We start from the raw sequence: 70853 nt of genomic DNA, 5'->3' as shown, positions 1-70853 counted from the left end.
TTGTAAGTAGATAGCACTCCTTACATGAATGTAAGGATTGCTATCATATTCATAACCGCGACGCCTTTGCCTACAACATGGGTTAAAATATCTCAGAAACCAATTACATCATTCGTTGTCAAGATTAAACAAGAGACAAAAGCAGCATAACTAACTGTCTAAATGCAACACGGGCAGTCCAACTTAGTCATTTCGTAGTTCCGGGCAGTGTCACACTTGTGTTTAGATGCTTTTGGACAAGAAATTTAAACCGAGCGACGCGAGGTAAATTCAATCAGACACAAATATATTAGATTTTTAAAGCCTGCCAAACTTACCGATTGACAGTTTTGCGAATAGTAACTTTGAATACCTATAGTCGAGTTGAAATTACGGTATAATTTATATCAGTTTTTTGTAATATGTGATTAATAATAGTAAAGTAATAATGATACCTACTGGTGTTCCATAAAAACGGTAGATAATTACGTCGAGGTAAATACAAGAGCAGTCGTATTTGGGTACAGAAAGAAATAGCATGAGATTAGTCACATAAGAAAATGTCTAACCCTACTTACACATTCTGATTTTATATTAGATTCCGAGTCATGGGTATCTAACACAACGGGGAACTTTGGTTCACAAATCACAAGTGATCCGGAACGAATTATTATAATTATCGATATCCACAATAATTTCCCCCAATGAGTAAATTAAAAATGTGAGGTTCAATTTAACTTTACGTTATTACCGAGATTATGTTGTTTTTTTTTTATAATGAATTGAGTTGAAAAGTCGGTACTCGAATGAACTATATAATTTCGGTGTATATTTAAAATTAAATTAAGGAGTCATATTCTTAGAAGTACAAGTTAATCCAATCCCACATATGCCAAATATGGGGGTCCTGGTGCCCATTACCTAACACAAGTCCGTCCCCGGCGTTTAGACAATGGAGGCGTAGTGGCTTCAGTACGGCACACACCTTTTTCGCTTTCTGGGCACTCTTTCTTTTTCGTGACAAGCGCACTTCAGAACATCCTCCCTGTCTCATCAGACATCGGTTAGCGCGGAATTTTGGAAAGCTTATTCGTGAATGCATTTTTTTGTCTACTTGGAGTCGATGTACTTTGATTAAATTAGGTGGTGTTTATTTGCTTTTTTTTTATATTCTGAATATTATTTATTGATTATTTGATACGTAACCATATTTCAAAAAAAAATATACTACAACGTCGTATAAATTATTAATACTTTCCTATTTCTAAACGATTTATATGAGTTTTATACTTAATTATTATTTGATGTCTGCCATTCTAAAGCTAGGGTAATACAAAAGAAAAACATAAAATAAAAACGTTAAATTTGCTGTAAAAATTTGTGGAAAAGCAGGCAAATTTTTAAGTATCGATAAAATATTCCGAAAACTTGTTTTCAATAGCAAAACGAAACTCCAACTTTTGCATAATATTATTTCGTCTTAAACGTTACTTTATTATAGAAAACTTTACCAAATACTTATTCACGTTGTCATAGAGTAGGTATACCGTAGTACGAGTAAAGTGTACATCCATATGCAGTTGTCAAGTGAATTTTGGCAATAAAATGTGATCAAGACAAAGCGAGAACGCGGCAATAAATGAGAAATGCGTACAGAAATGAGACTTGCATTAGCCGCACATATGTTTTGTCTCTTTTTATCAAGGGGTTCAGTTTGTCGTTACTTATTGCTGAAACCATTTACTATTAATAGGACTTTAAAGGCCAGGATTAAAATTTGGGAGCAAATGCTACCCTTCACATAAGTGTATTAGCCGATCTAATACAAAAGTTACACAAACCTATGCTCCCAAATAGTGGTAATAAGATGCTTACTATCTAAATTTTCTGTTTAAATGTCAAATACTACTTGAAATTTATGAACAGGCTCTAAACACAGCAATGTTATCAGAGCTACGACCGCTATGACTTGACCAGTCCGAAATTAGTCACTATGCCAGGCCTCTACATCGTTCTTCGTCAGCGATGCAACAAAAATAATAACTTTATCACTACTCGTGGCTAACTTCAACACCTATTACTAAACCGTATAAGGCTTCGCACAGACGGTCTCGACTTTTTCTCAAGAAACACTACACTACAATGAAACTGACAGTTGCTTCAAAAAAATAATGATTTCTTATGTTTACGCGAATGTTAGACATTGAAATAAAACTTTTTACGGATTTTATCGCGATTATTTCAAATTGTATAATTATGGAATGGAGGTAGATATTGTAACTTTAACTTTTCGGTTGCCCAAAACCTCAGGCCACCCTATAAACTAGAAGGCTCCAGTCTTCGAAACGTCGGGAGAAAAATAATAAAATAATCGCGGTAAAATCCATACATTTTATTTCAAAGTTGCTTCTACAAGTTCGGCAACTCAGTATAATATCAGCAACAAGTTGACAGCGCTGCGCGTCATATCAAGCATAGTTATCCCCATTTACCGCCACTTTAATCCAAAATTACGGATAAACTAAACCCAAAGTCCAAACAATGGAGCCAACATTGGACGTAAATATCTTTGTCTATTTTATCAGGCCTTTCGTATGCAAACTTTCTGATGATTCTAGATTAAAGAGAGTGTATCGGCCTGCATGACCAGAGACCGTGCGGTTACGGCACCAGCTAATTTAATGTTACTTACAAAACACATGTAAATATGTGCATTATGTGCTCGTTTAAAAATAAATCTTCTGCGGTTGAGGCGTGCTTTATGCTTAAAACATTAAGGGAATAATCTAAATGGACTCTATAAAGACCTCATTTTACTTAAGATTGATTTCAGTACCCTGTGTTCATAATTAAAACTAAAAACATTATTTTAAATTCTACAGTATTTTGTAGGCAAATAGTATCACTAAACAATTTAGAAACACATATTTAACTTCAGTAAATAAATAATTTTCATGATTCATAAGATTTATAATCTTTGTTATAATAAGACAATATCAATATCAGATCTAAAATATGCATGAATACATTTCCTTGCTATTATCTATTATTTTTTCGATTAAATTCAATATACATAACATTTTGTAGCATTAGCTTACCATAGCAACCTTTCATGCTGTGATGTACCTAGTACCTACCTGTGGTCTACCACAAAAATATCAGTACCATTATGTCCTTTATGCTATACCTATACGGTACATAATATATTGAACACCGATATGTATTACCCCTGATACGCTACGAAAGAGGATTAATTTCAGCGGTGTTGAGCAGTCTAATTAAGTGTAATTTGATAATTGTTGTCGAGGACCCTATTAAATTTCCTCGGTTAATTCGGCTAAGACGAAATTAATAAGTTAAATTATCGAAGTATTAATAATACCTTGGGGCTTAGTACAAAGGAACTTAAAAAAAAAACAAAGATACCTACTTAAAATAATTATGAATTTTATACTTCTATTACGTACGAAAAAGTTCAATGCTCTTAAAGTATAGCAATTAAAATTTATATTATCATAATTTCACGGTTTCGTAATTTTTACTATTATTTCATTTTGGCGTGCAATTTTTTTCTATTTCATAACTTACCGATCTCCGTTGTAGAAATTATAAGCGCGAATAAAATTAAAAACATGTCCATTCGCGTATTCATCTTCGTTTCTATTTTTTAAATTTTAACCGGTTAAATAAACTCAAAACACATTGTTTATATTTTTAAATAAACAATAATAAATCCAATCACATCACTTCACAAAAAAGTTTTTGTTCACAAAAATAATTTGTCAATAAAAACAAAATAAAAAGTCCATAAACAAATGTCAAATTTGCAAATGTTTTGGCGCGAAACAATACGTACTACGCGCTCTCGAGTCAAATTCCGAATACGTAAAGGCACGCACACACGGCGTTGGTGATCGACCCCACCGGAACCACAGTCGGTAGGCGCGCGACTGCCGAGTCCGTGTGCATTGCACCGAAACGCACCTTCAACCGGCAACGTGCTCCATTCAATTTTAAACTTTAAAACATTGTGATACACGTTAAACTTTAAATTGAAAATAATAGAACTACTAATGATAGAGTTCGAAGTTTTGTAGAGCGTGCTCGAATAGACCCCTATTGAATACTGTGACTACTGATTGGGAAGACAATAGCTAAATATTTTAGATAAAGAATTACGCAGGAGTCAAGAATGTGTATGTTGTATAATAATGGCTGATTCTTGCAAATGAGTAATCACTCTAAGCTAGAGTAGGAAAGTAAATATGTACAGAAACTATGACAGGTAACATAAATCATCACGCACACTAGTAAACGGATAAGCAGAAGTGTGTGTATGTCGAAAATTCGCCAACAATATAATTGTCTAGTGGTCCTAGATAATTAATTTTGTGCCTATCAAAGATACTATAAATAGTTTATTATGAAAAATTATATTATTTATAATAAATAAAAAAAAATTACATGCCTCACGCCCTTTTCCTTTTACAAGGATAGGCACAAGTGTTACATGTCCAGCTTTAAAGAAAAGCTAGAGAGCTACGTTAGGAACCATGCAATAGGGAGCCAGCCTATTACCATTTGCGGAGCACAGTTCTAAACTCTGGCTATTGAGTAGACTAACCCAATATTACTTTACCCGACCGGGGAGCGAACCTGAGACCTCAGCAAAAAAGTTGTTCCACAATACAACCACGCCTTCGAGGCCGTCATAGTTAAATATGAACAAAACATAATTAATGACATACCAATCAATATGATTAATAATTTACATAGTCACTAATAGTTATTCAGAGGAAAATCCAAATCAATTTTGAAAAGAAAGAGGCTTTTAATACTCTTCATTCAAACGGCAACGCTTAAAATAAAATCAATTACGTATGTCCCAAGCCGCGCGTGAATAGAATTAATAAACTTTCTTTTAAAAGGTGGACTTTCTAGGTGTTCATTAGTGAAATAAAAATGGAAGAATTCCTTTCAACCTCTCCTCGGAGTTGGCTTCCGAACAGTGAGTGCCAATCGGGCGAAAACTTAGATCAATAAAGTGAACAGTAAATACTTTGCTGTTTTTTAATCGGTTCCACGTTTAATATATTGAAGTTTTATGGTTTCTTTTTAGTTTTTAGATATGCTTAAGAAATGAACTGCATCGGTGGCGTAGTTGTATTGCATGTCCGGTACAATAGCGCTCAGAGGTCCTGGGTTCGAATCCCCGGTCGGGCAAAGTGATATTTGAGTTTTTTCTGCTCAGTATCAGCCCGGAGTCTGGAATTTGTGCCCGACATGGCGATAGGCTCGCCCCCTATCACATCATGGGACGGAACATACTTGACGAAAAGTGGGTGCCCTAGTTGCGCCTCTGCATACCCCTTCGGGGATAAATGCGTGATGTTATGTATGTATGTATGTATAAATTTTGACATCACATGAACTTAATTGACTACCAAACGTAATTCTTAATTATTTAATGCCATGTGGGGCTTTGATAATAAAATCGGAATAATGCTTCATTTTATATGCCGTCTTTGATCGTCTGTTCATCGCGTCATTCGTATTTTAATAAAAAACGTATACACGTTATGTCCCCTTAGGGGTAGTCAGAAGCGCAACTTATTCACCTCTTGCCTACTGTATTCTGTCCTAAGGTGTAATAGAGGCGAGCATACCGGTTTTGGGCACAAATTCCAGACTTCGCGCTGTTTCTGGGAAAACAATTTTATTATTTTGCCCGTTCTGAGATTTGAACCCCAGATCTCAGAGCGGAAGTCCTACTGCGATCGTAATACTACGCATCCGAGTCACTCACAAATATCAACTGTAACATTGTAGAACCAAACTCTGTTAAATTTTATCTAAGATATAATAAATATATTTAGCTAGTACTGTTATTTTGTAAGGTTAGTGACTCAAAGGTCAAACAGAGCTAATAAAATCCGTAAACGTAATTAAATTCTCTTGTTACTCCACACACTATCTGGACCCTACTACACTTACCAGCAAATGCATTGGGGTCACATTCCCTGTATTATAAAAAAAATCGTTAAGTGAAAATAATGTTGTTGATCACAAATCCTGTTCCTTGACAAAAATATCTACGGACGTAGTCATTTTCATAGCTAGCTCTATAAGGTAACCCTTTTGGTAGGCTTGTTTACCTTCTGTTGTAAAAAAACACGACTTACCCAAATAAGTTACGCAAGAAGATTTTACCTTTTTGTTCAAAAGACCCATGTTTACATTATACAAGATTATCCCTTTCAATTTTACAAACATATTCATGCTACAATTCCTTAACAGAAGAAACATAATTTATAACACTCATCTGTGAAATAATTATCTATATGATTATAAATATTGTAATAATTTTATTGCTTTACTCAAATATGATGTCATTTAAGTAACATATGTCTCTAATATGATGTCATTTAAGTAACGTGTGATTGTAATGTGTACAATGTACAACTGCAAAATATTCACACCACAATCATTAATAGTTTGTAATTCATAAAGAATATTGAATTGCCCGGGGTTTCAATTTCTGCTGGATAAAGACCAAATATGGATGCACTGATTGCCTCTCTGCTTACCCTATGGGGTACGGGAGATGTATATCTATCACCGAAAGAAAACAGGGAAAAAACGCGCCATAATGACTTGTTACAGCAAGTACCTCGATAAGACATACTCGCTAGATTTCCACCCCTACTATAACAAAAAAAAAGAAATCGCATTCGACTTCTGAGACCAGCCAGTGTGGGTGCAGTAAGTCACGCCGGCATTATTCTGGCGGCTGTCCAGAAGCGCAACATTTCTCTACAGCATTATATTTGGACCAACCTGTAATTACCGTCTGGTCAAATGTACCTTTGCCTGGATGAATAAAAAGTTACAGCAAGTCACGATTTAACTCACCCATCGGCGGTTTTAAACTAAATACAGAAATAAGCGGGATGCTCGTCTGGGTAAGAATAAACATTTTAGTGGAATTGCAATGCACCAACCATTAAAATTAGAAAAGTTAGTTTGCATTATCCGAATAAAAAACATTTTTCAGTTTACAGTATACCTAACTTTTAATTTTAATGTAATAATAATACTTACTCTCTATTTAATACAGTCCCACTACGATACACGAGCTTTCAAAAAGCCTTTGTCTGTCATGCTGAACTAGTACAGATTGTCAGACCATATGCCTTCGAAAATCATACGGAAAATTTTCAACTATGTATGTTTCCTTATGATATCTTCCTTTACAGTTAAAGCGAGCGATGGTTGACAATGTAGCCCTATTTGTTTGTGAAAACGATTCTATTTTAGCAAATAGCTACTTCTGTTATACGTGGGTTATGAAACGCAATTAATATTTCACGTTAGTTTTCTATGACACAGTGTTACTGTCTTCGTCAACCTGAACTATCCATGCTATAGATAAATCTTAATAGCATAGCCTTAACCAGTCATTCTCAAAGTTGACGATAACATCCCCCTATGGCCGGTGAAGGCTTTCAGAGGAGTCGTTTCTACAGGTCCAAATTATCTTCATGCCTAATTTCAGCTACATCCATTCAGTAGTTGAGCCGTGAAGGCGTAACAATCAAACGAACACGCTTTCACATTTATAAAATTAGTAAAATAAGTTTAATCTCAAAAGAATGTTGTTTAAAATAAAATATTTTTGACGCTAGAAAATAATTGATTGCCAAAGAGGGCACTACGAAACAAGTTTGAAAACCTATGCATTCATTTAATAGGATATCGCGTACTAAGGATACTAAGCGGTGAATTAATTACATCGCTATAGATTGCCACTAATTGAATGTCCAAATAACAATAAACCAATTAATTGAATTAATAAGATGTCGTCCCTAAAGCAGTACTCGTTAGCAGCAAGTGCATTTCACCTTTAGCAGAGTAGCTTTCTAGTTATCAGCTCTGTGACCTAATTAGAAGTGCGACGTAAACATCGCTAAATTCAACGGCGACACGTAACACTGGTTTAAAAATGAACGTGGTTTGGTAGCGGTTTTTAGTTCAGTTAAATAAATTTACTTGTGGTAAGTATGTATTTACGCTACGTAGAGCTCAGGCAAAAATGTATATGTAAACATTAACTTTATAAATGTAATGTCGACCAAATTCCGAAAGGATTTTCAGTCCCTCAACGATCGCCACATTTACTGGATCTACACCGAGTGCATAAAGTATTACTAATTTCGAACCAATTGGTATAAATGTATCTAAACAGATTCTAATATGCTTAAAAACGATGAACAGTCTGAAGTTTTTTATAGCTACAGTGGTTATGCTAGATAAGTGTACTTACTGGCCCATTTCAAAAATTTTACCTGTGTAGATTTTTAATAACTTTTCAATGGATAACAAGTCGGCTGCAATTACACACGCACAGTTTGAAGATGTGTCGTTTATTTTTATATTCCTATATGAATCTTAGTATCAGTATGTCTGCAACCTTGAAAGTGTAAGCCGACGTATAATACATAATACGATGATCTCGCTATGCATTGGTATTTTCGACTGTTTGAAGCATGTCATTATCTGACACCATATTCTTAAATTTTATTTATATTTTTTTGTTTTTATTGCTTTGAATGACGAGACGAGCTTGCCGTTCGCCTGATGGTAAGCGATACGACCGCCTATAAACAGTAGAAACACCATCCAATACTGAATTTCGAAGTATTGTTTGGTATTCCAGAGCGCTCGCCATCCTGAGACATGAGACGTTGTCTTATTATTTCTAGTAGTTACACTGGCTACAATATTCACAATGGTGATTATTATAAGTACCCAGTATTGTTGCTACTAGGCTATACTGAAAACGTCACAAAATATGTAGTTTTGCAATTGAAATAGTGTTGCTAATGTTTACAGTTGGTGATAATATTTAAAATACCAATGGCTGATATGTTTTATCTTTCTACCTTAGGAACACCATTGTAACAAGGCCCTATAACATCGATCAAAACATAATTTGAATACAATAAAACATAACACAATTGGTTATGATGATGTATGTAACTGACCAATAAATGCATACCTTTGCGTTTTAAAGTCTTATTATATTTTGTTTTTATGTCCAATATAAAACGTCTTTAGTTATAAGCGACTTTATTTAAATAATAATTAAATATTCTCATGTACCTTCAACTTTGTTCGACTACGTGATGAATAAAGTATTTTAATTTCAGCACTATGGCATAATGCTAGGCCTTTTATAAATAGGTTTTTTTCTACTAGTATTGTCTGTTATCAGTACCGACTACTGACATTACAACCGCCTGGGCGCTTAGAAATTACGACACGATCCTGAGGGAAGCGTGAGAGTCCAGAACTCAAAACAATTACTTACCATGACTTATACGTTAATTAGTCAACATAATTATGATGTACCCTATATATACCCCTATTACTTCGATGGCATTTTCTGGCTCAGTAATTGCATAGCATTCAACTGCCTTGCTGAAGACTCAGGTTCGATCCAGGGCTGAATAAAGGGATTGTTACGCGCCACTATCCTAGCCGATGACATCGGATGTTTCCGGAAGTGTTCGGCTGCGCGGGCAAGGCTGGCAGAAGAGAAGATATGTCACGCGGCGACTATTCTATTATTCTCTCTGATTAGACGTTGTCAAAAAAAGTATTATGTAATTATTTTGCTGATATAATGTTTACTGTAAAAAGAGCGTTAAGAGGATATTTTCTTTGCTCAGTATTAGCTTGGTGTCTAGTGGCCAATATGGCGATAAGGGAATAAAAGGGTTGAACATAATTATTAGATGTTGAAAATATTTACTCCCCGCCCTGTGTAATGGGGGCGTTTGGAGAATTCCACCACGGTATCCCCTGCCTGTCGTAAGAGGCGACTAATAGGGGCCACGAAGGGGGTCGTCGGCGGGCAGCAGGGGGCTGTCCGCCCTAGTGCATTTCTGTGCATGTTTTGCACATGTGTCGGTTGACCCCCGGGATGGACGGCAGTGTGTAGTTGGCCTCACGCTGCCGTAGACGCTGAGGGCGTCCTTCGCGCGAGGGCTTCTGAGCCCCCCCCCCCCCTCCCCCTCGCCCATAGGAGACGGGCCGCAAGGCAGCACCGCGCAGGGGCGGCTGCGGACGTAGACTTAGACACTTCAACGTCAGAGGAAGCCCGCAGCCTGAATGTGCCGAAGAGGGCCACCGCGGAGTTTTAGCTGGTAGGCCGTGCATAGGTTAGCTCTACATAGGGTTAGGGACTCGGCCCGGCGGTCGCCCGAACGTCGTCATCAAATCCGGGCGGCTCAACGCCGGGCCGTAAGGCACGGTTACCCCAACATAACCGCTTAGTCACCCCCCCCCCCCCCCACGAAGGCTGGGCGGTAGTAATAAAGAACTTTCTCCGCGAAACCAAAAAAAAAAAAATATGTTGAAAATATTGACTCCAACCATACAAAATCAGTTCCAGATTTGCCAGTAGGTCGTATAAGCCGCGGCCTAGAGGCGACAACGGCCTAAGGGCGGTATGGTTGCAATCAGGATGACTCAAACTGAATGGCCTTATACTTAAAGAAAGTAATGGCTCTCCCTTTACTGTAGCAGGAAAATAAAACACAAAAACCCTATCAATATCTGTATTTATACAAGTCACGCGCTCATGTGCAAGGGCCGGATGTTCCTGTGGTTCTGCAAACACCGCACCGTGCAAAACCTGTAACTTTCGTACTCAAACGGCACTTTGGGCAGACTGCCCCCGCAGAGGAAACATCGAGGTTCGAGAGACTTCACCTGTGAAGCAAACATATTGATGATAAATGGCTTAATGCTGGAATAAAAGTTGCTCGCAATTGCGCCTGCGTTAAAAGCCTTTCCCGCCACAAAAGTCCTAAAACCCTGTAAGACGCTAGCGCCCTCTATTTCAAAAATCCATTATTTCTCATGGGAGCTACTTACAGACATAAAAAGTATGCACAACCTTATATGTTAAGGCGATACCTCAAGGTCCATTTTCATACATTTTGTTTCACCTTTAATCTGGGTAACTAAACAAGTATTGGCAAGTAAAGAATTTAAATTCACGTCTAGTTAGTGATTAGTTCTCGCAGTTGAAAGAAAAACGTAAAAATAATTAATAATCATGGATATTTCGGCCTTTAAAATTTCGTCATATTAAAGTTTTACAGATAACATCTTCTTTTGCACAAAATATCACTTAACGTTCGACCAGCAATGTTAAAGTATTACACAGTACAAAAACCTATAGAAAATTATACGATTCAAGGCTTTCAAATAAAAAAACTGACCATATCGAATTGAATAAGCATTTTGTCATTCGCCTTGACATTATTTATATTTTCACTAACGGAAACAAGTTTTTTTATTCCCACCAATAGATGTCGCTTAATACAATTTACGAATACTACACATTATACTATATTCCGTACATATAAAGTCAGCTTAACTCAATACTACGATCTTCTTTTATCCCGATTTAGCAAACTGATAATACTTTTAAGTTAGGTTAGAAGTCATAAGATAATTTTTTTTACGATCTGAAATCTGAATTTCTTCTTCCCGTATTAAAATTATACAAAATCACCCCAGAAAGCGATTTGGATAAATTACTTTCAAGATTTCCCCCATTTTCCAACCAAAACTATAAATAAAGTTTATACAAACCTTTTGATCATCAGTGAGTTGTAAAAATTTATTCGTTTTAATTTTCTCCACCTGCTTCTCTTTCTCTCGCTGTCGTTTCGCGCGTTTCTGTTGAGCCTTCTTCTCTTTCTCTTGTTCGAGCAGCTCTGGAGTTATTGGACCAGGAATTTGAGACTGTATAAAAAATATGAGTTAATTCTAAAAATATTACCATTTACAACAAATTGACTAAAATCAGCCAAAAAAAAGATTCCCATTTTTTTACAAAGTCCAATTACTAATGCAGGTTTAATGCGTGATATGTGATTTCTATTTATACAAGTGAAGCAGCCGAACCAATAATTTTAAACCTATATTCAACGTAATAAAAATATCCATGTTGCCCCTCTTAGGGCAAAAATTCGTATTGGAACAAATATGAGAATTTCGCTTCAATCTATTTTTAACTCTCTCCTAGCTTAGATCGGTTTTATTTGACAAACACTAATACAATTTATGAATACTACACTACTACTACTACGGTAATACATACTGAAGTCTTGGCTTGCCTGATTCTCACCTTAGCATAGTTATATTTGTCAGGATACTGTCCCTGGAAGAGTCTGAATGCTATGCGCGTGTCGTGGTGCGGTGCGGCCGCGTACGGCGTTTGCAGAAGGTGGTTCTTGATGCAAGGGTCGCCGCCACAGCTCAGGATTTGTCTTCAATTTATTAATTATAAATAAATATCAATAGCAAAGGTATAAAATAACTTCACATGGTACGAAATAAAATTAAGATTAATATAGGCTGAAATAACAATAAACACGATATGACTCAACAAAAACTTTCAAATGTCTCAAGTGCAAATTTACAAAACATCTAATTGTGCCCTAATCTCACCGAAGATACGATTATGAGCACTAAGCTTTTTAGTTCTTGTAGTTTCCTATTATTGAAAAAAAAAAATGCTCCAACTTACGTCACCATGTCAGGCTTGGCTGCGATGGCAGCTTTGTGCAGAGCTGTGTTGCCATCAACCGGATCCTGAGTGTTGCAAGCCATCTCGAAATCTGAACCCTCCCACGACTCTATAATGGTTTCTAATGAATTCAGCTCCTTGCCCGATATTTCTTTCCACATCTAAAACAAAAATAATAAAGGGAAATTAAATGAAACTTTATCCCATGATATGTGGAAGGACAATTAGTTCTGTCAGAATTTTACAAACCGATTATCATATCGCATATAACAACGCAAGCCGTAACCTATTGGTTAAAGATTACAATACGACGCCATATAGACGGTGGAAACTACGCAGTATAACATGTAAGAAAGTGAGTTTTGGACACAGTGCTGTCACATATTTTTTTGTCAGTGATTATTTATTGTACTAATTAATTTGCAACTACCGCCAAAATATGTAAATACTTATTGAAATCTTGGGAAGGATCCTGTGTTTTACCCTTTCTTACACACATTGGTGAAAGACAAATAGTTACAAAGCCCTACCTTTTTAACGTTAGCCGGAATCTTCTGTGGTCCCTTTTTAACTGGTTTCTCGTCATCTTTCCTCTTATCTTTTTTCTTTTTCTTCTTCGTTTGATCTTTTACCTCCTGTATAACTTCTCTTTCACTCTCTGAACCTTCTGAAGTAACCACATGATCACTCACAGCACAATCGTTGATCAAATCCTTTCTGGAGTTAGTTATTCCATTGGACTGTTCCGACAGAGCCTTGATCCAACCGACTGGTGTTTCGGAGTCGATAAAACATGGGCCTTCGTCTTCACTCGACGTTACTTGTATTGGCAATTCGCGACGTGCGCGTTCTCTGAAATACATTTTTTTTATTATTTATATTTCTTTTTATTTATCGCACCTTTAGAACCAAACTCAAAATTTATATTTTTTCTAAATTGGATAAAAAATACTCCCTTCCCAAACATGCTCTATAACCCTATGACGAGAAAAAGACAAAATTATAGAATAGAAATAGAGATTCTCACTTTCAAACACCGCCCAATTCACTCTTCTGCACTGTTTTGAAATCTTTTTTATTTGTTTCCCACAAAATGTCTTTTTTGAATTAGGTCACTTTAGTTCTAAAGGTGCGTTATATAAAATGGAATAGCTAACGATTTCATTAATATAATAGAAACATCAAAAATTTGGCATTGCAAATATTGTTTTAAATATTCTTTGTGAATTTATTGTTCGCTTTAACGGTGAAGGAAAACATCGTGAGGAAACCTGCGCATCTGAGAAGTTTTCTATAGGAATTTCGAAGGTGTGTGAAGTCTACCAATCCGCACTAGGCCAGCATGGTGGACTAAGGCCTAATCCCTCTCAGCAGTAGAGGTGGCCCGTGCTCAGCAGTGGGCAAGTATATAATACAGGGCTGATATTATTATATTATTAAATATCGTTTTGAAGTCGACTGTGTCTATCTTGACGATACTAAATGCACCATTAGATGCAGTTAAAATACTTTTTTGCGCTCTTATGACAAAATCAACATAAGTTGTAAAAATGTCACTGTACCTCGATTTTGCCCTATCGATGCCTTTATTGGGACTGTTTTTCGGAGCCTTTTTAGCGCGCTCTGTACTCGGGTCCGAACCAGTTTTAAGAGCAGACTTCGACGTTATAGATATCAACGCCTTTTGGAACTGTTCCAGTGATTCTGAAAGAATATATAAAATGTATCAACCCATTTACCCTCAAATAACTCGACCGTACCTAGAAACTATACTGTACACAACTAAAGAGTTTTACATAAGCAACTAAAAGTGAAGTAAGTTAAAGACTAAAGCCCTTTAAAAATGGATCCAATTTAACTTCAACATAAATACCTAACACTACAGGTAAATTAATCAATGGAAAATGTTCCACTACATAATTTAAAAACGGTCAGGAAAAACTGTAATCATTAGTATGAAAAATACATTTTCAAATACCACTCACCATAAACCTCAATGCTGGCCAAGGTCTCGTGGACCCTCTGCACCTCCCTATATGTCGGTTTTCTAGTCGGGAAAGGTAACGCTCTGACCCTAGAATCATCTCTCTTGATAGGCGAATTTTTACCAAACAATGCTGACTGGTTTAGCGAACCCACAGCTCGATAGAAAATTAAACCACAACCAATGAAATCTTCAGTCCAGTTGGACAGAATGTCTTGAACATGCTGAAATATAAATATGATTATTAAAAAAATAAGTGAAGGTAACTTCATAGCCTCTGTAACACTTTATACTATACAAATATGATGCTATTAAAAAATAACATACTTTGGTGCATTTATTATGTAGGACAGTTTTAAAACATGGAAGAAAATACTGACCTCCAAGAACTGCGCCTGATTATACCTCCTAAGGCTAGCACCGGCTGACCTTGGCATGTTGCCGTGCTGGTCGCGACCTGTCTGCGCCTGACCTTGACCTCTGCGGGTCACGTACGAGTGCATAGTTTTGTGCACCACAGGCGTGCCCCCAGCGAAGATGGCACCGGCAAAGTGACCCCCTGATACCATGAGGATGGCCCATCTTTGAAAACCAGGAATGAGGAGGCGCTGGCAACGGTCGATCCACGCGCTACCGTCGCCATCTGTTGATAACTCCTCCTATGCAATATTATTGCCATTTTAGGTTTTTATTGCCATAGTAGTAGGACAAGAAAGCGGCCCACAGCAGGCTTTAGCAATGATAGGGGTGCAACCAAGCCACTGCCTAGAGAGAGGTGAACTCCCTTTTAAGCATCTATATTGTCATAAGTCAAAAATAAATGGAATAAATGCAATAAAAAATTAATGTATGAGAAGCATTACATTTATACCACACCTAACAAATTACTAATAACTGAAGCAAATATGGTCTAATAGCTAGTTAGTTCTTAACTCATTTACAGTCATAAAAAGCCTTATATAATTCTTATAGCCCTTCTCTTGATCGTAATTTTTTTCTAGCCATCATTAGAGCATGATATGCCAGCATAGAACAAAAGATATTCAAAACTAAATTCTACCTTCCGATGATGCAGTATGCACCTGTAAAGGCAGAACACTTGCCCTGCGTGATTTGTGAAGAAAGACTTGCAATGCCTAGTGGCGGCCGCAAACAGATCAGTAGCTGGCACCTTCTTGCTATTCTGCGCTTCGTCGTCTGAGTCACTGCCGGACACACTTGAGTCATCTACAAAAGGTAAAATTAATTTTAAAAAAATACGAAAAGAAATTCAGAACCTCATCTTGTGTTGGTTGTTGATTATAAAGAAAATTTTTGTAGTTAGGGAAAAAAAATTTTTGGAAAAAAATTACATTCCAAATTTGTACCATGCCTACTTCTTCATCGCCACTTTCTCTTTTCTATCCAAAAATATTGATACGTTTATGGGTAGAAATAATTACTTGTCAAATAGATCATTTACTCTGATCTACATCAATAAACAAAATCTGGTATTCTGATCATTTACATTACCATGCTAATCATAATTGTAACTAACAGTTTCATTTTAAATTTCTGATCATAAAATTTTGATTTTAATTGATAACTAACAATTATTTAAAAATATAAAATTGTTGATTTTATAATACATACATAATACATACTATAGTATTATGTTTATGTTGCTTTAAGGAACACACAAAAAAAAATATATTATAATGTAATGTGAAAACCATTTATGAAAATAAAACAAAATCATAATTAAGTAAATTTTCTTTAAACCACACCTTGTCTACTATTAAACTGGCCGAGTGTGAGAGCAGTCTTGCCAAACAGCTTCCTCTTGAGGTTGTGCGTGTGCCAGTGGTGTTTATAGTGGGCTGTCTGTTGTGCTCTGGTCTCAAATGGGCCAACACCACAGCACGAGCAGCAGTTTCCATCTGCTGCCCCATTAAGAGTCAATGCATTCAGACGCTTTAATACACTTGCTTCGTCCACTGAAAATAGAGAAATATTTTATATTACAATTATTTGCTATTTTATATCTCTTTGTTTAATTAAGAATTTAATTTTTTTGTATGTAAGTGTCAAAGAAAGGTTATGAATGCTTTTCATAATTATTTGTAGAAATTTATATTTTATAGTTTTTACATAGAATCAATAACATAACTATTGATAAAATGATATCTTAAAATGAATTGTGTTGTGTGACCTTAATTCTATGATAGTTGATACCAGAATGATGACTTACTGATAATATCAAGACTTGAGCATGTAAAACATTAAATCAGCACAATATATTAAATGGCTTAGGTTTCATTTTAAGTACATAATTCAATGAGAGGGTTCGTTTGTTAGTCAATAATATTAAATATGTACTAAATTAAACTAGAGATTTATTAGATAAGTTGTTTAAAAATATTTTCTTTGTGTAATTTTTTTTCAGTTTCTATTATTTGTTAATTACAAAACCAAAAGTTAAAGTTTAATTTGCTAAATAACTGAATATTTGATTCGCTACATCCTTTCCTCAATTAGTTACGGGATGAATGTCAGATTATTGTGAAACTAACATAAGTGTTATACCAGGAAATGTTTTTCCTCCAAATGCATATTGCACCATAATTTTATGAAACCATAATGTTCTATTGTAGACAGAAATTATGACACATACTGATATCTACAATATTGAATGATACTATGTCAAGGTAAAATCTCATAATATAAGAATACGTAACATATGCTGAGTATTACAAGATTTGTTAGGTTATGTATGAAACATTAAGTTAAACCTAATTTACTACTTACCAACTTGATGGGACTCCGTAAGCATGCATGCTGCCACTTTTACACCTTTTAATAGTTTTTCAAAATCATCCAATTCGTATATTCTTACGGTCTTGGTTTTTACTGTTTCCGATTTTGTAGCCATATTTCCAAAATTTATTGTAATAAAAATAAATTAATAGTTATTTTAAATAATTATAACAATTTTAAATAATTATAAAGAGTGTTTCTAATTATATATAATTTATTTAATACTTAGCTTTTAATTAAAAAACTTAAAAAATTTATTACATTCTGCGAACGTAATATTTTGACATTGAATTGACAATTGACAAATGACAAATAATTACTAGTGATGGACCGGATTCGTGGTCTGAGAGCACTAACGCCTTTACAGTATACATCAAACAATTATTTTAATATAGTTATTATTTTGTGAAAATTATTTAAAAGAAATACCTGTATTTTATGTGTATAGCTTGGTAGATAGATTTAAATATTAAAAAACAATCAACTCTGTACGAAACAGTGTCATCTTTTAAATTTTTTGGTACTAAATCTTTACTGTATAATAAGTACTATCAGATAATCATAGATGGCGTTCTACAAGTAATCATTTATTTTGAATTTGATCTTAAAGATTAATTAATCGACAAAGTCTTAATTTTTAACCATTCGTCAAAAATATTAATAGAATAAATCGTAACTGACGAAAAAAAAATAATGAAACTTTATTCGTGATACTGAAATTATTAACTTCGCTTCTATTTATTAGCCTAGATGGCGCTGGCGTCAACAATCCCACAAACTACACAATTTTTAAATAAGTGGAATAAATCTTATAACTCACTACTGAAAACAATCCATGATGCCCGAGATACAAATAGGGTTACCATTTATAAATGCAGGAAGCATAATATCTAGAGTGCATAAAATGACCTGTAATTCTAGAAAAATGTATCTAAAATAAAATTAAAGCTCTTTACATAATAATTAAAAGAAAGTAGATAATAATGATGTCAAGTATTTATGAATTTTTCTTTCTTATTTGAAAATTAAGTAATGCATAATATATATACAGACGTAATAAATTTTCAAATATGCGTGCCTCAGGCAATACCGTCGACAGGCCTGTCTAAGCCTTAAAATGCCTATTCAATGCGGCAAACACGTCAAAGGTATTATGTCCTAGTGCCAGACGATATTGGGGTAGATTAGCGGTGAAACCAAAAACGTCTTATATGTAATATAAGACGCTTTGTCTATCCCCACAGCAGCGGTATGCCGCTGTTGTATTTGTCTGTTTGAAGGACTATAAAGACAGTACAATTAATTGACGTGGTACAATAACCACCAAGGCATTGATTAATAAACTTATCACACCTCATAATTACTAAATTAAAACCTTCATTAGATAAACATCACAAAATCTCTTTCTCAACATAAAAAGAATTGTGTTGTCCCTACTGAACACACAATGAATTATTTTACAAGGCAGTTGCAAGAATATTAAACTTAAAAAAATAAGTTTAACATGAATCCTTTGAAGAACACACTCAGACTTCCATTCCAGTCGCCTTTGTGTCTACTTTTACGAAATTGTTTCATAATTAAGTAAATTAACAAGCGCTTTAAAAATAATAATTAGAATTGCGAACATTGAAAAACTAAATGGAAATACACTAGGAAGACGGTGATGAAATTTATTGCGGGTAAAATGCGCGCCTTGATAGAGTTCCGTAGCATTTAATAGACAATTGATGAAAAAAAAACCCAGGAATTTCTTTCTGTCTTTATTCTGCGGGTAGTCATCGTTTAGGAAGCTTGTGAAAGACTGGTAGTTAGGGCCTTTATCGTCCTCGCCAGTGACAATCGCAACGCGTTGTTCAAGATTAGAATATACTTACATCTTTTATTCCTTCTTTCCTACCAGCTCGAGCTGGTTTTTTTGTTTAACTTTATACCTTAATTTATTTTAATCCAATGTAAAATGTCTGTAATTAAGCGATTTAATTTGTGTAATAGCTATTAAATTAATATTCTGATGTACTTCCTTAACTTATTATAAGCGCAACTATGTTCGCCTACTTGATGAATGAAGCATTTTAACAACGGGAGAAAATAACAATATAAATGAAAACATTTTTATTAGCTAACTACGTAATAAATATGAAAATTATTAGTTACCATAGATCAGTAGCGTAGCTTGCCATAGAGAGACCCTATATCTCTTGAGACCCTATATCTTAAACTTGTTGGAGGCCCTTCAGGGCAGTACGAACTTTTGGCCGTCCGCTTAGTTTAATGTAAGTCCAAGAGGGATCCTAAAGCTCAGAGGCCCCTCATTACTGACATGGCTGATATGGCGGTAGCTACGCCCCTGCCATAGATGTGTGTACGTTCATAACCAAAAATTGACACAAATCCCGTAACAATAAGTGTAAATGAAGACATAACTCATAATATTACAACTAAAAGTTAATGATTTAAAAAAAAAACTTAAATTTAACGTGTTCTCGTGAATATGCATTCAATAATTCTGCAACAAGAGTCTATACTTGATGATTTTAATTTTTTTTTCATTTTCTTGTGTCACTGGGCTCCCTTTGAGGCAAATTGTTAGGTCCAGTGATATATTTCGTTTGAAGACCGTCAAAATTTATCTCAAGAAACAGTTTTCACTACAATATCAGGCGAACGAAATACTCGTTTCCTCTTAAAGTAATACTAATACTAGAGTACTACTGAGACTATTACTAATTGAAAGCAGCAATATTATTATAACATTAACTTTGTTATGCAAGAACTTCTTATGTACCTAAGTAACAGAAACTTTAAGTAATCGTAAGTATTTTTTTTTTAATTGATACCTACCTGAAACCGTTTCTAAGAAAATGAATAAGTTTAAATTATGGATATGAAAAAAGGTTTTCAAATTGATCATAAAAATGTCCTATTTTTCTATAAGGAATCCTAAAAATGAATGTTAGTTGCTACGTAGAATAATTAACATGATTATGCTTTGTACCTGCTTAGTAATCCACTTGCAGAATGTTGAGGATTGTTTGTTGCGTAATTTAAAAAATGCTTTGTACTTATGTACCAGATTAGGTGCAAGCCCAGTTCATTTAGAAATATTTAATATCAAAAAGATTTGCGTATCATGGAAATTTTTCATGAAATAGATTTTTGTAAGTATGTTACGCCCACGTGAAAAAGTTTTCCGAGATAAAAGTCCTGCTATAGATTTCCCCGGGATAGAAAGTAGCCTATAACCTTCCCAGGGTCTTAAACTGTCTCCATACCAAATTTCATTGAAATCCATTTGGTAGTTTTTTGTTTATCACGTTCAGTCAGATGCGGCGGAGAACTTTAGTTTATAATATTAACGATGAAATTACCTAGACAGATACGTAGGTTTGATTTTTTATGAGTAAAGCTATTATTTCTCACTTCTATTTATTTGAAATTGTTTTAATTATTTATAGTCGTAGTATTGCGCCATTGTTATTATTTAAAACTTTGCAGTTTATATTATTTAGAAAACTACTTCACCTACTTATATGATATAAGTAACTTACACAATTCTCTAAGTTGGAAGATAGTTTATAAAGGACAATGCCCAAAACCAGGCTATCTTTGCGTCACTCATGCGTCTTAACCAAATATCTATTAAAAATCATCATTTTATTTATTATTTCACTTGTATTTATTTCAGACCTAAGCAAATGGGGGTTTAAAAGATATGAAAAAAGTTGTTTAATTGCTGCAAATGAAACACCGGATAATTTACTGCCAATATGGCGAATTGATACCAATTTATTAAAAATTCCCTTTTAAATGGAATAAAAATGAATATGCACAAAAATGTGCTGGTTCTTGAAACTATAATATATGGTTAAAATATATTATTCATTAAACAAAATATTGTTATAAAATAATATATTTTATTTAATAATTATGACCAAACTCCAAATAGTTGGTAAAAATAAGAAAATATCAATCGTTCCAAAAACAAACAAATGGCGTTTTATACTTGAATTGCCAGAAATACTAAAATCAGCAAAAACATGTCGACTTTATTTTTAATTAATGAATATATGGGTACAGATTTTTATTACACTGGCAACTGAAATAAATGGGCTCAATGGACTTGTTTCCAGAGCCGTAATAAATAAATTAAAAAAAAAAAACATTTTGACACTTCAGATTTGTTTGACTTTGAATGTTAAATCATTATAATATTTTACTCAAGATCGGAGTGTTTTTCTTTTGTATTTTAATGTTCAGTAGAGAAATCCTCTGTTAAGAAACAACGTGTATAGTGTGTGTTTCGAACTTTGAGAGAATGTTTTTAGTTAGCAACACAATGTCGTCTTGAGCCTAGACCCAGAACAATTTATTGAGACGGTATATCCTGGTGGTGTATTAACTGCACTTTTGCGGTGCCACAGCAACGACAAGTATATTTCTTGGACGATCTGTCACACTCGGCGCTCAATATTTTTGGTTCGTACAATGCGCCGAACATTGTAAGTATCTTGTTATTAGCTCGATTATTTCAATTCCTACAAAACAAGTTTGACTGAATGCTAAATCAAATTAAAATCCACTGTTGCAGACAATGTATGGAGTCATCTTATGTCTTGAATGTTGCACAAAGATTCACATGTTTACTCAACTCCTACATTATATTTTAGGTTTCAAGGCTGGAATGAGTTTGTGGTGCCTGTTGGAGATCAGCTAATTGAGAGGTTCACATACAAGAACATGACATGACCCGACCAGCGCTGCAAGAAGTCATTCATTCACTTCAGCAGTATATAAGCGTGCTGTAGCTTCAAGTTCTTGTTTGTTTTTTGGAATGCCAAGAAAATATACTTACCTCTATTAAAAATATACATTGGATTTCATATTTCTTGTTTTATTTTTCTTATCCTCTGATAATTAACTATCAGGCTTATCAGGCTATGAAGTGAGTTTCTGGGTTCGATTTCCAGGCCAAACAATTATTTTCTCGATGTTTCAGATCCCAGGTAACTCATGTTGAGTTACCTGGGATCGGAATCCTCCAAAGAGGCTTGGCGTCTGGCATGCGGCCGGTCATAAAAACTAAGATGAATCTATTCTACAATATGGGTTGACGCCATATTGGACGAAGACACTGGTAGATGAAAATAAAGATTAAGTAATCCATGTAAAAAAATAAATCGTAAGTCAGAAAAATTAATACACAAAAGAACAGGTAGCATATGCTCAGTGGAAAAACTAATATTCCGCCATACTATCTAGAAGTTTTATTGGAATTTATTCTTATCAGATATGTTAGTACCTATCAGTTTCTTATAAGGACGACTAAAGCTAGGTTAAAATAATGTCCAATTATTGATTATAGCAATAACAAGTAGGTACTGCAATATTAAAGTTAATTAGGCACGTAGGTACTTTCTGCCGTACATTATTGCAGTCCATACTTAACCTCAAAATAACCGAGCTACAAAAATTCTGATCACTCCGAACTCCCATCGAATATCCAATTGTTTTCAATTTGTATAAGATTTAGGATATATTCCCTATAGTTTAGTGAAGGTTTTATACAGACGCAAGCGTAGCCCAACTTTCATACAAAAATGGGCATTCTCAAAGGACAATGCCCAAAACCAGGCTATCTTTGCGTCAGTCATGCGTCTTAACCAAATAACCATGTAAAATCATAATTTTAATTATTACTTCATTTGTATTTATTTCAGTCATGAGCAAAAAAAAAGTTGTTTAATTGTTGCAGTTCAAACACCGGATAATTTACTGCCAATATGGCGAATTGATACCAATTTATAACAAATTCCCCTTTTAAATGGAATAAAAAAGTTTATATGCACAATAAATGTGGTTGTACTTGAATCTATAATATATGGATTAAATATATTATTCATTAAACAAAAATATTGTTATAAAAAAAATATATTTTACTTAATAATTATGATCAAACTCCAAATAGCTGGTAAAAAAGATAAAATATTAATCCTTCTAAAAACAAACAAATGGCGATTTGTACTTGCATTGACAGAAATACTAAAGTCAGCTAAAACATGTCTGGACTTTATTTTTAATTAAATTAATATATGGGTACTGATTTTTATTACACTGGCAACTGAAATTAATGACATTTTGACACTTTAGATTTGTCTGAATGAAAATATTTTTTTGTGTTATTCTTATGTATTTTAATGTTGAGTCGAGAAATTCACTGTTTAGAAACCAGGTGTATAGTGTGTGTTCCGAACTTTGAGACGGAAGGCTTTTAGTTAGCAACACAATGTCGTCTAGACCCTAGACCCAGGACTGTTAATCGAGACGGCATATCCCGGCGGTGTATTAACTGCACCATTGCGATGCCACAGCAACGATAAGTACCTATATTTCTTAGACAAGCTATCCAGTTTGTAAGTTATGTAGATTATTATTAACCTACCCGCAATGTGGGAAAAATCTTGCAAAAACTAAAGAAAACAGTTTAACAATAATAATAATCTGAACATGTTTACTCAACTTCTACATTATATTTTAGGTTTCAAGGCTGGAATTAATTTGTGCTGCCTGCTGGAGATCAGTTAATAGAGAGGTTCACAGACAACAGCAACATGACATGATCCGACCAGCACTGCAAGAAGTCATTCACTCACTTCGGCAGTATTATAAGCGTGTTGCGGCCACATCAAGTTCTTGTTTGTTTTCTGGGAAGCCATATCTATCAAAAATACACATCTATATAAAAATATACATCGGATTTCGTATTTCTTGTTTTATTTTTCTTTTCCTATGATAAGTAACTATTAGCCTAATCAGGCTGTGAAGTTAGTTCCTGGGTTCCTGTTCGATTTCCAGGCCAAGCAAGATTTTATCTCGGTGTTTCTAACATGACTTGCCTGGGATCGGAATCCTCCAAAGGGGGTTGGCGTCAGGCATAAGGCCGGTCATAAAAACTAAGGTGAATCTATTCTACAATATGTGTTGACGCCATATTGAAATGAGATAATGGTAGGTGAAAATAAAAATTAAGTTAATCCACGTAATAGAATAAGTCATAAGTCAGAAAAATATGTACTTACACAAAGGATCGGGTAGTATATGCTCAGTGGAAAAACTAATATTCCGCTATACTATCTTAGAAGTTTTATTGGAGCTTCGTCTCATCAGATATGTTAATACCTATCAGTTTCTTATAAGGGCGATTAAAGCTAAGCGAAAAGAATGTCCAATAATTGTTTATAGCATTATCAAGTAGCTACTGCAATATTGAACTTAATTAGGCACGTAGGTAATTTCTACCGTACATTATTGCACTCCATACTTAACCTCAAAATAACCGAGTTATTAAAATTCTGATTACTCCGAACTCCCATCGAATATCCAATTGTTTTCAATTTGTATAAGATTTAGGATATATTCCCTATAGTTTAGTGAAGGTTTTGTACAGACGCAAGCGTAGCCCAACTTTCATACAAAAATGGGCATTCTCCTTTATACTTTAAAAAAATACTATTACAATCCGTGTTTTAGTTTCCATAAAATACACATAAACATATTATGTATTCATGAAATTTGGCACAAGCGTTTAGAAGACAAAATTTATGCAATCCTACACATACACAATATTACACATGCACTCATCGAATTAATATTATTTTTTGAAAGTCGATTAATTAATAGCTTTATACAAATAATGGTTTCGTCAAAAACCATCACATCCATTAAAAATATTAAAGTATATACCTACCTATTAAGTAGTAATAAAGAGAGATTCAAATAAAGCTAGTTTGATTTTTATTGTGGTTTTTTAAAATATAATTTTCTCCTGACTTTTCGAAAACTTTACAGCCTTCGTGGTCACGGGGCGCACTGAAGTGTTGGTCATCCGAAAAGTCAACATTACGATATCTACCTACATTATACAATTATCCAAAAAGAATTCGATGCCTAACATTCATTTGCGTAAATATAACATATCATTATAGAAAGTTAAGTATTTATTTACAATAAGATTTTCCGTTGTTTGAATGTATTTATGGTTTTTTAAATATGCAAAAAATAAAACGGCAGTTTTAATAATGAAAAAGTGTATTATTAGCTTTAAGTAACAAATAATATTTTATTTCCATAGTCCATAGTAAATATATTATATAAAAATAGCTATATATCTGATGTTTCGAATAATCTTAAAATCCAAAATATTCATTGTAATTTTGATTAAGTATATTAACAAGTCTAGGTAGGTAGATCATTTGTAGTAGTCCATCCGGATAGTTACCAGCACATTTTTTATGTACGAGCAATACAGTGACCCTAATGCACTTGATAGTAAGCAGAATTGGGTCTAGATAGAGTGTCAGTTGACAAGAGATGTCCCTCGTTAATCGGGATAATAGTACTGAGCAAACGCTATGGCTTCTTCTTTTGAAGAATATTGTAGCTAATGTTATTACCTAATGAGGACTTTAGAACTGTCCCAGGACATCTGTCAGCGTTGATCATATAGCGCCGTGCTTTGTAATTCGGTTGTCTGTCGGTTTCCTATTGTTTACGGCCAGCCATGACGTTTTCGACCGGGCAGTTGGTTTGATAGCCCAGTCATTCAATTATAAAAAACATGCTTTCCAAAATTAATTCTGGTGAGTTTAACATGAGATTAAATCCAGGCTATGCATCGTTATATGAAATATTTTATAAAGGTTTTAAAAAATACAAAAAATTAAGAGTTATATTGCCGCATGGCCGTGTTTGTTTTATCTGTAAAGGGGGGAAACCCCCCATATATTCCCTAGAAATGCTAGTTTCACCGTTCCTTACAACCACCTCATCTATGCCGGGTCGGCCCACAACATTTCCTCCACTCCCGTATCGCCATTCCAGAACATTCCCGCCCCATTGGCAAGCCTGCAAGTTGAGTGCCCCGCCCACAAGTTTATTTTATTCATATATACATCGAAATATATAAATGATATAATGCATCTGCTTAAACAATACCATAGGTACCTACACATTTCATAAAGTATGCCTTAAGTAGTTATCAATAAACGTTTACACCTGTCATAGGTAAACAATATTTGATCTCAAGCACATTGAAATACATTAAATTATGCACCTTAAACAATAGGTAACTGGCACTCACTGTAAAAGCAAACTTAACTTTAATTTGGGTGCACTTCTGTCATAATTTAACAATACTGCTCAACCGCGTCGCTGTCTTTGTTAAATGCCACTCAAAATACAAAGACAAAGCACTTAACATATTGCAACGTTCGAAGGCCGCAGATGATTACATTAGTCATTATGCACTACAAAGTAAAGCACAACGTAAGCGGCTTAATTAATTAAGCTAAATGGAACTGCAGGTGGGGAATATAATCCCCTGTAAGCCTTTCGCGAGGGTTTTAAAGTCTTTAGTTGTTACGTTATTTTTTACAATAACACTAACGAGTGGGCTAAATCTCTCCAACCCACCGCTCGCGTCCCGGGCATTTCCCGGGATCTCGTCGATACGAGCTCAAATTATTGCATTTAAAATGGACGCACTGACCCCCCCCGGCGGCCCCACTGAGGGGGGTTGGCAGAACATATTAAAACGAAACACTCCCTCTCCCGTTGGGTGGATTGCAGCTGTATTTTGCTGTTACACACGCGTCGATCAGTTTTGGGTTTACCTGTCTGAAACAACAAAGAGATTGCTTATGTTATTCGAGTTAAAATAAATTCATACGCGTTTACCTATTGCCGTATCTACGTATAGTCAATATATAGATAAATAAAATATTATTACTTTTTATTAAATTACTTGTGTCTACTATGATAACTAATAATCATACCATATCAGTCCCAATTACAGATATTGCCACATCATCTACGTCTTGCCAAAAACACAATAAAAAAGTACTACAATAGGTACTACGCAATAAGACGGCTACGCATTCAAAAACGAACAATGTTAAACAGGTTTCAAAACACTAATTTGTCACTGTCTTACATCTGGTGTCAAAAACAAAACATTGATTAATAAGCAATCACTAACAATGCTTATAAAAAAGTCTATGACTTTTGCTACAGAATAAGCCTTCGCAAATTATATTCGATATGTTATGCACATATAATACCTTGTTTGTAATACGAGCATGTTAATTGATGAGTGAAATTGCCCGATCATTGCCTCCCTGTGCTCCCCACAAGTAACCATGGCAACGCTAATAAGGGAAACGAAATAAAAACTCGCCAGCCATAACAATGCTATTATTTTCTTATCAATTAGGAATGTTTATTTCATAACTAGTGTTTGCGTGTGATGTTACTTCTTATATGAGACTATTGATGCGAATGTGTTTCTACACCTCTTTTACAATGTACCGGTAGAATAGTGATTTTTGGAAGTTGGAAAGATTAGTCATCTAATCCTCTACCGAAAATCTTGTTTTATTAAATCTACTGGTCCACGTTTATACTTATTACATGTAGGAAACAAGATACAAGATGCATTTATTTGTTAAACATGTGTAGGATATGCAAACGGATGTAACAAAAAAAAACATAGTGCGACTTATTTTACCATGGTAGGCGTACAAATATAGGCAAAAGTAAAGTAACTGAAAGTAAATTTAGACAATACTGATAACAATTATGTATTACTATTAAGATAAATTATATTTCGATTAAACAGTACAACAACTTAATAAAATTATTTTACCCAACGATAATATAAAATGTAACTAACTTTTTTAAAAGTCATCGCAACAACTTTTAGCGACAAATGACCTGCTTCAAGTAAGTCGTCAATAAGCCTTCTCCTCATTTGTCTGTATTTAAACAGTAAACGCAGAATAGATAATAGTACTGACGTACAGATCCCATTATTGAATTTTCCTGTACTCAGTGGATGTTAACACCCCGTCCCACGGGACGTTACTACTAAATACTAAGAGTATTAGCACCTACGCCCTCACGTGCCAAAGCTTTTAGGATTAGCTTAACCATGTTAAATGCACTACGCGCTATTCTCTTTACTAAATCACAGACATTTTACACAACATTTATCTACATATATAAAAATGAATTACTATTTCCCTTGGTCATGCCATCACGCGTGAACGGCTGGACCGATTTTACTATTTTTTTTTGTTGTGTTTGTTATTGTCAGGAGAAGGTTCTTATGAAACAAAAATTCAGAAAATTGCGCGGAAAATTAAAAATTTAAGAAAACTTAACGACAATATTAATTTTACATAACTGGGAGTGGTTTTAAATAACTGTTAGCGATCGACAGAATGCGCGCGTGCATACATAGTTAAGACAGGACAACGTCTGTCAGGTTAGCTAGTTCTTTATAAATCGTTCACGTGGTTACATAATTTGTTATGTATGTATTACATTATTAATTATATTTTTGACTGTAAATGTAAGAGACTGCGAAATCATACTTTACGCAGAGAAAAAAATTTATAGTACACTACTCTTTTTATTGATATTTTATCTTTCAGATTCGATACTGGAAACCCTAAGATCTAAGTATATAGCTTAAAAAGGTATAGCGATTAGTATTATTGACTTAAAAATCACTCTCTAAACAAATTTTAATAGCTACAAGTTTACTCAAGCGGTCATGAGGTTAAATGTACGTTTCTTCAGACACCTTTTACGAATTTTATACAAAATTGCACATTAATGACAACGAGTGTCGAAGGGAAAATCCCCTGTCCACGTATTATTGTCGCCGCGCCTTTTGTGCACTGCATCCGTTTGATTACCGTCGCAGGCAGCTTACACCATCAAGAAGAATATCCCTTTCTTAACGTGAAAATATTAATATGTCGTGTACATTTGTATATGTAATTGTATTATGAATGTATATGTCATTGGGATTTAGGAAGTCATTTCTAAAAGTACTGATCATATTCTTTAAGGGAAAATCCTGTAATGTTTCTAAATGCTTAGGTATTTTTTTTATTCTGGGATGGCACAACATTGTTATTACTTACAAAATAATAAGTATAGTTTTGAAAAAAAGCTATTTAACACAATTATTTAGTTCTTTTTAAATTAAGAGAAAGTTAATATCAATAAAGTATAATTTAGATATACTTTTTGATGAAATTGGTAGACGCGTAGGTCTTAAGTTAATAATCGATGTTTATAGATTTAAACTAAAATATGTAAGCGAATAAAATATTATACTAATTCAGTGGGTATAGTCAAATAAATATTTAAGTATTTATTTCATTTATTTATTTATTATACACCAAAAACAAAAACACGATTAAAAGCTATGAAGACAGAGAGAAAGTACAGTTGACGGTATTATTGCTTGAGTCATTCTCTTACAGACAACTATTAGATAGAATCAAAGAATGTAACTTAAAAGCACCGTGTAGGGCGTGCATGTTAAAAGTATATATAGTCTGTTCAGAAAAAGAGCCGTCGTGGCCTAAAAGTGAACTAACTTTCGATTTTTAGCAACACATCCCCGCCATTTGGTAAATGTTAAACTCATTGTCATGTCGTATTGCTTTATTATAAACTAGCTTCCGCCCACAGCTTCGCCCGCGTGGATTTCGGACTTCAAAAATGGAGGAGGTGCTCAATTTGTCGGGATGTTTTTTTAATGTATGGTGGTATGCGGGTGGTCCGATTGTCCGGTCATTTCCGTCATACATGATTTCTGTGTAGCTTTAACCATTAACGTTGCACACGCGACGGAAGCTTAAAAAATGCAGTAACTTCTCCCGTTTTCCTAACATTTCTGCTCTGCGCCTATTAATTGTAGCGTGATGAAAATTATACTATAACCAGCTCAGGAGTATGAAAAATAATTGTACCAAGTTTCGTTAAAACCCGTCGAGTAGTTTTTGTTTCTATAACGGTTAAACAGACATTCAGACAGGCAGACAGACAAAAATTTTACTAATTGCATTTTTGGCATCAGTATCGATCCCTAATCACCCCCTGATAGTTATTTTGGAAATATATATCACGTACAGAATTGACCTCTCTACAGATTTATTATAAGTATAGATGATCTTGCGTGTTGTTTTTGGGGATTTTTGTATAGAAACATACCGAAACTAAACAAAAGAGGTAGTTAAGCACAGTAGCGACCTCAAATCCCACGACGGATCTCTTTATAAACAGACTATAAATATATTTTTTTTATTTTCTCCGTTAATGCGTGATGACTTTCCTAGATAAATAGGCTGTTCAACGCTAAAAGAATTTTACAATACAAACACGTACTTAGTTCATAAAATTAGCGCGTTCAAACTAAACAAACTCTAGCTTTTCTATTATAGTATAGATATATACATATACAAAAATATGAATTATATTATGACAATAACTAGGACCTTTGTAACTATTTTCAAGCTCAAAGAGGAACATGATTATAAGGTAAAAGTGGTTAATGACTTTATATTCCTAATGCACAAATTCAATCCCACTGAAAAAAGTAAATATAATTTAATAAGTAAATAGAAAACAAACCATTATTCCTTCTAATAATTAAAAAGGTCATTAAAATTTAATAAACCTATAAAATATCCATTATAAAGCGTATAAAATCGGATATAGCATGAAAATTATACTGTTTTTCTTGCTGTATTTATATAAATTTGAAATGAAATCTTTGGACGAAGATAAAACTGAGTTTTGTACGAATCTTGATTGTGATGATCGAAGTGAAGTCAGTGTTTGTGGAATAAGGATTGACGGGAAAGGCTTTCGAGTTAAATATTTTAAAAACGAATGTGAACTCTTAAAATATGGATGTAAAGTCGATAATTCTAAAGGTAAAGTACATTTTATTGTGTTTTAACCTTCTATTTCTAACGTCGATTAGAAATAGAAGCCAATGAGTGATTATTTTATTGGAAAATTTTATTGTCGTTTTTAGTATTTTCCGTTATTTATTATTTATGTTTCTCACCGTTTAAATCTTCATTGGACTTCTACAAATAATTGAAAACCAAAATAAGTCAAATCGGTACAGCCGTTCTGGAGTTTTAGCTAGACTAACGAACAGCAATTATTTTTTATATATATTTATAATTAGTTATGATTTATAACTAAATACACAGACATATCTCGATACTTATTTCGTAAGTATTTGTAAATGTCGAGACAAATAGGTGTTTTATTTATTTAAATACAAACGATAACAGAATTACATTTTAAATTATCATTCCGGCGCCCATATTTTCTTTGCGCACCATGAAAAATCAAAATGCCGCCGTGGCGCAATAGTATTGCGGTACGTCAGTCGTGCTGAGGTGATAGGTCTTCGGTTTGATCTCCGGGACGGGCAGTGCGTGCTTGGATATGTGAAAATAAGAATTAGAACCTATTACTTAAACTTTGTAAACCGCTGTTGATAAACCTAGGCTCTAATGATTTTTTATGTTTACGCGAATGTTATACATTGAAAGAAAACTGCCAGACTTCAAAACACTGTCATCAGTTAATTTTATTAATTGTAAAATATAAGTAAATATTGTAACTGATTTTTAGGATGACCAACACCTCACTCCGCCCCGTGACTATGAAGGCTGTAAAGTCTTCGAAACGTCGGGAGAAAATGATAATATAAAAACCGCGTTAATATATTTCTATTTAAAACCTACGTTCTTTCCTAAGCTATTATTAATCAGCCTTTCATCTTAAAATATCGCTTTCTTAAAATCGCGCTGATCGCTTAATCCGATTACTAAAATATAAAAATATGCTAGTTAAATAAAGAAGCCGATAAAATGAGTAATCCGCTGAATAACAACCAGATTCATTTAGAAGCAAATATTGCTTAATATAACAGTGCTAATCTCCTTTAGATTTAGTCGGAAACAAGCTATTCGTGAACAATGAAGATGTCCTCAAGTTTAGTGCGTCAAAGGAAATTCAAGCCTTTACAAGATCAGACGCGGTGAGAGTAGCTCCCACAGACGTATCGCGGGATCTGCCTTTCCTGGAATTTAGGGGCTTTGACGTTGACGTATTCAGTATGGAAGGGATAAGAGCTTGTTATTATGTAGTATTAAGCAGACATTAAACAGTATAGTTAGTTAAGAACTCTGTATTTAGTACTTAAGTATATCGAAATAAAATTAGGTACTTGTTAAATTGAATCAGGAGGTAGGTAGGTTCTTACTTATTGAGACGGGGGTTTTAAAAAGTTGTTTACAGTTTACATTATTCTATACTTCTACCGAAGTTAATGTTTATTTGTAGACATAAGTCAGCTAAAGTTGGAACTAAGCGGTATTAATATTTAAGTTTCATAAACATTGTTGCTAAAATTATTTGTAAATTCGCCAAATACAGACTACTTTTTCCTTTTTTTGCTTTGAATGACGAGACGAGCTTGCCTTTCGCCTGGTGGTAAGCAATACAACCGCTCATAAACAGTAAAAACACCATCCAACACCTTGAATTACGATGTATTGTTTGGTATTCCACTGCACTGGCCACCCTGAGACATGAGTATGATGAGTTGATACAATGTTCTTCAAACAGGAACACAACAGTGCCTACACACTGCTGCTTAGCGGCAGAAATAGACATCGCGGTGGTACCCAGACGGACCCTCACATATATTCATTTAGAAATAAAATAAGCATGTTTCAAATGTGTTGTCTCGTCGCCACATTAGAGTGAGATGAGTCGGTATAATATGGTTGTTAGAAACAAAAGAAAATACATAACATACTTGGCCTTTAATTTATTGTTATCGTATTCGTTGCTATTTTCTGATTTCTTGGAACGCATCACTTATTTTGAAATAAAATATCTAAAGATAACAATCATTACTCTCGGCAAAGTAAACATTTCTGTAGAAAAAGCTTAGCTATTAAGGGGGATCAAAATACAAATATGTTTTGATGTCTGTTTCTTAGTATTGAAAAATGTTTTTCTTTGTTAATAGTAGATAAAATAATATTTTCTTGTAATTAGTCAACTTAAAGGAATAAAATAGTTGTTTTGACTGCTGTCTATTTCAAGAAAAAATATAAATGATTTTATTTAGAGCTATTTACTGGAAATATTGAACCGAGTCTAAAAAAATCAGTCATAACATCACCAGGGGAAACCTACGCAAGGGATACTGGAATCTCCCAGCTTAGCGACTGCAGGGCCCTGAGGAAAACGTAGAGGAAAGATAAGGAAACATCTTAGGATAGGAAAAGGGGAAAAGACTAGGATGTTCGCGAGCCCTTATAGGTCTCAATGTGAATTGGCACCCACGAGGTATACACGCTTAACTGTGTGCATATCGTACATTCAGTGTGGAGACAGCGCACAAGAATTGCCTCGGATGGAAGCTAATTACATTATCCCCTAATAGGTATATGCTTGTCGTCATCGAGTCATTTTAAATGGAACGCCAACGCCATCTTATGGCGTTCGACAGAATCTTCGCAACACAGCGCTATGAGGATGTCAGACGACTTCAAGAAGGCCGGAAAGCTAGTAGTCAATGATAATGACAAGCCTATGAAAAATTTGCAATGCAGCTGGTTTAAATCAAGTGGTCGAGTAATATTATTATTGGAGATTAGTGCTGTGGGTGCGTGGAGACTGTCTCGCGTTCCGTAGTAGTTTGTGTTGTTGGAATTTTAATTGTTTTGGGACAAAAACTACAACTACTAAAATCTGACTTCGGTTATTGTGATCCGACATATGCCCACGATACTTATTAGTAACAAAAATGTAGGACGATAACGAAAATACACCATACCTTCCGTTATAATTACATTTTATTAGCTTTTGCCCGCTGCTTCCCCCGCGTGAATGAGTTTTTCCGACATAAAAATCCCGCTATATATGTTCCCGAGATAAAAAGTTTTACCTTCCTGGGCCCTTATTCTGTATGATAGTGTAAACGCGTAACGCGGCCGTGTCATGTTATCTTCGAGAAATGTGCGTGGAATGGTATTCTGTAAGCCAAATTTCTATAGTCCTAAACATGGTGCGTTGTGTTACATGCTTGTTACGCACTGTTAAAATAACGTGCGGGATAGAGAATAAGGCCCCTGAGGTATTGAGCTATTTCCATACAAAATTTCATCGAAATACGTTTGGTAGTTTTGAGATTATCTGGGACTGGGAATTTTGTTTTGTAATAATAATTGTTTATAATGCGTATTAATGATTTTGAATGGCTTGAATTCTCGTTTAAGACAAGAAAAAAAGAGAAAATCTGATCTTGGAAACAAGCGACGAATAATATCGAGCAATAATACATATAGAATCCTCTTACAATACATTTGTACAATATTATTTAATAATTTAATTTGTTACATTATTTATTTCAAGTTACAGGAACACTTAAATAATTTAAAAAGTTGAATGCGTTGTCCTAGATAAGCGTTATTATTACGTATCTCTTTTAACAAAAACTAGCATTCCCGACAGACGTTGTTCTGCCTTATAAAGGAGACAAAATCCTCTCACCTAAGGACAGCGCCACTTACCGGGTCCAATTGTAAATCTATCCCATCCAGGGACGCACACGAAAACACAAAAAAATCATCAAAATCTGTCCTACGTTTCAGGAAGTATTCAGCGACATACATACGTACAGAAGAACTATTTTATTATTAACTACTAATACAAAAAAACGGTCTGCTAAATTCACATTCATGACGCGCGTCAAATTTTAAACGCGCAAACGTAAAATAGTCATAAAGAATTCTTAAATTTTCCATTTTTGTAAACAATTTTATAATTTGTCTTTCCTCAAGAACCTTTTACAAAATATTAGAAATCTAAAATAATATGAATGAATTAGTTTACGTGATCAAGTTATTGTGTGACCAAAGGAAAGGGATTACATACATACATACATAACATCACGCATTTATCCCCGAAGGGGTATGCAGAGGCGCAACTAGGGCACCCACTTTTCGCCAAGTATGTTCCGTCCCATGATGTGATAGGGGGCGAGCCTATCGCCATATCGGGCACAAATTCCAGACTCCGGGCTGATACTGAGCAGAAAAACCCAAATATCACTGCACGACCCGGGATTCGAACCCAGGACCTCAGAGCGCTATTGTACCGGACATGCAATACAACTACGCCACCGAGGCAGTCGGAAAGGGATTAGGGATTATTTTTTATGGTACATAGGGTACATACGGCGTTTAACCTTATCAGTCACTTTCTAATGAGTTTCAAAGTATGTAACAAAGAAAAAATGTACGCAAAGATTTTACAATAATTAATTAATGTTCTTATTCTAGGAAAAATTATATTTCAAATACAATAACAAAACTAACGTACACAATTCTAAACATTCAAAACCAAAACAGTGTACCTTCAACTAAATTCCCATGCAATTACAAATGAACCGTTGTTAATTGAAAGAGTTTGCGAAAGTAACTTCGAGCTGCAATTTTACACCGGTTCAAATGGAAACCCCTTGTCAACTGAAGGGGAAGTCAATTTAAAACTGCCTCGTGTTTGCTTAGTTCCACCGCTAAAGGGCAATTTTCCCTGTCGCATGCTATGCCATTTAAAAAATGAAACAGTTGTAAAATACCTGGAAATTATAACTACGAACTTCTAGTTAATTTAAATTTACGTCTAGTATAAGTATATGCAAAATTGTTCTAATGGAGACATTTTTATGACTATTGTATAGATTACCATACGGCCCGATGTTGTGTAATCTAAACATTATAACTGAAAATCTTGTAATCTTAGATACAACAAGGCTTCGTAAGATATTTTCCGTTAGAAATAAAAATATTCGCTGATCATTACAAATAAATAACTTCAAACACAAAGAAATAATTTAGAACATTTCAACGCACGAATCTTTTCGATTCTGACCATTTTAGTCCTTCAAATTATCGAACTGAGGATTGAAATATGACGTGGCGTTTTATAATCACTGACGTGGCTTTAACTATAGGAGCTACAGTGGCGGGTGTGAGGGAGGAAGTCTCTGACGTGGTCTTTAACTTATAGAACAGCACCTACACGCCATCTAGCCGAAAGAGTGCAAGGGAGAAAGTCACTGACGTGGTCTTTAACTTATAGAACAGTATCTATACAGGACACGCCATCCAGCAAAAACGGTAGGTAGAGATACAATTACTGAGTATTGAGAGCGGGAACAACCGAATCGAAAATAACTTTAGAATTTTTTATTGGAAACCACATTTTTTTGGATACTGAACATCAAACCCAAGACCACACAGTTCATAGTTACGCTACCACCACTCCACTGGGATAGATTTGTCATCATGGTATTATCGTTTGGCAGTTTCGATCGTAGCTAAACATGAGAGGAGAGGTTCGGCTCTATAATGAGACGCAAGCTCCTGCAGCGAGACAAATGATAATTTTAATCCGCAGTACATTACCTATAGTACAGTACTCCTCAATATGTTAGATATGAAGAGAGAGAATCAAGTCTGGTGCAATTCATCGACAAAAGGTCAATAAACCATTGTTCACTAAGTCAAAATACATTTGTAGTTATTAAAAAAAATGCACAATAAAAAAAACACTTCATGCAAATACAGAGGGAATTGTGCCTAAAAAGAAAAAGAAACAGGAGAAATTACAATAATAAATAATTTATATAATAGAATATTACATGATAGAACAGTTACAATGTACCTACTTAGTACTTAGTATTGATATTAATTAAAATATAGGATTGCAACACATTAATTACTAAACACAAGATAATTGATAACAAATTGATAGGGATCCGGTGCGTCAAAGCGTCTAATAAGCAGGAAATTGCTATGTGACAGGAGATTGTGTTGGTTTCTCATCGTATATACTATATACGTATATATATAAAATTAAACGTAATTGGCCTGATACGTAACTATTGCTTTGTCACAAGATTTGTTACAGGTGTCTTTAAATTATACAGAATATTCCGAATGTACTTTAATATCATGTAAAACATATTAGAAAAACCTATTTTTTCGGATTTTATGGTGGTTTATATATTTTAATTTTCTACCGACGTTTCGAAGACTGCAGCCTGCGTGGTCACGGGGGAAACTAAAGTGTTGGCCATCAAAGTAACAATATCTACATTTTAGAATTATACAACTTTGTAAAGTTTTGCTATTGGTGGTCAGATCTACGCAGAATGAGCTCTCAGTGTCCTGAAGTCTGCGATATAATCCGAAAAATAGTTTAATTTTAATGTCCTATATTCGTGTAAACATAATAAATCATAATATAATACATATCTCATCTAAATTGACATTACGAATAAATCTGAGATGGGTATATAGACGGCCTCAAACTCGCGGTTAACCATTTTAATTATCCCATACAATATTAATCGGTTTGTTTAGATACAGACTTAGCCTAATTTAAGTACTTCTTGCATTTATCGTCTGTACTTTTATGTAATTTAAATAAAGATTTTTTTTCCAACAGGGATACTTTTAGCTTTGACTCTATCCTGAAGTTTTTTTTTTCACTGACGGGATATTTACATAGGATTGACCCCATCCCCGACACTATGAGTTAAAGTCTAATATCCTACAACTTTAAAACATGTGTCTTTTAGTTTATAACACTCAAATCTATTTGTTTATCGCAAAAGATTTTGTTGATGCACCTACCTTATTCATCACTGCACCACCCTTACGTTGACTGATAAATAATGCCTACAGCATTAAGTCCATCTATGGACAACATTTAAAAACAAATGGCCGTGGATTAAAATTTTGAACGATAGCCTCACTCCGTATGCTATTAGGTGACGAATGTAAATTAGACGGTATACGTGCACTTCTACTAGCTAGCTAGTTCCGGCGATATTACAAATTTAAAAACAAAGCAAATAGCTGTGGAAATAAAAATTTTGGACGATAGCCTCGCTCTCTATGATGTTAGATGACGGATGTAAATTAGACGGTATGCATGCACTTGTAATTCTAGCTAGTTCCGGTGATATACACGTGAACTTAGTAAATAGATATTTAATATACTTGCTAAACTATTTTGTATGTGCACCTCTATCTATTCCTTCAGTCAGGTAAAGTCGTGTCGTATTGCATGCTAGAGTTTTGCTACTTATCAATTTGTATTTCCCAAGGCCTCGAGTATACGCCTGTAAGATGTACTTAGTTTTCGATCAGTGCAACTAATGTGTGAGACGGCTTAGAGTTGTTAACAAAGAGAAAGCTGTAAGTGCCGCCTGTACTTGCCTTTACACTGGCTACGTAGCAAGCCGTTTTCGCAATTATCATCTTTATTTGTTGTGTAATTCTGACGTGGTAATTTAAAAATATAACTAACTTCTGCCCGTGGACTTTCTTTTTCATATTACAATAACAATTTTATTTATTAAGAATTTTCATGCGATATTCATCTTTTTCATAGATTTTTTTTCCGCGAATTTTTTATCTTGACTCAATTACCTTTTGACGCATGAAGTTTTTAAAATGTGTAATCCTTAGAAACGAAAATATATAGGTGTAATTTATTTGTAAAAATGTATGGTTGAAAAAAAAATCAGCCAAAATAAAATTAAATCTTATTACGAATTACATCTCTTCAAACATGGAAGAAGGAAATATTATACAAAACATAAAAGAACGCAATACTGGCACCAAAATAAACAATGATTTTATCATTTCACATCAATATGCAAGTGACATTAAATATTATTCTCAGTATGCACATAAGAGCCTTGAGCACGAGACCCACACGGCTGATATTAAACCTTCACCCCGCTTCAATAAATCTCTCAAAGGGATCGGTTATTGTATATAAACTGCAACTCTCGGATATGTTCTGATCACTGCATCAAACATGCAAACAATATATTTTATAGGCAGTTTATTTTCCATTTTGACAATAAAATCTTATCTGAAGTTAGTATTAAACATGCAAAAGTTTGTAAAGATTTTTGGATAATTAGACTAGAAACTTACAGATTTAGATTTTTGCAACACCGATATACTATGTCCTGGATTAATTTTTCATTTCCCGCAAAATAATACAAGCTATACGGGCAAAGATCTTTTACAAAGGCGAAATAGCCATCCATATCTAGTCATAAAATAAATATTTGCAAATATCGCTTCCATATTTTTACAGTAAAAGTTTTTATTGAATTACCTCCAGCACTTAACGAACTAAATCGATTAGAGAGCTTCCCCAGGCAGAAAAAACCAGGTATAAAAATATTTTTTACCCTGTTTGATCGATGGAACCGTGAGGGCAATCCTTATGAAATAGTTTTATATTGAACAGACATATATCACAAATGCTTAAATATAACAAAAAACTGCTTTCTTTTTTTTTACTATAAGTACTATTTGCTTTTTTATTTAAGAATATTGGACGCATGTATAAAATATGTAGCACTCACAAATATCACGTGTTAGTAATAACGGGTTAGGTGTCGTCCATTAGGAACAAAAATGAGATTCATCTGTTTACGATTTTGTACATCGCCCGCTATTTGTATTCCATTTTGTCTACCAGACATAAATGTCTACGACTTTCAAATCAGAACCCCGATCAGCGCCAAATTTCGATACTGTTGCTAAATTAAGACTCAAAATACAAATTCTCTGAAATATCTTGCTTAATTGGATGTTATTTTTATTTGTTTGCAAATATTGAAGTGTTTTTTCAGCGTACGGGTTAATAAATTCAAATTATTGCGAGAAGTCGAATGGAAAATTAATAACGAATGATGGAGAAGAGCTAATGAAACCGGAATGCGATAAATACGACTGCGCCAATGAATCGGATAAGCTCCAAGTCTGTGGCATCAGGCAGGAAGGGAAGGGATTTAAAGTTAGACTGTTTCACAACGAATGTCAGCTTTGGAAATATAATTGCGAGAATAAACTTAAATATAACATAACTGATTACCACATTTGTAATGGATTGAGTATAACGGTTGAAAATAAACATGATACGGAATATAATGAAATAAAACAACTAATTGTAGTAGATGGTACAATTTTCAACAGGAATAATAACGTAAATGATACTATAGATAATTTCTTCGCTGCTACCCATGTATTTGATATGCCGATGCAAGAAGTTAAAGGGTTAAATGCGACAACTAGAAGGATGTTGTTGAATATAGCGGGTCCTGTGAAAGTGTTTAAACCTTGGATTACTATACCGAAGAACATAAGCGATGATTATTATCACCGGCCGACGTTGTCCTCGTGTTATCACAAATGTCCGATGGTAAGAATAAATAGTCTTTACTGTAAATAGGCAAGATCCGTTCAATACGAACCGTAAGTTGCGCGGCAAACTCGGTGTGTAGCATTTAACAAAGAGGAAATGGTTTTATAGTTTGATAGGTTTACAACGAATGTCAACTTATGAAATATAAGGCGCGTTGGGGTAAGATCGTAGGAGGTGTAACATCGTATAATTCAAATACCTCGCTATTGTGTTATAATTTTTGTTTTCGGACAACACTACCAGCGACCCCATCTTGTTCCCTACGTTCCACTAGTTCGCATGAGCGAATCCGTCAAGTAAATAATGTTTACGGTGCTAGCAAACAGAATATCGGTGTTTCGTCGTTCCCCGGCAGATCCGGATTAACCCCATGCAAGAATTTGCCTAATTTTAATTTAGTATTTACTGTTTTCAATTAATTTTGTAGTTATGTAGTATCATAAAAGAAATAAATCTTGTGACTTGTTTATTCAAATTTGTCGAAACACGTATATTCCCTGAGATCCGATCTTTACACATACAATTATTTGTCGTTAAAGAACGGATAAAAATCGTTCGATCTAGCACTTGTAAAATAATGCAAGTTTTTGTCAAAATTTATACAAGAAAACTTCTGAACTCAGTAATTATGTAATTTTTTTTAGCTCAGGTGAATGATCAATTTTGTTTATTTGTTATTTATTTTAACGTGTATGTACAATTTCTTCGAATATTTTTAAAAATATCTACACTGTCACTCAAGTGGGGTAAGATCGTATACCTAGAACTCTTAAAAAAACAAAGTTCGCTTCTAAAAATATCTTACGAAATTTATTAAATTTTTTGAATGTTTATAAATAACTATCTAGATCAGAATATACTCTTTTTATGGATTTTAGAATCCCTTTAACATAGACGGTTTTAGATAGTAGTCCGAACTATACCTGTGAAGGTCCTATCTTTCTCACACATTTCTAAAAGTATGGTACTTTTTTAAAGCCTTATAAAACATTAACTGTTATATTTAAGAAATCGAAAAAATTTATACCATTTAATATATTTAATAACATATAGCTAAGTTAATGATTCATTATGATAACTTCTATATAATTCTTGTAAAAAAATAATTCGAGAACACTGTTTAACACGTTGAAAAAGCGTCCGATTTAACCCCAACGCACCTTAATAGGGTACCGGACTCATTTTTGTTCTTTACTATTATCAAATATTTACCTAATATAAATTATAACATAGAAGGAATTATTAAAATCCGGTAAAAAATAAACAAGTTATAAGTCTTTGAATTTCGTTGGAAGGGGTAATTAACAAGAAGCAGAAAAGAGACGAAATACCCACATGTGACGTCATCGGGAATTATGACGAGTGCGAAAGAAAGAGATGAAGCGATATCCCCACATCGCGCCCACTTCTGCACATTACAATATTTTAAATATGAATTACTCGCTAATTTTTTAACCAATTTCTATGCAGTTTTCGCCGGAGTGCTTCTGTTTCGTATTATTAACCATTACATATAGAATAATGTACAAAATCAAGCATAGGCCGGTCCCCTATTGAATGAACTTTAATTTATTACAAGATTGTGTCATAGAATGTTAAAACTCCAAACAAATAATTTCCGAACTTTCTCGTCTCAATTGATTAAAAATAATTTAAATAAACACTCGGAACAATACTTTGTTTATAAAAAAAACTGCAATAGTCAATAAAATCAATTTACCTTCATTAATAGCAGTATCTAAAATAATCCTCAACTATTATTACAAGTCTATGTAAAATGGACTTACATTAATATATTTCAGTTTAAACATAGCGTTAGGTCAGTAGCGGCATCGTCTATTCTATTCTTGTATTTAGGTCTTAAACCTCCCGATCGATGGACATAAATTGAACTGGAATTTAAATATTTCAGTTCCCCATTCAAAGGCTTGCATGTCTCGCATGTGTCGGTGGCGTAGTTGTTGCACTCTACCGTTGGGTTTTGGGGTTCGATCCCCTGGTCGGATAGTGTTATTGCATTTTCTGCTTAGTATCAACCCGGAATTTGTGTTCGATATTACAATAAGGTTACCTCCTATCAAATGGTATGGTATAAGTATGGCGTAAAGTAAGGGCGTAATTAATTACTTTGTAATTAGTTTAGTAATTATAGTTACATGTAATCCTATATCTTGTAATTAGATTTAATGTAATCAGATTACATTCACATTATTGCAATCGTTAAAAGTTAATCGAGATTACATTCATTAGTACTTGCAATTACATTTGTGAGTGCTTTCCACGGATGTTGGTTTTTAAAAGCTAGTTGTCTAAAATCTAATTTCAAGTACTAATTACTATGTTGCGTAAATATAATAATCCGAATTTTCCAGAATCGTAATTAATAAAAACTATATTTTTGAAAATCTGCCTACTAAAACAAAAAAATTAACTGTATTTTGTATGTTATATATAATATCCTGCTATATTTCACCTTCTCAGAATGCGTACATACATAAATAAATTGGAAATAAAAGTATTCGTAATCAAAAAAGTAAATGATTACCAATAAGAATTACAAAAAAAATATTATTACCATTACGAATTAAAAATGTAATTGTAATCGTAATCCCAATTACATTTTGTAATCATAATCGTTTATTTTGTAATTCAATTACGTGTTGCCTAACTGGCTTAAAGTACCTATAAAACTTGCGTCTTTATTCACCCCATCTAGCATACAAGGTGTGGGTGTACATGTCGTGTCATACACTACTTAATATACATGGCTAGGAGCCGTGGACACAGTGTCTGTTATCTATTGCGTATGGAATTACGGATTGAAATTGGATACTGACAAAGATTGGATTGACAATGTAAGGTAGTGCCGTTGGGAGATAGTATGCGATCCATAGCCATGAATATAGGAGATGAGTTTATATTTTACTGTGAGGGATATAAAAATCAATAAACAAAACCTTTAAAATAAGGATAATATTATTATAATCAAAATTAATTATTGCACGCTACAAATATTTTGCACAAGTAGTTAGATAATTTAAATAAGGTATTTTCATTTTAAATTAGAAAAAATAATTTCGAAGCATTTTAGATATTTAATTTAAACTGGTCTTTGCTAGCAAGAAAGCAAGAAAGACGTGAACACGGTCTATAACTATCGGGCAGAATAGACAATAGCAATAATGTTCACCACACCAAATTAATATCCGCGAGTTTTAACACAAATATATTAGCCCAAAACGTTATTTATTTTATTTACTCACTTTATTGTACATCATAAAATAAAACTATTTTGCAGTCTTGAAATTCGAAAATGTTTAAGACACTGTGAACTTTTGCGTAGATCGGACCACTAATATGATTTTTTTTTTAAATTATATAATTGTAAAATATAGGTACATATTGTAACTTTGAATTTTCGGATGACCAACACCTCAGCCACCCTGTGACCACGAAGGCTGCAAAGTCTTCGAAATACGAGATAAAATTATAATATAAAAAGCCGCGACAAAATCTGCAAAATAATTTCATTTTAATGTCTAACGTTCGCGTAAATATTAGAAATCATTGTACATCATAAGTTAGATAAATGTATAAACACAATAGCCGCCCCGATAACCCGGATAATACGGCGGTCGCCCGGAAAGTGACCACTGACCATCGTACACAATGTGTTTAAACCCGGCATAGTGACACACGTCAGTGTGTCGCGTTCCAGGATTAGCCTGTGTATATCCGGTACTAACATGCCGGCATAATTGTGTCGACTGCCGAGGGGTAATCATCTCTCGTCAGTCGACATTCTATTGAACCACACTCCACTTACCATCAGGTCACTTTGTCACGGCTGTATAAAAAACTAAGATTATAAAAACACAGAAGTACAATTTGGCGATTTAATACTCTCCGCGATTTCTTAGATAACCTTTGAATGGATTGCAAAGGCGATTTGGTAGAGAGATGACGACTGATACGTTAAAAATATATAAAGAAAAATGATACACAATAAGTCACATAAGTGTCTGGAAATCTGAAAACTTCAAAACGATTCTACATAATGACTTGAATTGAAATTTACTTTTTTCTTTATCTAAATAAAGTCAACCATTTGAAATTTATTTAACTAAAGTAAAAACAATTTTTGATTAGGACGTAAAAGTTAAAAGGAATTTTAAAATTTTAAATTTGTTCAGCTACTTTTTGTCTAATTCGACAGATTAATAAATATATAAAATAAAATACTTTATTTATCACGTAGTCATTAAAAGTTGCACGTATGATACGTCAATACAATTTATAAGAATAATTATTATTATTTCTAAATATAATAATACTAGCTTTTGCTCGCGGCTTCGCCCGCGTGGAAGAGTTTTTCGGGATAAAAGTCCCGCTAAAATAAGTATCTGATTTAATTATATTTATGGCTCACTATATTGGTCATAGTAGCTTCTACATAAAAGGTAGATATATGCTGTCGCGGACTTTTATTTACAACTATTTAAGATAAAGAATCCTACCATACATCATCTTTGTTTAACTCCAACAGTTTAGGCAGCGTACGCCAAGATAGCAATTTTTTTCCGACTTATTTGATATGTTTCGTTATATAACGACCAAATTACACAAAATCATTATAAATTGTAGCCTATGTGTTATTCTGATGTATAACCAATATTACTATAAAGTTTCATCCAATTCCATTGAGTAATTTTTTCGTGAAAGAGGAACAAACATACATCCATCCTCACAAACTTTCGCATTTATAATATCAGGATAATACCTATATATACTTGGAATAAATCAATTAGAATTGTAAATATAAACAGTGTACAAAGCGTAGACGTGGCGGTTACTAATAACATGTCAAATCCAGACTGTCAGTATTTCAGATCACGCCATAATTAAACCGGAAGCCATTGCACAATAGCCGTGATCCGATAACTGTGCGCCAGATGGAAATGCATCAAAGGCACCCCGGGGAAGGTTCGCTGTAAACCAATTTACTAAAACGTGGTGTTACATTGTTATAAATATATATTCGTTAATGCCCGAGATGGCTTCATTGTTAACTTTGTACTCTCATCTGTTGTATGTGCAATATAACACATCGGTCAATAAGTCCCGAGCCTAATATATAAATTGCGCTGTTACGGATAAATACTACCGATTTTCAAAAATTACTGACCTCTATGTAACACATGTCAAAATTTCATAACCTTTTAACAATTTGTAAAAAAGTTACAGTGATTTTAGTGATGCTACTTTGAGTATGTCTAAAACAATTGAAGAAAAAGAATTTCGTGTGTTGTTTAAACATCGTTTTTCAATGGAAAAAAGTACCGTTAAAACAAAAGTTTGGCTCGATAAATGTTATGAGAACTCTGCTCCATCAAAAGCAACAGTTAAACGTTGGTTTGCTGAATTTAAACGTGGGCATACAGACACCAATGATGTTGAACGCTAAGGACGTCCAAATGAGGTTGTGATTCCAAATAACATAAAAAAGTACACGAAATCGTTTTGGAAGATCGTAAAATGATGTTACAGGAGATAGCCGACATTCTAAAGATATCAAAAGGCAATGCCTTTGTCATTTTGCAAGAACATTTGTCCATGAGAAAGCTCTGTTCAAAGTGAGTACCGCGTTTGCTCACCGTTGACCAAAAGCATCAACGTGTTGAAGACTCAGAGTGCTGTTTAGAGCTTTTAAGGCGAAATTAAACGGATTTTTTCTTCCAATATGTGATAACGGACGAAACCTGGATCCACCACTTCACTCCAGAGTCAAAACGGCAGTCAATTGAATGGATAGCAATCGATGAATGGCGTCCAAAGCGACCAGAAACACAAATGTCAGCTGGCAAGGTTATGGCTTCCGTGTTTTGGCATGCGCAAGTTATAATATTCATTGATTATCTTCAGAAGGGAGAAAGAATCAATAGCGAATATTATATAGCATAACTGGTGCGTCTGATGCATAAAACCGCGAAAAAACGGCTTTAAATGCAAAAGTCAAAAGTGCTTTCCCATCAAGACAATGTCAGTTCACACAGCGGTCGCCACAATGGCAAAACTGCATGAATTAAAGTTTGAGTTGAGGTCTCACCCAACATATTCGCTAGTTTTGGCTCCCAGCTTCTATTACCTGTTTGCTAAACTGAAAAAGATGCTTTCCGGAAAAAAAATTGGCCCAAATGGAGAAGTGATCGCTGAAACTGAAGTGTATTTTGAAGGGTTAGACAAATCGTTTTATAGGAAGGGTATAAAAATTTTAAAGATGGGCTGGATTGATTGTATCACTTTTGAAGGAGACTATCTTGAAGAATAAAAACGAATTATGTCAAAAAAAATTTTTTTTCTTACCTAGGCTCGGGACTTATTGACCGATGTAATAAAATGTCTGTAGATAAACGACTTAATTATAGGAATTATTATTATATAATTAAATATTGACATGTACCTTGACTTATCATATGTGCAACTATGTTCGCGTGATGAATAAAGCTTTTTTATTATTTTTTATTAGGATGTCTAGAAGAGATCGTTCTTAGCGATAAGACCGCCTACTGGTGCACGTTTTACTGTATTGTAAATGTAAAAACGTTCGATCTGTAATGTAATCAGTCAGAATCCAAATAGAAGTGTATACAACTTATTAAAATTAGGTGATACGTACATGTTATTTAGGTACAAAATAAATATAAAATATGTTGGTTAAAGTGAGGCAGACGATGTGGGAGTTGTTGTTAATATTAACAGTTAAATAGTTTTTTTTTTCATGTAACGAGAATATTATCTAGAAGTTAGACATTCAACTTAAAGCAATAGTGATATTTTTTGTTTCTAGAAATGTCCAGATACGTACGCTCCTGTGTGCGGTGTGCCGGGTATCGTGGCGCGCGAGCCCTCCATAATGTTCCAGAACCATTGTTTCATGGACGTGGCCCAATGCAAGATGCAGTGGGAAGATAAGAGTCCAACCGCCCTTAGCTCGTGTAAGTTTATGTAAAAAGTAGAAAACGCACGCGTGGAGCGCAGTTTATAACAAATATTAAATCATAAAGCTCTGAATGGTTTCAAAACTCCGATACTGACATAAAATGAGTAATTTTATTTTTATTTGATTAGTACTGCCAACGAAATAAATCTTAAAATACGATTTTTAAAAAATCTCGCATTAATTGCAATTCCAATAACTATTAAACCTAGTGTGTCGTGGTTGTCGTATAATACACAGAAATTTATGTGTCGACTCATAGCTGTCTTTGTTTTCTTTTTTTGCTTTGAATGACGAGACTGCCGTTTGCCTGATGGTAAGCGACACGACCGCCCTTAAACAGTAGAAACACCATCCAACACCTTGAATTACAAAGTATTGTTTGGTATTCCACTGCGCTCGTCATCCTGAGACATGAGACGTTAAGTCTAACAATGTAGAGCGTGATCAAAGCTTAGATTTCCATCAAAGGGTCACTTCGATCGGCCACTTACCATAACTGGCTACTTCAGAATAAAAGAACAACTCCGAACACGTGTCACTCTAACAGCATAGTAAATGCGTTGACCATTTTAAATCTTATGGCTAAAAGGCTTAAGACCCTTTGATGTACATTTGAATATTGCATTTTAATATCCATATAGTGTTTATTCATTGAAGTATAGGTCCTTGTATTGAACGTTCTTCCTTATTGATGCAAATGCTTTAGTTTTCCAGCATATCGTTATAAATATTTATAGGATTTTATAAGTAAATTTGTCTCCTGCTCAGTTTAGTGTCTGCGTTTAGTATGATGGCTCATCAGTCATCAGTCCCGGGTTCGATGCGAAGATAGATATAGTGCCAACTTATTATACAAGAAAAGTATGAATTAAATGAAAGTATGTATGAATGAGTATCGAGAATTAAAATAAATAGTATTATAAAATAATGAACATTTTTTTAAGTATCAAAAACAATGTTTTTTAGGGAGGAGTTTGAAATACTAATTTTTCACTTCCGTCAAAAGCAAAGCAAACTACGGATTAGTAACAGATACATATTTTGTGTTTCAGTTTACATCGAGTCTTCCTTTCTCTTTTGTCTTGGAGACGAGCTGAATGGTTTATACAGGTTCCTGCCACTAATCAGAACGCTACAACACATGGGACGGCTGAAGAAGAAGGGACACTTCAGATACAAACTCAAGAACATGAGATTCTTTAATAATTTACTCTCCAGAGAGCCGAAACTTATGGGCTGAATGTCAATAAAATATTTCTCAATCATCTATTCTTATAAAGAAAGTCAAAACCCTAATAAAAGTGAATGGATGGTCAACAAACTGTATTAGGCACCATTTTTCCAATATGGCGGTGTGAGCGGCAAATATCACTAAATAGAAATACTGAAAGAGCACATTCAAGTTTATAAAATCACAAGATTAAAACTCCCGGAAAAATTATCATTATTATTTTTTTAAACAAAATGAAGAAAACATAAATCCTATTTTTTGACCACCAAATTTCTACTACATCAACACTACCATTACCAACTTTACCAACTCATACATTACCAACCTTATCATAAACCGAATGAGGAAGATTAAAGCGTAAAAAGTGATTCGTCTAATGATCCAATAATAAATAAACACAATACATTTTGGTGTTAACTCATGCAAATATCGATGTACATTACACTAGCAGACGTTCAAGATTCCACGGATTATTATTAATATTTATTTGCTTCACAGAGCACACAGACGAAGCGTTATTAAATTTGTCACCTTGGTTCGTTATTTTATTTACGCGTAGCCTAGACGGACGGGAATCGTGCCTCACCGGCTGTAAAATAGATTAATACTCTTATATTATGTTGTAGGTACTTGTTTATCCAACTAATCTTTATGTATAATAAAACAGCCCAATCCAGTATGTCTTTACATTAAAAGAAAAGTAATAAAAAAGAAAGGGGTGTTTACGAGTAATAAATAAAAAAAAATGCGTTTTTTTTAATTCTTTTCTATCTGTTTTCTTTTCCTTTTTTTAACGCACGTCGCTGAAATTATCCTCGCGACTTTAACCCCGAAGAGGTAGGCAAAGACGCATCTGATGCACCGACTTTTCGCCGTTTATATTCCTCCCTATAATAGGCGGTGAGCATTTTGCATTATCGGGCACAAATTCTGGGCTGGTACTCAGTCGAAAAACTCAATATAACTGCCCAGCTTGGAAACAGAACACTAGACCCCAGCACTGCAATCGTACCGAATACAACTAAGCCACTTAGAAATTTAATATGTGTTGATTTTTATTAGAAGTAAGTAAATGCAGAAACTCCTGAACGGATTTGATTCCGCGTTTATTTAATTTCATAAAAATTAAACTTCTTTATTTAGCGTGAAAAGCAAACAAAGGTTACTTTTTATTACACGTAGATCTAAACGAGAAGAAAGTATAAGAAAATTACAAAGACGAATACCAACCCTTTAAAATATTACATCCAACCGTGTGACAACAATATATCCTTCCGTAGTGAATTAATACAATATGCACCACGTACATGGCATACGCCATTGATCGAAGGATACGTAACTATTTATACACTCGCAAACAATTACAATGCTATTTGTAGCAGTCCTGACTTTGTACCTTTCCTTGATGACTGTTTCTATTATATATATTTATTTTTGTTTTTGCGCTATTCATTTATTTTTATGTATTTTAAATAAGTGATTTCCATATCCATAGACATTATTAATGTTTATTTTAATCGATTATAGAACTGAAAACCTTCTTCCTTACTATATAAATTAAGAATTATAAATCAAATCTCGATCAAATTTAAAATCAAAATATGCCTTGTAGATATCCTAAGAACTGACTATTTTTTCCTCTCCGAAATCAATATCACAATAAACAATTAAAATATTTCTCTCTCAAAAACAGCACAATCACCGTAACAAAACATACAAAAATGTTTAATGAAAATAAATACGAAATATGAACCCCACATTCCCAATAAACAAACGCCACCACACAATTATTGCGGTAGAACTGTCCCTCACCTTTATTAATGTCCCACACATCAAAAATACAGCAATGGAAACCACAGTCATCCAGACACAAAGGAATTGAACAGCGAAGCCTTTACATTCAATACCAAAAATGATTACTAAAATCTGAATTAATTAACAAGCATCAGGAATAATTTGCACTGAGAGGAGAAGTGGCTTAATTAATTTTTAGGTAAATTCAGAATATATAGACAAAAACATTGGCATTTCAAACGAAAGAAGTTTTGTGGAGACTAGAACGATTCAAACATAGATTTTGGGTGTCTTACTTTGACGATTAATTACTATATTTATTAATTGAAACAAAACCTTTCTGCGGACTTCATGGTCACGGGGAGTTCCTTCCGTGATCATGAAAGCAGCAAAATCTTCGAAACGTCGGGAGAAAATTATAATATAAAAACCGTGATAAAATTTGGAAAAATAGTTTTATTTCAACGTTTAACATTCGCGTAAACATAAGATATCATTTATTTATGAAATTTATTATGATTGTAATCAGACACAACATGGTGTTGATAACAGTATAAAGATCATGGCAAATTTTGATAATATTATTCCGTATTTCGTAAACATTATGTAAAAAAAACATAAATTTTGACTTTAGCTTGTATTCACAATGCAATATGGTTTCATCCCTTGCCGAGGGGCTTATGTTGAAAAGTATTTCTAATGGCTACCGCGGTGTAACGAAGGGTGCACTCGGCCAGATATTTATTAGCCTTGCTTCGTAAATAATTGGTGATCTTTTTGACAATTGCTCGTAAAGTTAACTACTAAGCCGATTAGCATGAGTATGAATTTGTGAGTATCGCCGCGCCGTTGCACTTATGCGGTCGTAATTGGCGGTTTTCATACAGTGATGTATTTTTGTGTAATGTTATTATTAAACCGGGGCGTTTTAGCTTACGTGCCCCTAACTACTGGTATAGGGCAATTTGGGGAAAGCCTAAATAGTTATTTTGAAACACTAATCCAAAAATAGATTTTTTTATTAATAAAAAAAACATAAGTGCTTAGTAGATTTTGTAATGCCTAAGTAGGTTTTCAATATAGTTAGGTGCGCGATTTTATACATTTTGATAACGATTTTTTAATGGAAGAAAAACGAGAATATAATAGTGATAAGATAAACTTCATTAAAACATATTTTTTTAATTATTTCTCAATTTTCATTATCTATTTATTGAATAAAAATTCTATACCAATGTTATGATTATTATTTAAATAGTTTATGTAATATCAAATGTTTTAACAGCACGTTATGTATCGATAATTACAAAATGGCGCTGTGTCAAGCTTAGGAAAAAGAAGTAAAAAATAACACCAAGCCTATTTCCATAAATGCAACGAGTTACACAGACGGATTAATCAAATAAATAAGTGTCTTTTCCGACATAATAGAATGGCATGATATTTGTCCCGCGGGCTTATTGCATTTTATCCAAATTAAAATCGGCCCCTCATCACAGAGCATAGGAAATAAAGGGTGCGTTTAATTATTTATTTTCCACCTGTAGAGCATAAGAGTTCCATAAAGCAACTGCAATTATTTGGGGTTTCAAGCATCTAATGTCCCGTTTAGAACGCTGTAGCAACAAAGCTTGGTAATTCGAACTACAGGTGATGTCGCCGTCATAATCAGCATTCGGGGCGATTATTATCAAGCGGACAGCACGTATCCCCACTGGATTGTATAAAAAGACCAAATTAACCTCGTAAACAGTTGAATAACGTTTGTCACTTGTTGTTTAAAAATATATATCTACAGTGTAGAAACACAATGTACGCGTTACCCTGGGAATGCACACTCGACACCCTAAGATATTAGAAGTCTAATAATGTCCAGTTATTACACTGGCTACAATGTTCTTCAAACCGAAACGCCGGTTAGCGTCACTAGAATGTGGCATGGCAAACACGACACGAAGGTCGGTGTCGTTTAATTATGATAATTGTGATTGGTCAAGAGACCAACGCGTCAGTCACATGTTAGATTCCAGACCAATCGCTATGAAACGACACGGAGTTTCGTCTCGTTTTTTTTTGCCATATTTTAAGCGAGCAATTGTTACGCAGTTACTTAGCGACAGAAATAGAATCCCGTGGGATCTCAGACAGATTTAAACCTACAAGACATCGACTTTTTAAAATTTATAACATTATAAGTTCCATGAATTTAACCTAGCCATAATAAATAGGAACATATTGAAATACATTCACTATTCCATCCATTCGGTAATAAAGTACATGCATTTAGAGTATTACGGGAAATTCTATTCAAAGGCTGCAAATATTACTGTCCTGATAAATAGATTTGCAAAATTACACGTACAAAACAAACACGTCCGCTGTATTCAGTGTAGTACGTACTAATAAATCTGTATGAATCCGTATAGTAACAGGTTGTGCGTGTCAGTGCGTTAATTTTTTTAAAACATTCTAAATCCCAGTGCGTCGGTTGAAGGATTTTAAACTTTAGTTTCGGCCATCCTGAAATATAGATTGCTGTCTGTTTCACGTGTGAAGGATTTACTCCGCAATAAATAAAGTTAGCATAAAAGTGTGGAGGATTTACATGAAACCATTAAACTTATTTAATTGGATTTTTTTAATGAAAGATATTTAAGTTAAATTTAATTTATTTGTTAGTTTAAGTCGTAATTGATAATATATTTATTAAATATTACCAAATAGTTTCTCCGTTAATATTATTATCACAAAAGTATAATATTTCGCCCAAATACCAAAACGAGGCAGAAATAAAATATCACAGCAAAGATATATCTTTCGTTTCTTTCTTTCCCTAGAGTATTTCAATTAAAATATTAAAGAACATTACGCATAGAGATATAACAGATTCTAATTCAAATAGAAGATACTAGTTCAGAAAGAACGAAAACTATGCCGTAAAGGTAAATTCAAATTCAAATTCAAATAATTTATTTGCTGAATACGGTACATGTACACATTTATAGGTGTTATAAATTGAAAAGTCTCACCATATTCTACCCTAACTGAGTGTGCAAAAATTTTTTTTTTCTTTTTAGCCTAAAATAATTATTTAATATAATTACAGAAGTATTACGTAACATGAGTTATTATACAATCACATTATATTTATTATATTACATTGACAAGATTAAATTTATTATGATTTGAAGAAATCATCAATCGAGTAAAAGCATTTACTAATAAGGAAATTTTTAAGTTTACTTTTAAACAAATTAATCTGTTCCACATCTTTAATAGTTGGACTAAGTTTATTATAGATTGCTGGCCCCATTCGATAGATACTCTTCTGCAGAAGCGCTGTGTTGCTCCTTCCTATAGATAAAGTATTAGCTTCCCTTGTTCGTAACCTTGTATCAGTTGGAGGTCTCATTTCAAACAAATGGCCATAGGTTTTAATGAACACAGCTACCTCATAAATATATAAAGACGGAAATGTGAGAAGTTTCAGTGACTTAAAGTAGGGTTCACAGCTTTCCCTAGGAGGTAAATTACATATTGCACGTATACATTTCTTTTGAGAGACAAATACATAATTTTTATCTGTTGAGTTACCCCAGAAGATTATCCCATATCTTAAGATTGACTCCACATAACCATGGTATGCTGTAAGTACCGCATCACGATTTACGACCTTAGATAATTTATATAAAGCATAAGCAGAGCAATTAATTTTTTTACATACAGCTTGAATTTGCTGTTTCCAATTTAATTTACTATCAATTATTAAACCTAAAAATTTTGTTGTATTTGTTTCATTAATTGTTACCCTATTATATTTAATGTTTAATTGTTGAGTTATTTGTCGCTGACTAAATTGCATAAATTGAGTTTTCTCCAAATTTATACGTAAATTATTTTGCTCTAACCATTCGATTGATTGTTCCAAGGTATTATTTATTTCATCTTCGTATTTGTAATTTTTATCAGACTTAATAACTATTGTGCTATCATCGGCAAATAGTACAGTTGGATGGTTAATATTATTCGGCAGGTCATTAATGTACACCAGAAACAATAGTGGCCCCAACACACTGCCCTGAGGGACACCATATTTTATGTTTCTAAATTTTGATCGATATTTTGTTTCTAATTTATTATAAATATTTATGTTAGTCGTTTCTGTGCACTGATGTCGGTCACTTAAGTAAGAAGAAAGTAATTCTAGTCCTTTGCCACGTATACCGTATCTTTCTAGTTTATGAATCAATATTTCATGATCAACATAGTCAAAGGCCTTAGTCATATCCATGTAAAGGGCACAAATAGGTATTCTATTATCTATACTATTCATTATGTTCTTAAGAAAATCAAATATTGCAGCATTAATAGATTTACTCCTCCTGAAGCCCTTTTGTTCCTCAACCAATATATTTTTATTTTCAAGAAAGTTATATAGCCGACTGTGAATAGCTTTTCAATGATCTTAGCAAATATTGGAATCAATGCAACGGGCCTGTAGTTATTTAAAGAAGTTTCATCGCCCTTTTTAAAAATAGGTTTAACAATGGATAATTTTAGAGCCTTTGGAAACACTCCCTCTTCAAAGCATAAATTAATAATAAACGATAGTGGATAGCAGATTATACTATGAACTTTCTTTATAATATTAGTCGACAAGTTATCGATCCCAGTGCTAGTTGTATTTTTTAATGATAGTATTATTTTAGAAACTTCTTCCGGTGTGGTAGGATTTAGAAAAATGTATCATTTAATCTTGTCATGTTTACAGTTTTCTTTTTGGATTTACAATAATTTGATCGACACAGTAATCATTAAACAGGTTACAGATTTCATTACTATTTGTTATTTCTAAGCCATCGTGTATTATTTTTTCCTATAGGCTTACGAGGTAAGCTCACTTTATTACTATTTATAATTTTCCAAGTCGCTATACTTTTGTTAATAGATGTTTTAATAAAATGATTATTCTGTACATATTTTGTTAATCTTATAATTTTTTTGTATCTAGTCGCATATGAAATGTAGTTATGTTTACTATCTTGTGTTTTCGATATACGATATTTCCACAACAATTTACGCTTCATCTTACTACATAGTTTAATACCATTCGTGATCCATTTTTGTTTTTGGCTAACTGTTCTTGTAATGCGCTTTATAGGAAAACATAAGTCATATAAGTTTTTAAATATATCTAATAGTTTATCGTATGCTAAATTAGGATCACTAAGTTCATAAATATCATTAAAAGTTAAGCTCCCTAGGCATTTTACAAATTTTAAAATCAATTTATTTGAGTAGTCTCTAATTTCTGTTTTGTAAGAATTTATTACACAAGATTTACGAACATTTAATTTTAATATTTGCGCAGTATGATCAGAAAGAGCAGTCTCAATTACTTCTCCATTATTGTTGTAATCATTGTGGAATATATTATCAATACACGTACCGCTTTCCTTTTTCCATTCCTTCCTTTTACATTTTCCTTTTAAAATAAGCAAACACAGGTGTAACGCGGGTCTAGTAATACATTGCAACTACAACCCAAAAACGTTCAAAGGTATTTAGGGGTCGTACAAAACGCGTCGCCTTTGATGCAATGTCAAACAAAACGCAATTAACTATTTGAACCGTGAAATGTAACTGTTTTTGCCTGACGATATTTTCCGATGAACTACGGCTAAGTATTTCAATTATTACGTACCGGCTTTGATATCGGTTTAATAAAGCCCGTGTCCAGTGTATTACGTATGTTGCATGTAAAAGTTGCGAATACTTTTGGATTTTAATGCTTTTGACGCGTCATGCGTGAAGAGGAATTTTGTCAAACGAATTATTGGAATGCTATTTCATTTTAATGCCGTTGGCTTTTTGTTGATAAATGTTGCCTTCGAGATAATGTGTTCGCAAAGTTTGAATATAATTCTGATGGTCAATAAGATATAGATTGCAACCAAAATAATATTAAATACAGACGTGGCATCTCCCGCTCGCGGAATTTTGCCGGCCTGTCTTATCAGACTAGAATGACCGACCCTAAATTGTAAATCGAGCGATTGCGACAGGTTTTTTATGTAAATAATAAATACCTACATAATAAAGGTAGTCGATATTCTGCGAACAACTAAAATAATACTATTTCGAGTAAAAACAAAGACATCCTATTTGAGAGTATTAGTAATCAACAGCAATATAATATAATAAAAAAAAACGGCGATAGCCTAGTTGGGTGTGGAACGGACTGCGAGACGAATGTCCGCGGGTTCAAATCCCAAGGGCACACACCTCTGACTTTTCTAAAAAATCATGTGTGTATTCTTTGTGAATTTATCGTTCGCTTTAACGGTGAAGGAAAACATCGTGAGGAAACCTGCACATCTGAGAAGTTCTCTATGGGAATTTCGAAGGTGTGTGATGTCTACCAATCCGCTTTAAGTCAGCGTGGTGGACTAAGGCCTAATCCCTCTCAGTAGTAGAGGAGGCCCGTGCTCAACAGTGGGCAAGTATATAATACAGGGCTGATATTATTATTATTATTATTAACAATATAATGAACATAAACCTAAACATCCAACCATAAATTCAAAGCTTTCCTAGCAACTATACGAAACATCAGTCCAATCACATTCAATTTTGCCTCAGTCAAAATCCCCATTGCGATCTATTCGAGCGAACTGTCAAACGTAACTCGCAAAGGTAACATTTTCATGTTTATTAAATTAATTGCATACTAAATACGATGACATCCGGGAAGCCGCCTCAAAGCAGACGTCATTATGCAACATGAAATTGATACGGCAATACAATGCCTTTTGTGTAGGTTGCAAATTAATTATTGGAAATTGCTGTGGAATGTTGGCAACAGAATGTAATGCCGGGTTTTGTGCACGAATGTATGGGGATTATATTATGAAAATGGAATATGAATTTCAATACATTCGAGTTTTCGCTTTATATGGTCACGCGAAAAGGACCCCACTGCAATTTGATGGTACACTTACCATCAAGTGCAGTGGAGTGGAGTGGGGTGCCTATAAACCGTGTCCCAGGCAAGCGCGACCTGCGGTGGCGGGCCGCCGTGAACCGCGGCTTTGGCCGCGCGACAACACTGCCGTGGTTTCAATGGCGCCCTACATTACCATTCGCTGTAGTATTTATGCTCTGATCGGACGTTGATGGACAACATAACAGCAATAACTCTTTCAGAAGATAAAAAAATAAATATTTAACGGTTTTTTACTCACCATAGCATTTGCCAAGTATTTGAAAGATTATCCCATACTTTGTTTTTGATCCTAACGTTTTTATAATCGAGGTGTGGTTTGTAAAATAGGAAAATTTTGCATTGTTTCAATCAAAATTTCTGTGTTTTGCGTCATTTTTGTGACGTAAACTTTAAGCTGCGGCCAGCCGCGTGGAGGCCGCTTTATGACCGCACGTGTTTAAGAATCGCTTACATTGCTAGTGAATACAATTGGTCGCCACCGAAAGCCACGCCTGACTATGAGACGATATTATTATCCCTCGATAGTTGACATAATTATGCCGGCCTGTTAGAACCTGACAGACCTGCTAGAACCGGATATACACAGACTAATCCCGACGCGACACACTTACGTGGGCCACTATGGCGGGTTTAAAAACCTTATGTACGGTGGTCGCTATCCAGGCGGGTACAAAATTTATCCTACCACCAGCAAAATTATAAAGTAAAAGTTAATTGTTTTAGTTGATGTCGTAATATTTACTATATTTTTCAGCAGAATAATGTTTTATATGCCACATATTAAATAAATAGCTGTGCCCATAACGACGTCTGCATGGACTTAGATCTATCTTGGCATCTTGTGCACCACTCTCAATACGCTTTACGTGTCACAGATCGCGTTGGACATTTCTCAATACACCTGTCCCCGACTTTTCTTATTTGCCACCACAATAACGTTTAATATTTTTCAGTAATTACATTTTTAATACAATTTGTGTATAAGCGTCATACGCCAACAAATATTTCAGCGAACAAACAAAAAATCAATAGTTTTTATTATAAGTTGTAAAATATTTATTGTGCAGACACGGAATATCTACGATTTTATGATATGTTTATAATTAAAAGCGTACATAACCAGTCGGCACATTGCTAAAATTTACATGCGATAAGATAACCATCTCTTTTTTTATATTATATTTTTATACTTTTTAATAAATTGCATTTCATAAAAACCAAAACTCTGTGTGCTTAAAATATTGCAAAAGCACGATACGACTAACACGTTACTAACGTATTAGTCTCTAGATTAATGACAAATATCAAAATTTAACTTCGACTTACGTCCTTTTTTGAGCCACTATAAGGGGGTTAACACGTATTTAGCACATAATTTCTTCGTCACTTTCTACAAGATAAGTTTAGTGACAATTTTAAGACATTATTCTATACACTCTATATATATCTTTATACAGTAGACATTCAGATTAATATATATGTAACGTTCCAACCATCTGACACCTTACAAAGCATGACATCTCTAATTAAAGGGGAATGTCCACTACAGGTAATTTGTGTACCAATGTATCTTGATCCATTGGTTAAAGTACATTCAATAGCTTTGAATAGCTATTGAATGGATGGTTTCCTAGGCGTAAATTGTGGATATTCTAAATTCGTCTCTATTGACATTGAATGTTACGAGGAAATGCTATTGAAGGGATAAGTTGAATAAAAACAAAACGGTGTGTTCTTAAATTAAAACGTGTTTTTCGAAATGTTTGGGAAAGGTCAAATATAGATTTGTAGAGTTTTCCTCGAGGGATGAATTAACGTGAGATATTCAAAATATTTTATATCATTTGGAATATTTTTAATAATATTTTTTTTATTAAATTTGATTTAGAGCTGTTTTTTCAATCATCGGATAAATATATCCAGCAAATAAATTATAACTAGACTCAATTTAAAAGTACGGTAATTGAATAAATGCTATTTATACATCTGTCATTTTCAATTCGTTCTTGTTGTACTTAACCCTAGAAAAAGATTTATTAAAAATTAAAAAATATATCCTTACATTAATTGATGTTAAATTATGTTCGTTAGAGTAAATTTATTATTATTTTACAATATATAAACTCGTTTAATTGATAGAAAGTCTGCGTATTTATAATAAACCGTGAGGGTTGCGGTTTGAGTCCGACATTGAGGAACAAAAATATGTCAGTTATTATTCGAATAATATACTTACTTAAATTATTCACATATAACTATAAGCTTATTTCTTATCTCATATCACATCATGGGATAGAACGGACCATGTCATATTCTCTATGACCACCACTTATCCATACATTAATTGGAAAACAAAATGGTGAAATATATTTTGATAAGAGCCTATTAAGTACCAAACCATCATGTTTAGTACACATTTTAGTATTAAGTTTCCGAACATCAGTTTTAATTGCCCCTAAAGGGTAGTCGGGGGACACTAGAGGGCTCCAACGCCTGATGCCAATAATTTGTTTACATACCGACGTGCCGTGAAAATTTCCCCTGCGGCGGGATGCGTTATTTTTTTAATTTTGCATGCCACCGCCACATCGACGGTTTGTAAATTGTAAAATCAAAAATGGTTTTAAAAATATACCGTAAATTGCTATCAGTGGTATGGTTGTCACTTATAAGGTTAATAAAAGTGAAAATAATAAAATCAAACAATAATAAACAGAAACAGACTGATGCTAGAAAAGTAAACGAAACGACTTTATCGCTATTTAATACATTATAAAGTGGCCTTACATTTTCCAAGCGAGTGCCAACCCTAACAATTATACTGATGTAGAGTCTGGTGCGAAACTAAGTTATCGATGGACGGATGGGCTCTAATGAAGTCAGCCAGAAAAAATGACACGCGCGTCCCGGCAAATCTTGTAAAATATTAATTGAACCCCGGCACAGGTATTTTATGGCAATATTTTATCGTAAATATTCAACATCAGACATAAGTTTGTTACAACGTTTAATATTTAGAACAAACACATGGGAAAAACAGTAATAGTACATTTATTAGATAATGAATAATATAACTTGAGATTTAAGGTAACGGTACCATTGAAGGGCTACCTTATTAAAAGATCTTTATAAAATGGCTTCATTAAAGACATATAAATAAAAACAATTGGTTAAATTCTATAGTATTATATAAAACTGAAGTGTTTGTTTGTTTGAACGCGCTAAACTCAGGAACTACTGGTTCGAATTGAAAGATTATTTTAATGTTGGATAGCCTAATTATCGAGGAAGGCTATAGGCTATATAACATCACGCTATGACCAATAGGAGTTGCCTACCGGAAGGTGAGTACTCTTCGTAAGCCTCGCTTAAAGAAGGACAAGATATAGAGATCAGGAAACACCGATTCAGTTTGCGAGACATGTGGTCATGATTGGAACACTTCACCTGAGTTTAAATCTGAAAGCCTCCGTAAAAGTACCCTAAAAGCAGCAACTATTTACTAAAATGTTTTAATCGAAACGTGTAAAACCAATTCCACCATAAAGGGATGAGAGTTGTTTAATCGCGTACAAAGATGCAAGTTTGTTTTTCCGCGTAAAAGCATTTAATATCTAGTGGAAGTTAATGTTTGCACACCGTCCCTGACCCTGTATCAACGTTTGCGTTGCTTTACATAGACAAAAATTCACAGCAACGTTTCAACGGATTTTAGTTTTACATATTTGTTACTTTTTTTAATAATTCACAGACTTTTTAAATGTTTAAGTAATATCTTACTAATCTAAAATTATTGTATAATTCTTAAAACTTAATGCGGCATTTTTTACTCATTAAAATGTATTCTCCAGAAGGATTATGGCAATTTGCAGGCAGATTATAAAAAAAAATCCATTTCCGCAACACGTATATATATATATATATGTCTTCTACGAAATATACAACTGAGAAAATAGTGTTAAGTAAAATCTTTGAGATAAAAAAGGCCGTTACAAAACCGCCCACAGTAAAAATTTTAAGTTATCATTATTTGTACCAAATAAATTGATATCGAAACTTGTTAAATCTGCATCCGTCTGTTAAGTTTTGTAACAGATCAATAGAGAAATTTGCGAGACATTTGAAGTTTTGTTTCGTACTCTTCAATTATTGAACTTGATGGAAGTTTCTTCTCGGTTTCTAGTATCTTCCAAAATGATATTTAAACTTACATTTATTTTTGTTATTTTTATAGTTTCCGCAGTCAAAGGAAGATATTTTGAAAACAAGATATTGTTTTCGATAGTTAGGGGAATAAATCCACGTCGTTTCAAAGCAACCTGTAAGCAAACAAAATGCAACCTTTACCAGTTGTCTAAGCAACTCAAAGAAAACAGCCATAAACAAAACAAATCTCCAACGTTTTAACAATAGGTTGTTTAATATTCGAGAACAAAGGGGAGCCTGGATACTGCATTACGAAATCTGACACGAGCGGGCGCATCCCGGCCAAAATACCTGGAATCCCGGCCATTAGTCAATAACTGAGAGCGGAAACAAACCCTGAGTAAAATAACTGAATTCAATACCTCGAATAAAACTTCAGAGGGTATAATTAAAATGGCTTCCGTGTTTTGCATCGGGATTGAAATATATATTTTTAATCGTACCAAATTACAGTGTTGGTTAAGTTTGGTCTGCTTAAAATAGTGAATGTTGGAAAGTTTGATGAATAATTTATGACCGTTCAATACTCAGATAAAAGTTGTCCACCGAATGAATTATAACCTGGCTGCCTACCACACTCGGAGACACCACTTTATTTCAATGATCATTACGGTTAATTTTAAGTTTATTATTCCACCAAAAATATTTTTTTTTTCGATAGTCACCTGTTTATAACTTTTCTCTTGATTTTATCCTCTGAACGAATTCCATATATTGACTGAAAAATCAACCGTAATTGATTTCAATGTACATTTCATTTATTGCGTCGTCGTACACAAATAGAAAATAAATCCTCGTGGGATAATAAATATAGGTACTTGTTGCTTTTTTCATATTGTTTTTGTTATCGCAGAAAGAAGTAAGAAAAGAAAACGGGACGTTCAAAAGAGCTCACCCGCCCACCAACCTAGACGGATTGTGGATGCGACGCCGACCTTGTGAAAAAAATATGGGGATAAAAAAAGTTAAAAATATATTAACTCTCAGACAAAAATAGCAAAACTGCTTTCTATATTATATTTCTCCATAGCGCTATTGTAAAACATATAATAATATCAGTCCTGTATTTTATACTGTCTCACTGTTGGGCACAGGCCTCCTCTACTACTGAGAGGGAATAGGCCTTAGTCCACCACGCTGGCCTAGTGCGGGTTGGTAGATTTACACACCCTCGAAAATTCCTAATAGAGAATTTCTCAGGTATGCAGGTTTCCTCATGATGTTTTTACTTCACCGTTGTAATACGTATGAAGCTGACCAAAACAACAAAAAAACAAAACTGGGTGTAATACGATTCCACAAAATTTTATTTATAATTTTTCCTTTTTAATCTCACAACGTAACATTTTACAACCTGCCAAGCGTTTCAGATAGTATCATAATATGTCCTCTTTTACGTCAAAGGCTCATCAAAGGACATCCTGTTTTCTACTTTCTCCGCTGAACATAGAAGTGTAATCTCGTTAAAGCCCTATCAGTGCTTTAGATTGACAAGAGTTTGAAAATAGAATAAGGTTCGATATTTCCATAAAAACCGCTTCAATTTTGTGCCTTGTTAATATTATTGAAAGCGGGATTTGTATTTTTATCTACTACGTGGATACGGTCACTCGAGCGTGGTTATAAGTACATCACAAAATCTTCATAAAGCAGTGATCACCGTTACGCTTCGCACTGACAGAAGAACCAAAAATATATCTATCCAAACCCATCTCAACCTAATCCACTCTATCTTCCTCCTTTATTGTGGAAAAGCGATAACAACCACTCACCGTCAAATTCTCAATGACTTGTATAAAAAAGGAAGTTGCAACGTTACATCACTAATTTGACCGGCAACAGTGCTGCGATCGATATAAAATCTGTTTGGTATTTGATGGCTCACGTCAGACGTCGCACACATGCCTTCCGTCCGGGGTGGATCAGTTTCCTAGAATTCACCGGGACAATATGCACAGCGGAACCCTTTGTGAGAGCGTACGGCTACATAAAAATTCAATTTTACAGAAATGAAAATGTATTTTAATATTCTCTATAAAATTGTTCCTCGTATTACGAAACATAAAACCCTTTTGATATTCATTTTATGGAAGAACAAACTATTTTGCATTAAAAATCACAGGTGCTTTGAGCTTATAAATGGTTCCGTTTGACAACTTATGTAAAAATTGTTTACTGAATTTCCTCTTTGAGTAATGCAATTCCAACTGCAGAGAATGTTTACTTCTTTTGTGTACCGTTTTACATCGTCGCATTTGTTCTGCAAATGGTTGTGAAATAAAATGCTTATTTGAATTAGTTTTTCCTTTAACTTATTTGCCTGGGAAAAGTGTCTGTTGTTTTTTTATTTAAAAAGAAGTTCGGATATGTTGAATGCAAAGAAACGTACAAAACAAAAACAAAAACTTCGTAAGGTCATTACAGACTTTTGTTGAGAATTGCGCGTATATTATTCCAATTACAGTGTTATAAAGGTATTTATTTTTTATTATTTTAGTAACAATATCACGCGTTTATTTTTTTTAATTACTTATCAGTAAATTGGTTGAGTAGAGGAAACCATATTTATTTCAAAAAAAAGGATAAAGCGATAAGACCGCCAGTCGTAATATTATTTAAAAAAAAAATAAAAATAATATTTTTTTAAATCTTTAATGTTAACAGTAGTTTTTATTTTGAATTATTTTACGTCAGACAAATTAATGATTACAGCTTATATCTAATTAGTTGAACGTCGATTACAGTATAATATTCCATGCAGCTCTTTTCGAAAAGCAACAATTTGTCAATTACAATGTTTATGAATTAGTCTCCACTAAAAAAAAATTGCCGCGTAAAACAAACAGCTTATAAACTTAAGACTAAGTTCGCATCCTAACCTGTTGAGAGCCAGTTAAAGACATTTCCCAACACTTCCCGCCACTCAGTGGTACATTCACTCAGAGTTCCGGTTTACCCTCGCACTGGCGGGTTAAAACAAACAAGTAAACACCCTTTACACGATACGACGGTCAGTGAAAATAATTTTGATATCAAAGGGCACGTTTGCACGTCCACTATACAAACAGTGCGCTTCAATAAAAACATCCAATAGTCCGGTATCGGTATGTAACATAATTGCAGTTGGAGATTAATAAACGGCTTGCATGTCAAATATTTGTTGACTTCAAAGGGACATTGGGCAAAGCTCATTTTAACGGTACCATTCGAAATGTGTCCATGAAATTACACAGTGTATTTGAATAGCGAAACGTTTGTGAGGTATGGTTGTGGAATATTTTTATTTGTGAAATACCGGTAAACCGGAATGTCGAATTCGGTATGTCCGTGATTGATTTTTTGTGTAATGCGAGAACCATGTACGATAATTACTGCGAGGATCCGACGAACTATTCTATTAGGGTTTCCAAAATTGATATTGATAACGCTGCGGCGCATTGAGTAAAATTATTAAAGTAATTATGTTTTAATTGAAATAACCAATTGGATTTTGCTTTGTACGATATCAATATTTTGTTGAGATAGAGCTGAGCCATTGCAAAGTCTTAATCACTGATGACCTGGGTAAATTCTCAATTTGTTATAAATGTTGTCTATTTGAAAAATACAGTGGTGTTTTACGTCAAATAAACAAAATTTTCCTGATTAATAAATTTTTAGAAACATGAATCCTCGCATTACATCTCTAGCTTTACAAATATAGATACCTTAAATAAATCATAAAATTATGATAGTTTCATAATCATAATAAATTTATAAATTACTAAATACATCCTCATGGATATATTATATTATACATGGAATAAATTTATGATGATGTTTTCCATGTTTTATAGATTTTCATTTTAATTATAAAAATACAGATATATCGTCAATTAACACATACAGATACTTTCGATCCCACTTACATTCCTTTAAATAAGCCTACAAAAATTTCACAAGTAGGAAACCGTAAACAAAAACTTCTCAAAAATAAATACGTAAGCCAGATTTCCGCCATTGCAACATGACAGCATCCTAGCGCAACCAATGCACGTTACATGGAAAATGGTAAATTAATATCGAGGCAAATAAACCGCTTTTATTGAAACTTCGTGTTTGCACACGCTTTGGTATAGACCGACGTAAAAACAATGTAAACGAAACCGTTTGATGTTGGCAGATTAATTATTAGTTTATTCCGAATACAGTAGCCGCATTTTGCAATTTACCTGCGTTATGTTTTCTAGGAAAATTTAAATTATATTTGAAACTGTTTCCTTTGACCTATTATTTGTTTATTATAGTAGCTATTGAGTGGATTATTTCTCTTAATTCCAGCAGAAGTCTTACAGATTGGCATATTTTAAGAAAATTCTGTCGAAAAATATTGCTATTTTTCGGCAGTAGACTTAAGACATCAGTTTTTTTTAGAAACGATAGTTTAGCATATATAATAGAACTATGTTTTTATAGTTTCACTTATGGTAGAGAAGCCATCAATTTGTCACACACACTAAACACACAGCAAACAGACTTAAATTATTAGATACAAATTACAAATCCGTAAACCTTCCAAACTAAACATTCAAAATCAATGCGTATGTTTTTACACCATTTTCAAGTTATAATGAGCCTCATGACTCTTTGTAAAATGAAGGTTGAAAATACAATGCGCAAAAGTATTTTCCGTCGCCCCTTTGTATGTGCCACCTGTTGGGCGCCATTACGTCTTCACTTTCTATTCGTCTGACACTTGAAACCGAACATTGAGTTGTAATACTCGATGTTTACTGCATGATTTGCATGTTTTGAAATCGATTAATGGAATCGATTTTAGTGGTTATGTTTTAATAATTGTGCTTGAGACATGTGTGAGACAATGAACTCGGAGAATTAAAGAAATAAAGCTGCATAAAGGTTAATTTTGTAAACTCGACATTGGTATTTTTTTAATGTAGCGCAAGGTACTACCCTACCTACCCTTACTAAATAAAGTTACCATTTTTTTTCATGTTTATGTAATTACCAACATCATATTTTAAAAGAATCATAGAATAAGAATATGCTATTCAACTACAATAGTTTATAATCAACAATAAAGCTGCAACAATAGCTTTTATTAGTACAGTTACATAACAAACACGACACATATTTAGGTATGCGTCCCGTACAACCAACAGCAAAATGTCAATTGCGTGTTTCACACAATCAGTATTAATTGTCATCCGTGCGCCGGCCACGAGACGCGTGCAACGGACGTGAAGTAAATAATTTAGCAATTTCATTCAATAAAAATTCTAGAGAGAATTAGTTGACATATTATAATAACTAAAATCGTGTTGTTCATTAATAGAAAACCATAGCTGCAATCAGCAATACATGACGTATTTATATTTTAATTATAAATCAATTATTCCATTCATTCAAATATGATGCTCTGTAAATAATATAAATAAACAGCCACGGAAGTATTCACAAGATCTCACACAGTCAATGCACGTTATCCAAAAATTAAACAAAGAATATATTTTTTTTTTATTTTTATTGTACACTTTGTACACATGATTTGGACTTAATGCCATGGGCATTCTTTCCCAGTCAACCTTTAGTATGACAAAGTTACTTAAGAATTGTAAATTGAGCATTTTTCGCGGAAGATACACATTCATGACTTTTAAGATTTAATGCTCGTTAAATCAAATGCGCGTCAACGTGCCATCGCGCGTTTTCATAATATAATTTTCAATACGCAACGAAAGCTTTATCAAAGCGAAGCTTTATAAATATCGTTTGCAAACATGGCAATTTGCATCAATAATACTTCTTTTGAATTCACCCCTTTGACAGTTCTTACACCGTCGCTAATTAGTGGGATTTGGAATGGTTGAAAATGGGCTAAAATGAATGTCACTACCTCTTTGATTGCTCCCAAATCGGTTGAGGGATGTAGCTTTTTGGCTTTTAAAATGGTTTATATTCTTATATCATCTCACGGCATTTCCTAGTATGTTAAAATATAAACCAACATTATATTTTGTTCCTTGAAAATTATATTTTCATTCAAATTTCCTCTGTATACCTAATTTGAGAAAGCGTTTCTCTTGGCTTTATCTACTGTTTAATCTATTTAAAAACAATATTATTGAACATTATAATATATTAAACATAACTATAGTTACGCTACAGATACAGTTTGTCAAATTGTCAAACGAGTAATAACAATGCAACCCTTAGTGCAGATGCACCGACAATATGCTTACTTTGAACTCAGGTAGGGCGGCAGAGTACATGTATGGGTGAGATCCATCTATTCAGAGATAGATTGATTGGTACGCTATAATGTATACCAGAGTCTAATTGATGGGTTCTAGTCTGTGTTGTAACGTTATTGATAAGAGCGAATTTGTATCTCATATCGATTGTAGATGGGTTCAAATTACGATGTAACCATAAATTATAGGACAAAGGTTATACTGTGTACGCCTATGCTGGTAGATATTGGAGATTTTATGCTAATACACGATATTTGGAAACATAATTTCACATTCATTGCAAATGCTCGTTTCGGTAGGCGTACAAATTCGGACAATGCACAACAAGTAACAAGTGAGACAGGCCGTATAATTCTAACCACCGAAAAGGAAAGAAACCTCATTAAAAGACAATATGATTGACCTGCTTTATACAAATTATCGGGCTAAGGGTATCAAGATAACGTAAACCATAATTCAATCTGACAGTAGCATATTAGCTCATAATTATTGTCTAACCATATTTCCGTCTCGGGGCACAAAGTTTCTCTATAACAAGTTTATGATCTGATTTCCTTATTAAACGTTATTGTATTATAGATACTTGCGTAAAGGAGCCTCTGACGGGGACAGGGGTCCATTGAAACTGGTTGCTAGCTAAGGTAGGAACTCATTGGCGCATTCACGTGTAAGTAACTACCAGAATGCTATTGAGGAATTTACAATGGTTCTACCTAACGTTGTGACCTGGGGATAGTTGCTTTGTAACCGTTGAGCATTGACGGGAACGTCCGACAAAATAATAGTACGAAATGCTATAGAATGCATCCATAAATAAGATATTAATTAGTAACTGTTAGTAGGTATTATTTGTTTAGTAGTAAAACGATTTGACTATAATAGTGATGGGTTGGCTCGACAAAACTATCTTCTTTTGTGAAATTCACAGTTTCTGCTCGTCGTATTTTTTTTTTTAATAATAGTACACGTTAGGATAACCTCGTTGCACAGATAAGTACTAAGGCAACCGAAATGACCTCTTCACCAAAATATACAAATAGATTACTAATTCTCTTGATTAACCACAACATCTATGTCTGAGTACGATTCCCAAATTCTATTGTCTCGAATACCAGACAACAAGTAAGCTCAACTCTTTTCTACGTGTTCTTGTCTTACACTAACGTGTGCTTAGAACAGCCCTTTTCGAAGCACGTAAAACGAATTGGGCTTAATTTAAATTAAACTATTAAACGAATTTTATCGCGGTTTTAATACTTTACATTTCTCCCGACGTTTCGAAGACTTTGTAGCCTTCATGGTCACGGGGGGACTCATGGCATTCATGGACTTAATTCTTATTTCTGACCACCGTCCCCCTTAAGATGTCTACTATTTTTAAACGACATTACCGACATTCTCGGTTACTTTAAAATTCCATCCTTGCGTGTTAGACTCCATGTAAATTTTCAATAGGATTTACATTGATAGACACTAACCTTTAAAACTCTAGGCTGCGTTACAAACATCATTAACCTGGCATTAGGTATTTCTAGAATCTAGGACATGGGAATTACACGAACAATGTTCTAAATATCGATCGGATTTCCTCGATGCCATATTAATGATTGAATTAAGTGGTATGCACTTCATTTATAATCAAGAAGCAGGATAACTGATACCGCTGTAATTTTATTAATCACTTTATATAATCTGACTGCCTCGGTGGCGTAGTTGTATTGCATGCCCGGTACAATAGCGCTCTGAGGTCCTGGGTTCGAATCCCAGGTCGGGCAAAGTGATATTTGGGTTTTTTCTGCTCAGTATCAGCCCGGAGTCTGGAATTTGTGCCCGATATGGCGATAGGCTCGCCCCCTATCACATCATGGAACGGAACATACTTGGCGAAAAGTGGGTGCCCTAGTTGCGCCTCTGCATACCCCTTCGGGGATAAATGCGTGATGTTATGTATTTATATAATCTGGATATTACATAAAGTGTAATACCCAGTGTGTTACCCTTTTTGTATAAATATTAGCGTCTTTTGAGCAAACCGATATCAACTTTGTAGTCTATGTTTAAAGTTTATATTGAATTGTTTAAATTATGCAAATATTTGCTCAAATGCGCTAAGATTTTGCCACCATAGTAGCGACAATACGCCTGAGGCAAATCGGACAACAGGGGGAGCAGTAGACGTCTCTTTTTGGTGCCGCAAGTACAAATAGAATAAAATACATAATAAGATTTTAAAGTCTACGAGACGAATTTGTGGCCTGTGGGTAGTGTACCTAAGAATTGATATTAAATCATTCTTGATTTGGTGGTGTTTTAGTTTCTTAATTCATCAATGTGACCTGGCAGTTCTATAAAAAAAAATGTTTGGTTAAAAATGAACCAGTAGACTAGAAAAAGACAAGCTGACTGTGAGTGAGTATACTTTATAAAAACGCGTATCTCGACTTTATTTTACAAGTCTTGCAGTGAGCGTAAACTGCTATAAAGGAGAAGACAAATTCGGTAATTTATCTAACTTTTCCTCCATCCCTAACAATATAAAGCGAACAGAATGTATATTGAAAACCGAAGCTTATAAAATCAAAAAATAATTGGATAAGTAGACGCGGCATAATGATTGCCGTGCATTTTTAATTTCATGTACGGACGTACGGGCCATTTGCATTTTATATACCTATTATACTGACATTTACTGGCCAATTTCTTACTGCCCTTTGGTTGTGGAATAAATAATATGTTTTCCAAACCCTTTTACTGCCGCTAGTTTAGTAGTGTACTTTAACAAACAAATTCTTCGTTT

At 33.9% G+C, this 70853-nt stretch overlaps 2 protein-coding genes across 2 annotated transcripts; one reads left to right on the top strand and one right to left on the bottom strand.

Moving 5' to 3' along the window:
• Positions 1–10587: 10587 nt before the first annotated feature.
• Positions 10588–17602, bottom strand: LOC115439876 (ankyrin repeat and zinc finger domain-containing protein 1). The gene is made up of 11 exons (XM_037438600.1): positions 17358–17602; positions 16337–16546; positions 15631–15797; positions 14951–15229; positions 14572–14794; positions 14149–14290; positions 13117–13438; positions 12587–12747; positions 12185–12326; positions 11647–11799; positions 10588–10755 (listed from the first exon to the last, which is right to left on the bottom strand). The coding sequence occupies exons 1-11, from the start codon at positions 17479–17481 to the stop codon at positions 10615–10617; spliced, it is 2064 nt and encodes a 687-aa protein (XP_037294497.1). The 5' UTR covers positions 17482–17602; the 3' UTR covers positions 10588–10614.
• Positions 17603–30955: 13353 nt separating this feature from the next.
• On the top strand, positions 30956–48830 carry LOC115439869. Its single transcript, XM_030163911.2, has 4 exons — positions 30956–31159; positions 39994–40562; positions 47413–47560; positions 48618–48830. The coding sequence occupies exons 1-4, from the start codon at positions 30988–30990 to the stop codon at positions 48803–48805; spliced, it is 1077 nt and encodes a 358-aa protein (XP_030019771.2). The 5' UTR covers positions 30956–30987; the 3' UTR covers positions 48806–48830.
• Positions 48831–70853: the final 22023 nt, after the last annotated feature.

Source organism: Manduca sexta, chromosome 14 (genome assembly GCF_014839805.1).
Source record: "Manduca sexta isolate Smith_Timp_Sample1 chromosome 14, JHU_Msex_v1.0, whole genome shotgun sequence".
Lineage (NCBI taxonomy): Eukaryota > Metazoa > Arthropoda > Insecta > Lepidoptera > Sphingidae > Manduca > Manduca sexta.
The sequence above is the reverse complement of the archived record's forward strand: the minus strand, read 5'-3'. Positions and strand labels throughout refer to the sequence as shown.

Coding starts and splice junctions, on each gene's coding strand:
- LOC115439876 (XM_037438600.1), bottom strand. CDS start 17,481: ATGGCTACAAAATCGGAAACAGTAAAAACCAAGACCGTAAGAATATAC. Junction 14,795..14,950: donor ATCAGGCGCAGTTCTTGGAG/GTCAGTATTTTC, acceptor TTTATATTTCAG/CATGTTCAAGACATTCTGTC. Junction 11,800..12,184: donor ACAAATATAACTATGCTAAG/GTGAGAATCAGG, acceptor TTTTTTATACAG/TCTCAAATTCCTGGTCCAAT.
- LOC115439869 (XM_030163911.2), top strand. CDS start 30,988: ATGAAATCTTTGGACGAAGATAAAACTGAGTTTTGTACGAATCTTGAT. Junction 40,563..47,412: donor GTTATCACAAATGTCCGATG/GTAAGAATAAAT, acceptor TTTTGTTTCTAG/AAATGTCCAGATACGTACGC. Junction 47,561..48,617: donor TCCAACCGCCCTTAGCTCGT/GTAAGTTTATGT, acceptor TTTGTGTTTCAG/TTTACATCGAGTCTTCCTTT.